This window comes from Molothrus aeneus, chromosome 6 (genome assembly GCF_037042795.1).
Source record: "Molothrus aeneus isolate 106 chromosome 6, BPBGC_Maene_1.0, whole genome shotgun sequence".
Taxonomy (NCBI): Eukaryota; Metazoa; Chordata; class Aves; order Passeriformes; family Icteridae; genus Molothrus; species Molothrus aeneus.
The window spans coordinates 34684067-34756155 of record NC_089651.1 but is presented as its reverse complement, the minus strand read 5'-3'; the positions used below and the strand labels follow the sequence as shown (position 1 = coordinate 34756155).

Here is a 72089-nt window from a genome sequence, read left to right as displayed (position 1 = left end):
TGAGAGTCAGCCTCTTATGAATTGATGTTTCCTTGGATGGAATTGACTTCAGAAATTATTAAAAGTCAGTTGGATTTGGAGAGAAAATTCTTATGAAATTCTAATAAATTTTTATGTACAAAACCATATATATGATGTATATTTTATATGCAATATTGAGTAGACTGTTCCATAACACAAATAATTTTCTAAAGATTGATTTAATTATATTGTTACAGCAATCAAAATTATTAAAACTTGAAAATAAAGAAACAAAAATTGTCTGTCAAAAAAATTTAATCCCAGAATATCAAAACTTAGCAACTGGTGGCAAAACTTTGCAGCAACTTTTTCTGGATCAGAAATTTAAAACAATGCCTAACTTGACAAAAAGGGAAGCTGCTATTTAGATGATCAGATGTTGCTTTTCACTTCAGCTACAAAAAGATGGTAACATTTTCCAACAGCCTCAACATCCCTTACCCCACTCTAGCTGGCAGTTCAATTTTCAACAGTTTGCCTTGAGTTTAAGACAGTACTGTGTCCATTGATTAATTTCACTTATCTCCTCAGAGTGCAACCTGCCCACATCTACTTATTTTTTTTCTTTTTCTTTACATTGTGGGTTTTTTATTTAGCCAGGTAGTTCAGCATCTCCTATGCATCTGTTCTTTTATCAATGGCTCCTCTTCCTAACTGCACGGAGATACAAGATTTCTCTATTTTCAAGACCTATGAAAATGAGTAGTGTGGTGATTTAATCCCATGCAGACACTTTCTCGTTCCTCACTTCCACCAGGTGGGTTGGAGAGGAGAATTGGAAAATCCATGGATAAAAATAAGAACAGTTTTATAATTGAAATGAAGTAAAATAGTATCATAATAATTGATAATTATAAATAATAAGGATAATAGTAATGAAAAGGGAGATAACAAAAAGAGGGAGAGAAATAAAATTTAAGGGTAAAAAACCAGTGATCCACAAAACAATTGCTCATCACCCCCTGACTGATCCCCAACTTGTTCCCAGACAGTGATTGTTCCCAGGCAGACATTGATTGATTGACAGTGATCGACTTGTGGCCAAATTCCCCAAGCTGATTTATTGGGTATGATGTTCTGTGATATGGAACACTGTTTTGGTAGGTTTGGGTCAGCTGTCTTGCCACACTCTTCTCCAGCTTCTTGTGAAGGTACTTGCTGGCAGAGTATGAGAACCTGAGAAATCCTTCATCTAGGCAGGGTAAGCGCTACATGGCAACAGCTAAAACATCACTGTGTTGTGTTATCAACATTATTCTCACACTGATTCCAAAACACTGCACTGTACCAGCTAGGAGGAAGAAAATTTGAGTTGAGAGTTCACAGCTGTAAAGGAGCAGGATGCTGTTTCACATATGAACCTTGCTGAACATTTTAAGGCTTTAGTGGTTCCATGTGTCTCCACAGAAGCACATAGTTGACATTGTAGCAGATTGGTTTAGCAATTTTTCTTTTAGTACCTTCAATTCAGAGGAAAATGCAAGTTCAGTTTATTCTCATTTGTGAATGTCCTGGAAGAAGTAGAAACCAGTATAATTGTAATTTACAGACTATACGGAGACCTGAAGTGTCACTCTTAATTATAGTCACAGAAACCAAAACAAAAGGGCAAAAATTTATCATTATGCTTTCTAATCAGCTGAAAAATAATTTTGATAATGTTATCAGCAGATTCTTCGAAGTAACCCTATTATTTTTGATTAAGAATAAATGATTTTTTTTTCCATACAAGATGTGAAACACTGTGACTAAGATTCTTAATAAACTTTTCAGTTTAAATTATCCAGTTACTTTAGTCAAGTACCGTCTAAATAGGTTAAACTGTATGTGGTAGAATAACAATGAACATGTTTTTCTCTGACCATCACAGTGATTTGATAACCCCTCATACTCTCCGTAATGGCAATGGTATGTTTTCTGTTCCTTTCATTCTGATTACTATAGGAGAGGAGGATGAAGAATTTCCTGCAAGTCAGGACAGAAGGAAAGTCAAATAGAAAGCTGAAAGAGAACTGAGACAAGGATAAAGGACAGTTATTAAATTTGTGAACTCTATCAGGGGACAAGAAGATAAACTGTATGACTGACTAGAACTGTATTGGAGTCTGACATTTCATTTTTATGCAGGTCTTGGTTTGATAAAGGTAAAACATTAAATAACAGCGCAATTCCACAAAAGCAGTTAACACATTCATTGAATATCAAGATGGCTAAAGGGCTTCTCTTTTGTTGCTATCTCATGTCTTTATATGGGGCAAAATAGTACAGGGGCTCATGACTGAAGATCAGACTCTCTGCTGTTGTAGCAAGTTTATTATAAGATTCCTTTTTTATTGCATACAGGACCATAATGTCTAGCTGACAGTTTTTGTCACTCAATTTGTAGGGCTGTATTCACTTAACAATTTTTTTAGGCTATATGTACTCAAGCAAAAAAAAAAAAAAGGAAATGCATAAAGGAATGAGCTGTAAGCTCACCATTAGCTGAAGACTGAATAAGTGCTGGAATAGAGAGCAAAGGGCTGAGATGAAATGCATTTGAGTGTGAAGAAACTACAATTGGTTGCAAAGTTAGAAACTATTTTAGGACACAGTCAGGCACCAACACCATCTGTTTGCTAAAGAAAGAAAAAGAGAATAAAGAGGATACGATTATTTGTCAGGTGGGAGTATGGCAACATGGCTTGAAGCCCTGACAGCCCTAGACTGAGGCTGTCCAGCCTGTATTCTGTAAAGCCAGATTACTAACTATGCCAAGTCCTTGATGGAATTAGTCTTCCCAACTGCCTCAGATTTAGGGCATGGGGAAAACTAGCCCAGCAACCAGTAGATTTTCTGCCAGAATGTGAAAACATGGGTTTTATTAAATATTTATGAATGGGTATCTTTTTGTGAAGAATACCTTTGTTCTCTATTTTGCTAAAACTTTTGCTTGTTAATAATTACCCCCAAAATACATAAATTTTGTTTAAAATTTTCTTACATATGGAGAAATTTCAAATTATGTAATGCACAGTTTGATATTTTTATGCAGGCATTTCTACAAGAAAAAAAGGATTTTGATGGTCCTATTGTAGATCCTATATCCTGAGTAGATTAAGGGTGAAAGAGAAGTGTCTCGATTGTTCCTCAGTATAGTCTAAAAGCTATGATCTCCTTTAAAACACTGTTAAAACTTACATTGTATCCACATAGCGTGCACCTACACTACTGACTATTTCTACAAAGAAGAAGGTAGGAATTTTTTTTATAATCCCATGATTATAGGGTCATGTTGTGCAGCTGTACCTAATTGGCAAAGCTAATTAGATTTCTGTACAGCTATCCCAGGTTATTTTGCTGCCGTACTAAAATCCTCCACGCATGTAGAGAGCAAAATGTTGGAAGGTTATTTTTCTACATTGCAAGTAGTAATTTCTGGATGATGTAGTAAGGCACAATATCACTCTTAGCCATGAGGGAAACCTTGAAAAGTGCATAGAAACATTCTACAGTGCACAGCAAACAGTTAATCCAGGCACAGTTACAACCTAAATCTACAGCTAAAGAGAGCCATTCCAAAGCAAAAAATCACCAGTATAGATGCACACAGAGCTGTATCTCAAGATAGTTCTCATCCTATCATAAAATAATGGAACTCTACTTCACAGCTGAGTGGGAAATTCTGGCTATTTCTTCATCATCAAGTAATTTGGCCATCGGACTTGATCCAGCTACTTCCCTGCTCCTATTTTACACAAGTGTATCACATCAGTTCCCAGCTTCCTTTCAGAGCAAATCAACTAGCTCCCATTTAAACAAGTGTTTCTTTAGGTGGATGTTCTCTCCAGGGATCCTTCTTGGTAGGCTCTATCCCAAACATCTGGGTCTTTTAACTCCTTATAATTCTTCATGCTCATCCATAGAGGTCTTACGGCAAATCAGTTGTGTCCTCCATCCCCGCAATTGATAAATTTCTATTAATTACTCATGACAATAGAGGAACCATAAGTACAGTAAAAAGAAGGTTTTAAACTCAGAGGAACACCACAAGGAGTTTGGAAGAGACCTTGGCCGAGTTATACACGAAATGGAGGTAGCCTGCACAGTCTAGTGTGTCCAGCCTTGGGCAAAGTGGAGATCGGCCTTTGGCCTGGGGATCCCCAGATCCCCCTGTGGCCTGGGGACCCATGGAATCTCTCACAATTAGTCTTAGCCTTCGGTGTGATCAAAGAGGAAATCCTTTGATCCATCCTTCACATCCTTGCTACTATCATGTGGCTTTATTTAACAAAGATTGTTTAAACAAAATAACCTATAAAATCTATAAATTGAAGTGACACTCTTAGTAGGCAGCTTACTTGATTTCATTGTGATTTCTTTATTTGCACACACACTTTATACACAGACTGCTATTATTCATTACTTTTGTTCAACTTTTCAACCAAACTTAAAAATGCCACAGATGATTAACATTTTTCATCTGTACTGAATCCAAGCAAATGCAGTAGATTTTTTCTTCAGTGTAATTTTTTGGCCTCACTCAGAGTTCAGCCTGACTCTTGACAGTCCAATCCATTTAAAACTTGCTTTGCTGACTTATTAAAGTACACACAAAAAGGAATGTATCTCTCTGAGGTTCTTCTTTCAAATACCATTAATTTATGTTTTTTCTTCACTAATTTGAGGTTCACAGTTTGCTGTAGTCCCCCAGAGCAAAAGGTGTAGCACATAACTCAGGATCTTACTATGTTTTATCCTGCTGTACTTGGAAATACCAAATCAATACATAGGGCAGCTTAATCACTCAGATGCCCTTCTTATCTGAGTAGGGAAATAAACTGAGTAGCTGAGTAGCTTAGGCTCATTAATATTGAGAACAAGCATGACCAAATCATTATGTTGTATTAAATTAATCTCTGTACTGAACTCAGTAACCTACATTTGGCCTCATATCTTTACTATGACATCAAAAGAATGAGAATCCTTCTGCTTCTCTGACAATTTATTTCTGTGGTAACTTGTAACATTATTTTATTTACCTTTTTATCTATATCTCCCCATTTCTTGAACTGTTGCATACGCTGTTACACTAAAGCATATGGCTGAAACAGACTTATGTTTTTATTTTTGTTTTGCAGTACTGATGGGTTATTTGAAAAAAGTCTAATTTCAGACAACAAGTCTTGCATAATTAGAAGATATTGAGGTCCATGGTTATCCTGTTTGCCTTTTTCTCTTTTGGAAGTGATATCCACCACAGTGGGAAAGGTGCTTAGGTCTAGAAATAGGCTATCCATGAAGCATCAACAGAAATGTGTGCAGCAGAATTCAAAATAACTTATTTGTATGAGTATGCATGTATATGTACTGCTTGTCATCCATTGAAATAGATGAGAAATTGCTTCCACTTTTTTTTTTCCCAAGAATTCTATAAAATGTACAAAAAAGTAATAAAGAGGACTATAGCTAGGTACTGACTAAAAAGACATGTTTTTCTATAGTGTAGAATAACTTATTCTATAAAGCAAGGTTTTCTTTTTGCAGTTAGAACTTTTGAGAAGGCTGGTATAACACCGGTTTTTGCATGCTATATTTAGACATTTAGAAGACAATATCAGAGGAAGAAAAACATAAAAGCAAACATAATGAGTTTGGCATTTGCAAAACAAATTTTCATAAAATCAGCAATTCTCCATATGTGCCACAAAAATTTAACTTGAAAAACACTTGAAATTAACCATCTCTAAAAACAGTGGAATGAACTTGCTAAAGTTACCTGAGTTAATGCATGAAAATCACTGATAGTTTTGGTGAATTATTATGCTAAATTTAATTTCATATAGAGACAGACATATAATCCAGCCAGGCATGAAAATTATTTAGAGTTTTAAAGCTTTCTAGTCTTGAAAAAACAGTACCCATGGAATGTTAATTAATCAGATTATATAAATATTTTGTTTTTCAAAATATTACCAAAAGGTTGCACGCTTTGATTGCAATATGCCCTGCATATTAAAAGTTCTTGGGATAAATTTCAAAAATAGCTTGTACATAATATATGTGTGCCTGTATTCTGAAATTTTTCACATGAATTGCATGAGGAAATTTGAATGTTTTCACCACATGATATTCTGGTTAGAGTGATGCCATGTGTATACTGAAGGTGTAACTACTGAGGTCTAAAGTCAGGCTCGATATTGCAGATTCAAATATATGTGAATCTGTCAACTACAATAGTAGTATCATTGCATGTGTAGACAGATTACTATTTTAATTCCCACCAGGCACTTGAGAATTTCCCAATTCAAGCTTAAAACTGAGTAAAAATATTTCCAGTGAAAAATTCAATTTTGTTGAAATTAGAATTTCATATGAATTTATATTATTTTTTCAGATATTAAAACCTGAAGCTTGCTTTTATAGTTTGTAATGGTGATATAATTAAAAGAAAGTATAAAAGCTAAAAATGTCAGATATTGGTTATATCTGTTATGCCTATACACATTTATTGGTGTGTATAGTTACGTACGTGCATCTTTACAGTGGGATCTCTGAATAGGTGATATACATTTGACTTTGTATCTTAGTGTAAAAAAAAATTACATTTTAAAATCTCAGCATTTCAACCAAAAATGGAAATTTGCAATTGAAACAGGTTGTTGTACAGTATTTTTCTATGCATGGAAAATACCTGCCTGAAAAGAGAGACAAGATATTCTCACAATAGGAGTAATTGTTGGACGTGCCAGTAAAAGTTTGAGAAAACCTGAGCTTCAGCACCTAACTTAGGCTTACAAGCCAACTAGCTTTTAGCAATAATTTTACATTGTGGGCAAAAGTGTGGATGAAGTCATCACTTTTGTGTTGGATGCAATGAGGTCAACCAGATGCTATCTGATGCTCTCCACAAAATATTACTTTAATCTTTCATTTTTTGATTTTAACTAGCTTTAGTGTAATTTATTCTGCTAATTAGTAATGGCTGAAAGATAAACATTCTAAAAAACAGACTTTAAGGAATAATTAAAGAAAAAGAGGGCTCTGAGATGGAGCTGAAACAGACATGCAATTCATGCTAGAAAACTATAACAATAGGACACGGAAAACAGAATTAACAGAAATGTTTTTGCTCATTTTAATTCCCCTTTCTTTCTTTTGTAATTTTTTTAAAAATTAAAACAATTGCTTAAGGAAACTAAGATTATACAAGTGATAAATCGTTGCATATGCTGTGTTTGAAATTTTCAAGAGGAAAACACAATTTATTTCCTTTTTGGACAATTTGGGTTTCGTGGTATAAGGAAGAAGGATGACTCACAAAAGGATGAGGAGAGGCAAGAGGAAGCAACAAATCCCATAAAAGTAACTTCTTTCAAAATGGAACTTGATCAATGCATTATGTAATGTGGTTATCTTCTCTAGCACTGGCAAGGGAATGATCTCCATGACCAAGAAAGTCCCTTTACGATCCAATGCACTCCAGTATCTATCATTTTAAGTTTCTTCAGGGATCACTCAGTTTTAAAGATGGTGGTTGAAATTGAACTGTAAGCTGGTAAATACATTCAGTAAGAACAGGAGATAGCAATTCCTTATGGAGTTCAAGTTGTTCTCAGAGCACAGAAGTTGGAAATTTGCATCTCAAATGGTTGAATCTGGAGCATAGTTAGGGTGATAATATAATTGTATTTTTCCTTTTATTTGCACATTTACTATCCAAAGCTCTGTTCAATTTTGCTAACTGCAACATACAGGAGATTTTTTCAATCATGGGTCCTGATTTTACTAAGATGGCTCTCTCTGAATTTAAAAATAAACCAAGGTCATACTCTGAATCAGGACACACTTTCAGCTTTTCAAGCTGCTTCATGAATGTGAACTCCACATAGATTGGGATTTATGCTGCTTGAAAAACTTGGAATGCAGCAATACGAAGCACTTTCCTTATTTGGAGTGAACACTTTTTCTGACATCATATCCTAGACAGTCTGTCTCACAGCTGTCTGGAATTGAGCATGAAACCCTTCCTGACATCCTTTCATGGTTGTGTAGAAACTGCACCTCATATATCTGACATAAAGGCAGGCAGTTAAAATTGTTATGTTGGGAATTTGTAGAAGGAAGCATAATGGAAACATACTCCAGCAGAATACTTTTTCTCTAAGAGTGAAATGGAAATAAAAATAGAAATCTTTTACTAAGAAAAAAAAGTTTGAGAAATAGAGAAATAAAGAAATAGAGAAATAGAAAATCCCATTAAAGTGTTTTCTGTTAGCTGAAGTTGCAGCTGGAGTTTAAATCATCATCAGTGCACTTTTCATTACAGATCACTGCTACTTTACTGCAAGTCATTGCTACATTTTATAGGAGTGAAATTCCATAAAGGAGCATACATAATAAACTTTTTGGTTTCACGTCAAAGTTGAATAATGTTTATGACTTGTAGCATATTTGCCCTTGATGTTATCTTGCAGATGAATATTTTTCTTTATTTTATTAATGCAGTATAACTTTATCTTTTTCTTTATAGTTAGTACAGTCATTAGGCAGTGACACTAATACTGTTAAGATGTTATAGATATACAAATAATAAAAGTGAAGAAGAACAATTTGGATTATCTTCTCTGTTTCTGGACTTAAATGATTTCAGATTTGATTGAAAATTCATTTATGTATTAAACAGGCAGCAGTAGGGATGATATGAAAAGGAATTACATGGGCTCTTGATGAAAATCTTATTTTAGGAAGCGTCTTATCTTCAGTCAGAGGTAAGCACTGAAAAACAGCTTTACAACCAGTTTCAGGAGACATTTGGAATCAAGTTTTCTGTTGTTATTTTGATGTATTCATCCTATCTCTTTTCAGAAAGGAAGACACATATGCTAGGAATTGTTCCAATCTTTTTGTAAAGCTCCGTATGAATAGTTTGATTTAAAAAAAATTTTGGATAGGGTAAAATTAATTATTGGGCTGAAAACAATGACTCCTCTACACTTCAGCTGTAATTATATCACCAAAACCACCAAACAGAATGAATTTCACCTACTGATTGCTGAGTATAATTTTAGTCTGGAAACAAAAATATGGCACGTATCATCTCATAGTTTGCAAAATAATTTTCACCTCTTCTTTGGATAGAATTTAAACTGCTTTTACAAAGAGCAGGATAAATATGCAGTCTTTTTATTACAGAAAGTTTGTTTCTTTTCAGGTCTCTAACAGCCTTTTTACTGAAATGTTGTAGTGCATACTACATTGCATAGGAGGAGTTTTGACAGTAAATTATCAAAGTGAATGCAGGTTTAGGTACAAGGGAAATTAAGAAGGCAACAGTTTCTTGAATATCATCCATATTTGAGATGGGAAGGATCATTTTAGAAATATGAGAAAAAAATCCATCATTTGAAATAAATATAGAAAAGGCAAATTCCAAAAGCTAACTAACCTTATTAGATTATCTAACAAAGCATCTATTTCATACATTACAGTAATTTGTGCTCTTATGGCTGCAGAATCTTTTGAAGTTATCTTATTGTACCTGAAAAGAATGTTTATGTTTGTATTTGCAGTGTCAAGACAGGGTTCACAGTAATTTTTTTGAGAACCATAGGTAGGTATTTCAGTGCATCATCTAGTCAACTAACTTCCAATTTATTCATTGCCTTCACCTATTCTCTCAGTGTTAGATATGCCAGTAAAATTCAGTAATGCAGTCTTTACATGAATTGACAGGTTGAATAAATTTCATCTACCAGTTGTCACCTATCTCTAGCCTTCACTTTTTTCTTTACAAGTCATCCCATACATAATTTTAAATTTAAGTGTTCTTAAAGTTTTTGTAATTTTTTTTTTACTTTACCAGAGAGAATATATTAATGATAAACCTTCAAAATATAATATATACAATTATGATAGCTATACAAAGTGATCTTTAGTGTTAAAATATTTATTAGTTTTTAGGGTTGTCTTTATAGTTTTACTTTTGACTGTTTTCTTACATTAAGGTGGGACTTCACCTCAAAGTCTTTGAAAATGTTAGTAACGTTCAAAATATAAAATTTATAAATTGTTCCAGAATATGTTTTGTTTAATGTACTTTATGAATAGTGTTTTGCTGATTAAGAAAAGCATTTATTTTGTTATACATGACATACATACTTTTCCCCCACTAAAATACTCTATGAAATTCAGACAAACAATAAGATCAACTTATGGGCATAAAGTAGAAGACTGAGATGATCAATGGTTCAAAGGAACAAAATATTAACTGCAGTAAATTAAATTAATTAAATGCATATTGAAAGAGGTGTGTACAATGCTAGTGCCAAAAGGCATATCAAAAATCAGCAATAGCTGCCCCTTTCACACCTGCCAAATATCCATCTCATTCCAGGTGAGAGGGGAAGTGGGGCTGGTGCCCTCCTACCTCAGCACTGGCTCAGGACCCACTGCAAAGCAGCTGCTCCCAGCTCCTGCATAGGGTATCAGTCTGCAGAGGACCTGCATCTGAACAAATCAGGTTTGAGAATTGCTGCTCTGACATTTGGGCTGTAAATTTCTGTATGAATCAGTTGCCTTCTCCCTGTCCCTGCAGGGTCTGGAACAGGGAGAAGACACAGAAGCCATGATGTCCTGCCATGATGTCCCACCATGTTGTTACACCTTGCCTTTGCCAAGCAGTCACAGTCACCTGGCTTAAAGCTGATCATGGGTCCTGATGAAGATCAGGAACTGGGCTTACAAACAGCTACTTCTAAACACCACAGTCTGCCTGGAACAGAGTAATTCGAAATACCAGTGTTTCTCCCCTGAGAAAGATGCTGCATTTTTTCATTCATGGGAAAACCACATACACTGCTATTGCTAGAAGCCATTGTCCAGTGAGAGGGTTCTGGAAATGAACTGTAAAAAGGCCCAAAGTTTTTTTTAATTCCAGGTGTATGGGACAAGGTCTTCAAGAGGACAGTAATTTCAAGTGGAACAGAAAGAATAAAAGCATTAAAAGAGGGAGATAACATTAAAAAGAGACTTAGAAAGAGAGAGGAGCAATGGATTTGAAGAAAAGAGAAAGCTTAGGACAGAGAATGGTAGAGTCATGCACAGTGATGGGCTGAGCAGGGGACGAGAACAAAGAAAAAGAAATGTTGCCAAATCACTAAAGCCAAGTTGCAATACTATGCCTTTTAAATTGGTTTTCTGTGGAGTGATATCTCTGCTGTAGAGAATAGCACCTACAGAGAGTTTTTGCTTACCCCCCTGCTGATTAGAATGATTTATCTACAAAGATATAGAAATCATATCTACAAAGATATAAATTTTCTTTTCTCTTCATGCCTTTATTTTCTACTTTTATCTACCTTTCATATTTTACCAAACCCAAAGGCTTTTATGGCATCATCAGTCTGCTTCCATGGGGGACACAAATACCAAGGATTGAGAGAGGATAACAGCTTCAGCATCACCCAGAGTAGAGATATTTCTTTCTGAAGACATAGATTCCTCATCCCTGGAACATGTATTTAAGAATTTTAATGCATGTTTGTTAATTACTTTCTACCTAAGTTTACTCAAAAGAAAAGACAAGCCATTGTGGATCAGTCCTGTTATGATTCAAGAAAATATATATTATTGCATTTTTAAATTAAGTGGCTTAAAAACAAAACAGGTAGACAAAGGAAAGGAAAGGAAAGGAAAGGAAAGGAAAGGAAAGGAAAGGAAAGGAAAGGAAAGGAAAGGAAAGGAAAGGAAAGGAAAGGAAAGGAAAGGAAAGGAAAGGAAAGGAAAGGAAAGGAAAGGATGAGATAAAATAAAAATGAGAAAAGAAGGAAAGGAAAAAAAAGAAAAAAAAGGAAAAGAAGAGGGAATAGAGCAGCAATTTTCCAAAAAAGATTATTCTCTGTAAGACTTATATCATTGCAGGCTGAATTGGTTAAAGCTGTGACCAAAAATTGTGAAATATGGAGAATGTCCTCTGTCTCAGTTCTCTGTGTTTGAAAGGGGTGTTAGCTTTTAAAAAATGGGTAAACATGAAAAGACTGAACAGGATGCATCCAGAAGAGAATGTTGTGGAATATTTGGAAAATTTTAGCAGCACACAGGGGAATTACATTGAACCTGCAGGATAGAAAGGAATTCTGCATTCTATGGTATTTCCTGTGGAGGGTGATCTCACATCACTTAAAAAATCCCATTAATTTTTTCTACTCATTGCCATGTTTGAAACCATATAAATAAAGCAATATAAAAATGTGATGTCCCAGATACCACCTACTGCTCGGTGATGAAAATAACATTTCAGTGTATTGCATTTCTTATACCTAAACATTTAATATCTACCCCGAAAGTATGCCATTTTATAGCATGTGCTGCACCTTTTTGCCATTATGCTTTAATCCTTTTAGATCCAAGACAGGTAGTACATAAATTAATACTAAAAATGAAGTCAGTCTTGGAAGTGATGGAAGACAAATGCCACTGCTGGCTTCTATTGTAAGTGATTCATTATATCTTTAGGCAGCAATAAAGGTAATGATTTCAGAACTCTATAATAAGACTGCTAGAGTTATGTTCACAAAATATTCTTCTCATCTTAACATTCCGAGCAAAAAACATCATTATCAAAGCTGCAATGTTATAACTTTATGAAGAACTACCATGGGTAGAAAATATATGAAAGCAATGTCAGTTGTTTGCTACTTCATAGTAGTTACCCAAGTGTTCTTAAAATCTATTCTGGAGAAAAAGAATTTAACACTTATTGTATAATCTTATTGTAGAAATAAATACTTTATTTTGAAAATTGTTGACTTTGATTTTTTAGAAAACAATGAAATTAAAAGATCAAATGTTAAAATATGTCAACATTTAAAAAAAAACATTTCAGACTCAATTTCAAATATGAATTTTTACCTAGAAATTTATTATGAAATGAAAATTGTGAATTTAAAATTTTTTTTACAGAAATTCTAAAAATGTGGGATTTAGGAAGAAAACATTTTATTGAGATTCTATTTCTTGAACAGTTTCCTCCTATATATTGGCAGAATTCTATTCTGCTAATCAAGACAACTTATTTACCCTTACATGTATGCTTTATCTGGCCAATTCTTTCACATGGAGTGGTCCATAGGTGAGCTAATTGTATAATTACAAGTTTCAAGTTTGTAAATGCCATTTTTAAAACTACTTTCACAGCTTGGCATTTTAAACTCTCCGATAAGGGGCTCCAAAGAGATGTACACACCTCTCTCTTTACTTTCCTTAAATCCCAAAGTCTCCAAAGCTGCTTTAGAGCTGCTACTCAAACCTACAATTACATAAATCTTGGTGTTTGATCTTCTTCATGTCAACATTTGCAGAAACACTTTTGTGCTGAAACTGCTCTGCAGAAAGATATCTCAGAGTCATGGGTTAAGCCAAGGCTTAAGAATGTTCAAAATGATTTCTTGAAGTACCTGGGAAAATAATTTTGTGATACTGTGATCATGATCTTAACATAGGAGCATTGTTTGACATTGATTAGCAGTGCTACTTGGTTAAGATAAAAAGAGGAAATCCAGCTACACGTGGAAGAATAACTGGACATCCACAACAAGTGTCTCTCAGGACACAGGTAAGTTAAAAGTAAATGCAAAAGAGGTGTGTAGCAAGAAGAAAAGAATAGTCAGATGGTTTCAGGGGTGGCTATTTGGCTAGCCATGGATCCTGCCATTAAATGGCAGATCAGGACAGCTCAAAAAGTGCTTATTACAGGAGATAGCTTCCTCAAAACCAACTCAGGTGTGTACTTGATATTGAACTATTTAGGTACTAAAATCAAAGTTGCCCCAGTTGAAAAGACTAACAGCTATGGAAAGGTATTCATTTAGCAGACAACTAGCTTCTGAAGATACTACTACCAAAGATCCATTTGTCCCTGCTTCTCCTTTGCACTGCCGACTGAAAAGCTCTGTCAATACTGGTTCATCTGACTTTCCTTTTGTCTTTAACCAATAGAATCAATTTAAGCAAGAGTATTTTAAACTGAAGTTTTGGATGATTTTTGTATTTTTTCTGAAGTAGAGCTAGTGAGATTTTCATTGTCAGGATGAGAACTTGTTCCAGAAGGGTACCAAGAACCTTCTTTCAATGGTAATATTTCAGATTTTCCCATTTTATACTTGTCAGCATTGCAGGCAGAGGCCAGCATTAGCCTTGTTATACTGTTTCTGCTGTATAGAGTACTTCAGTTATTTCTGCACATCACTGCAGAGCACTCCAGAGTTTGAAGAGCTAGTAGAATCTTGAATGACACAGAATTTTCTCAAATTTTTGTCATATATTTCATAATAAATATAGTGCAGAATTTATTTCTAATTTTCATCTTTGAGAGAATAGCTTTTATATTGCAACAGATACGTATCTGATGGCTCAGTTTCCATTTTGCATTTGTATATAAATTTAACTATGTATTAGAAGAATAGTTTAAGCACATCTATGTATGCAAAAATAATTTATATATATCAATTTAAATATACATATTTTTTAGAAATAGTTTGTGGTAACACAAGAAAAAATCCCTCATGAATTTGTCTTCCGTCTGAGACCATCCTAAGTCTACTGTAATTATCAACTCCCTGCATAATTTCTCCTATTCTATTGTCTCCTCTGACCCTTAAATATACACTTTTAAATATATATTTGTTTCAAGATGAATAGAAACTTGTACATGCCTCATCATCTACAGCAAGCAAAGATGCTTTATAGTGCAGCTGTGCACATTACAGACGTGTGAGTGCATGCACATACACACTATGGGAAGGCAGAGCTTGTGCTGTGCTTGATGCAGTGGGCACAGCAGTGCAGTAAAACGGCCTCACTTTTGCAGTTTGTATTCCTTCAGTGGTTTGTTGGCATAGTTTATGACAGCTATTTTTATTCATTTCAAGCCTGGGGGAAGAACAAAGCTTGAAAGATGGTTGCTGGTAAGTTTTCCTTGCTTAAAAAATATAAGTAAAATGGAACATATTACTTTTTTTCTCCCTAGTGGTCTGATAATTACATTTAATCATTCATTTTGCATTGAAAATACATCACACGCATTTGAAAATAACTTATGATGAGCAAAAATATAAAATAATTTTTTCTCCTTTGAATTTATTTAGGTGTAAAAATAACAAACATTATGGTTACAAGATATTTATTATTTTAGGATAAATTTATTACAGTACTAAAAAAGTTAAAATCAGAAGTTAAGGTAAAAGCAAGGCATGCATGTGAACTTACAAGCCATAGAAAACATAATGTAAATGGTAATGAAATAGCAAAGAAAATATGAAGACTAAAAGGTTTCCATAGCAATGCACTATTATTAATTTCTCTTGAAGCAGAAAAATTCTCTAGAATGAGAACACTAGCAAAAAATGGATGTACATATATTAAAAAGGTTTCATTCTGTAAATTTCTTTTATTATTTCATTTTGTAAGACTTCAGACCTATTAATGAAGTGTGAGACAATGCTCTACAGTATAGTGGCTTGGCTCATACAGAAAATAAAACAGCATCAGTACTAAAATAGAACACATTAATAAAGATGAAGAAGGGGTGAAACAACCTGAAGGACTCAAGCTTTGTTAATGAAATGCAGAAACCATTATTTTGCTTTATTACATTTTTGTTCTACTAACTGCAAGAAGAATGGAGATGAAATTCAGATTTACCTCGACACATTCCATATTTTACATTTAGCTGAAGCTCTACACAGTCTTGATAATATAAGTATCAAGGTTAGAGTTTAAATAACATTAGTGTATAACTGGTAGGTTCCAAAGTATTATGATGGTGTAGAGTAGCCAGATCACAGTTACATCTTCCTCATTGGTGCTGCTCTTCTTCCTTCCCCATGTCTTTCACATCCAATGTGTCAGGAATGATATGGAGAAACTGTCTTCCTATCTATCTCCACTATGAAACAGAATTAATTGCCATTCCATAGCACAAAAGATCCCCAAATAAAATCTTTCAATATGAAAATGTAGATGCTGATGATTAATTTTTATTGTTAATAACAACACATATTGTCATTTTGGTCAAATAGAAAAATACTTGACTTCTGTATCCTGATTTTAGTAGGAATTTTTCCCCACTGAAATGTTTCTTTTTAGCATTGTTTTAAAAAATATGTTAGGCAAACTCACTGGCCTACAATTGCCATCCACCATCATTTTAAAGAAGCAAGCCACCTTAAAAAAAGAAGACCAAATTCTATTCTTATGTACCTCACTTCCATGTTTGCTCTTCTGAGAGAATAATTACTTTCTGTAAGATATTGAGTCTAAAACTAATTCAAATTTTGCATCCATTTAATTTCTTTCTTTAGCCTCTGAATGTTTTGTGTTCATATAATGAATTTGTCAGGTGTGGCAATTTGAGAGAACTGGTCTCACTAAAATTAGCATGAGATAAGCCTTTAATATTCATGCAAGACTTTGATCCAAAATTTCCAATCAGCCAAAACATAAATATTGATACAGGGTTAGTACTGAGTTTGTATTGTACTAAAGTAATAGGTCAAGTACTATTCTTACCTGTCTATTGTCTCAGCTTAGTCTAGTGCTCAGCATTTTCAAACCTCTTTTAAAATAGATATCTTTGCTATTGTTTATGACATAGTCATTGTCTGGGAATTTTTTGACTTGATTGTGGTACCTAAAGAAAAATGTTTATCTTAGGTCCTGGGTCCCTAGAGCCTATTATATTTTTAGTGATGCCTCACAAGGAAAAGAAAGAAAAGAAAAAATGTTGGGTTGATACCATCTCTCTTATGATCTCTAACAGTTAACAAGTCATACAAAGAAAACCATCTCTGGAGGTCATGTCTGAAAAAATATTTTGCAATATTTTATTCAGCTGTGACATACATTTGGAGAGTCAAGGAATGTTCTGCAAATTGGTAAATTATCAAGAACAGCTGTCGCTTTCTTTATATAAATGCACATGAGTATTTGCAAAGCAATTCACTAATGGAGTAATACATTTCTCAGTGTAAATATGATTTAGTGAACAAATGAGCAAAATTGCTTCCTTTGATAATGACATCAAAATTGGCATTTTTGCAAATTAAAACTGGTAAAGAAAAAAGATCTGCTCAATGCTGTTACCTTTTTAATCCTACTCACAGCTCAGAAGCACTGACTCTTTTTAATAGAGTATAAAAATTTCCAAATTAAATGGATTCATGTCTATGTGGAAAGAAGGACATAATAGACAAAATTATATCTATAGTTCTTTCAGTGTCATGTCAATCTCATAGAGCAGTTCACTCCAGAGGTATACAATGATTTCACAGGCAATTAATCCAGACTTACATTGATGTTGCAGAGTGGAAATACGTTTTTAGAATGTTAGAAAGCAAACTTCAGTAAATTAATTCTATGATTGTATTGAAATGAATGTGTTTGGATAGACAAAAGATCAAAGAACAATTGTGTCAGAGATTATTTAAAATATATCTAATGTAAGACTGGGTATACATTTTAACCAAGGGGTACTTATTTCAGCATTTGACTCACTTTGTTTTTTCAATTTTTATTCATTAGTATGTTTTGCTTCCCTGTCTTGCTTTTAGCATTCAATGAAATTGGAGTGAGAACTGAACTTTGTGCTCCATGAAATGCAGAGAAAAACGTTTGTGTCTGGTTGCACCTCTTGTTTTTTGGTAACCTGAGTATCTGGGGCCATGAAAACATCTGAGTCCTCAGTTATGGTAATACAAATTGGCCACTCTTACTGGTGCTCTGACTCCTCTGATTTCCTGTATCTGTGGACTCCAAGAATGGTTTTCCTTTTGTTTTGTTATTGTTAACAGCTCACTCTCATGATGTGGGAAATACTTCATCCACAGGAATGACGTCTCTTAGCTGTGTGTTGTGAAAGATTTTATTCTGATCTTCTGAAAGGTCAAAACATTCTGCTGAAGCTTGATGACAGTTTGACAATAACTTGGTAATTTCCACCCGGGCTGTTCTGCACTCCCATGAAAATATTTACCCCTGTGACTGGACCCAGCTCTGAAAAATTTTATTCCAGTTATGGTCCATGTTTTCTTTTTCTGTGCTCATCATGTTCTGAAGTATCTATTCTGGTACAATTTATAGTATATATTCTCTCTGTGTCACCCAAACTTTTTACATAATGGTCAAATTTCAGAAATGTGTTTGCAATTTGGTGTACTAACGTAAGAGAGATAACAAAAGAATTTTAAGGGCAAATATTGCTCTGTTATTCCTTCTGAGTTTGAGCTGGGCCTAAAAACGCTACAATCAGTTGGAGAATTTGGCCTCATAAAAGCAATGTGTCTTGTGAAATTTTGATTTTGTAACCCTTTTTTGAGCTCTAATTTCTCATATATTCAAACAGCAACAAAAATATATCAAAAAGAAAGATTTTTAACCAGGCTTTTAAGAATTCTTCTTCTTGGTAGTTACTACAGGCAGTCTTTTATTGAGCATAAAAATATATAAAATAGACATAAATAGATATAAAATACTTAATGGAAAATAATTTTCAAATATTTTCTAAAAAATGTTGATGATTGGTTTCCTAGGAAAAAATGTATCCTTCTCTTAATTCACAATAAAATGCATTTAGAGTCATATAATAATTAAGGCTGAAGACATCTCCAAGATCACCAAGCCGAACCTTTGACCAAAAGCCATCATGTCAAACTAAAACACAGTGCTAAATGCTATATCCAGTCATTCCCTCAACTTTCCCAGGGATAGTAACTTCACTACTTCCCTGGGCACCCCTGTTCCAATGCTTAACTACTCCTTCAGCGAATAAATCTTTCATTATGTCCAGTCTGAACTTCCCCTGGCACAGCTTAAGGCCATTTCTTCTTGTCTTATTGCTAGCTGCCTGGGAGAAGAGACCAACCTGCATCTTGCTACAACCTGCTTTCAGGCAGTAGGAAACAGGGATAAAGTCTCCCCTGAGCATTCTCTTCTCCAGGCTAAATAACCCCAGCTCCCTCAGCTGTTCCTCATTAGACTTTTTCTTCAGAGCTTTCACCAACTCTGTTGCTCAAAACTGGACAGAGGATTCGAGGTGTGGCCTCACCAGTGCCAAGTGCAGAGGGACAATCACTGTCCTGATCCTGCTGGCCACACCATTGCTGATACAGGCCAGGATGCTGTTGACATTCTTGGGCACCTGGGCACACACTGGATCATGTCCAGCCGCTTTTAATCAGCACTCCCAGGTCCTTTTCCACAGGCAGCTTTCCAGCCACTTTTCCCAGTAGTGCTGCCTGGGATTGCTGTGAGCCAAGTGCAGGACCTGGCACTTGGCCCTGTAGAACCCCTTACAATTGGCCTCAGCCCATCAATCCTGCCTGTAGAGATCCCTCTGCAGAGCCATCCTACCCTTCAGCAGACCAACACTCCCACCCAATTCAGGGCTGTCCGAGAACTCGTTAAGGCTGCACTGGATTCCCTCATGCAGAACATTGATCAAGATGTTAAACATCACTGGCCCCAAAAGCCTTGACATGTCACCATGACATGTTTTTTGAAAGAGAATATTTAGATGTAACATATGCATTATGAAGTGTACAGCAGATGAAACTTCATAAATAACCATTACATTAACCCTATATTTTTTTCTCAGCTCTAGAGAACAAGATTTCAGAGATTCAACTTGAACTGAAATGAATTGCAACTGTCACATCTGCAATAAAAAGAAAGATACGGTTCAGAGATTTTGATGGGTCACTAGTTTTTACTTCTGTGAACAATCTGCCTGTGGTATTTTCTGTCTTTTTCTGTTTTCCTTACTGTATAACTCAAGAGTCTCAAGAATTAGCTATCCATCCATTTCAGAGGCATTACTTCTATTTCTTTGTAAATAAAAAAAAATAAAAAAAAGGTCAGGACTGCCTTCAAATCAGGTTTTTTCAATACATTCAAATTACAGGGTAAAAATATTTGTAAGCGATTTCAAAGGCATATGCCTACCTGGAGCCCTGTGGAATTTTGTAGTTTGGACACCTATAGATCTAAACTTAATAAATATGTTACTGAATAAGTAAGGATAAATAAACACATTATTACAACATTTAAAATAGTTAAAAATCCTTTGAAATTCACTTACATGCAAATTCACCATGACATGCATGTAAAAAGAGAATTTAGTTCAAACATATACATTATGAACTGTATAGCAGATGACACACCATAAATCAGCAACTGTCATTTGGCAATAGAAGTTTTATACACTCACAAATGATGTACATTATTATTGTACTTATTCCCTTTTTCTGCAATATATTTTTATAAGGTTATAATATGCAAATATTTTCAGATTGCTTGCCAAACAATTCTGTATTCTTCACTTTATATCATATTAATTATTATATTAATACCATGGTCTCCACACATACAAAAAGAAAACTTAAAATTAACATCCAAAGATAAATTTATGCAGTCCATAAGAATACTTTTATTCAACTGCTAAAGCCACTACTAATGTTGGTAGAGTCTAGAATAACGTTCTTTAAAAGCCATATAAAAAGGATTAAATCACTGGAATGCAGAAAATTGGGCATTAAATCCAAAATGTTACTCCTCAGTGAGCCTGCTGTGCTTAGGTTTTCAGTTGACCTAAGAAGCTCAAAATACAGAGGAATGAGTTTTCATTCACTCAAATTAGAAAAGCAAATAGTGCAAACCTTTGGAATACTGACACAAAGGGGAAAATAAAAGCCCCTAAAACCAAACCACTAGTATTATTAGACCGTATTTTTCCTTTCCCTCCTGTGTTCATGTTGCATAACCAGTGTAACTGAGAAGAAAGGTGTGGTATACTCAGTAGAGACAGCTGAAGATGTGACTCTTCCATAATGCGTTCACTCTGATCCTCTGTGGAAATTTCTGCCTCTTTAACAAAAGTGAGAAAACAGGAAATAGGTCTGATTTTCAGCAGCCATATTTTGCAGAATAGTATCTCAGGACAAACACTGATGAGAGCAGTTGATATAGTCCAGCTGATAAAAATCTGTATCTCTATTGTGTAGGGACTCTGGAACAGAGCTGTCCAGGCAATATGTAGATAGCTCTCCAGAAAAGGAACAGGGCAACTGTATCAATCCTACTCCCACTAACTGTTCTAGATGTAGCAGTGGCCATAGTACAATTTACATATTTTTTTCTTTTCTCAAATTTATATCTATAAGAAAATATTTTAAAATATCTAATTTTCCACCAAGCACATTCCCTACACATGGTAGATACAAGCCCCTGACCTGTCTTCAGGGCAGCACTGCCCTAGTCACTGCTTCAGGACTAACCATATGGTTTCACTACATCTCCTCCTGACTCCTGAGCCACTTGCACTCCAGGGCCACTTGCACAGCCCTAGTCCCACTGCAGAAATGATGAGATGCCATACACCCAACACATTCCACGGCTACCACACCCCCAACTGTCCAGAAAGGCTTATGATATGCAATAATTCTATTCATCACTTCTGAAGCGTTCTTCTTGCTTGGATTCTTTTGAATGTTTTGCCACTCCATCTTAGTCACTATGCTAGAATTAGGCAGACAATGCTCCCTCAATAGGAATCAAACCCCTCAACCCCAAAAACACTGTCCCCCTAGTAAACACTGTGTAGCATCATAAAGAACCAGACCTAACCTTCTAAATGCTTTTGACTGACCCTAAGTTATATGAGAATCTATACATTTTAAGCTCTGTATGAAGAAGGTTGCTTTTTAAATGGTAAAAATCAATATGCTAAAATATATATATTTGTACTGTGATAAACTCATGAAGTCAGAACCCCCCCCCATCTGTGTGATTAGTTACAATGTGGCAAAAACCCCTCACTTATAGAAACTGTAGTAACTGCAGAGTGAAAAAAAAATAGAAAGAAAAAAACATCCTCTGTTTAGGTAGTACTATTTGACATATTTGAGATGAGTTTGGGAATACTTTTTATGGTAATAATTGAGGCAATTGATGCTTTTTTACTAATGCAAAAATAGTAAAAGGTAAAAAATAAAAGTGATGTATTAATTATTAAATACAAATATATTTTGTCTTTATAATGAGTTAGTACAGATCCCCAAAGTTCAATCAATCTTCCCTCTCTTTGACTGTTTTGTTAGTGATTCTGTGGCGAGTGTGAGACACTAGGATATGTTTCTATCACACCAGTGCACTCAAACATTAACAATTTTTGTGGAAACATCTACGGGTCTCTAAAGTTTTCACTCTCATATTTTCCTTGCCCTTTCTGTAGCTGTGAGACCTATACAAGAAACTGAACTTTGTTAAGTGGTCTAATACAATTATTGTAAAAATGACAGCAGCAGGGACTAAAGTGCTTTGATGTTTGCCAGCTAACCTGAAGTGTCTCTTGACACAAACCAAAGGTTAAGGCAGATAGAAAAGAAAAAAATATATTTGCATAATTTAAATGTAAACATCTCATTTACTGTTTTGGAAAGTGACAAAAAAAATCTACGACTTTGATATGCACATTTTGCCTTTGATATGAACAAGTCTCATATAAAATTCCTGATGCAGAAAGTGCTATTACAGCAATTTAGAATATGTTCCTTTCATTCTGTCAAACCAGATTAAAGGGGACTAGTATGAGAGATGCCTACATTTACAATCGATCAGATAATGGTTCTGCTGTTAGAGAGTATAATTTCTCCATTATGGAAAAATTTTGCTTACATTTTTTTTTTTCCTTGAGAAGACGAAGAAGGTAGGTTTTTTCCCCTCCTCCATCTTTTCCAAATTTCCTCACATCTCAAATCTTGGAGATATGCTCAAATATTTTTGTAAAGTTTGGGACAGTAAAGATGGGATGAGAAATATTAAGACAAGAATGCCTTTATCTAGTTCAAGCCTCTCTGAAAAGTTTTAACTGGTTACCTTTTAACCTTCTGTTTTTTACACAATGCAGTAACAGTAGAACAATGTCACTGAAATTTTCCACAGAACTTCTGTAATATCTGAAAGGTCTGTGAGACTGATTTTAGGCATCTGCGTCAATCTGTAAAGGTCTCCACATTTAAGGGACTGGGATAGATTCCTTCCCTTATCTTCCAAATTATTTTTTAACTACATTAGATGATTTGAATAGTGTGATGTCTGAAGGTAGGTTTCCCCAAATAATTCTATGCTTCCTTTTTTTCTGTTTCCAATTTCAGAAGGAGGGGATGGCAGAAATGTCACGACTGTAATACAGCCAGCATTTAGCTGACCTGCCTCAATATACAGTTGGAGGACTAGTCAGCTTTTTGACATGATCTTGTCTCTCATCAGTGATAAGAACTGGTTTTGTTTTTCCTCTGCAGAAAGAGGGCTTTCCATTTAAATCCACTGTGCTGGCATTCTATTCTTTATGTAATCTGGCAGGCCATGCAAAAAAGAAATGCATCGATGCCAGTGACATGTTGGCTTTCCAGAGATTTCCATGCAACTTCATTTTGCTACTTCCTCACAGTATTCATAACACAGAGTTTTGCACCTGATCTGACAGTTATGAAGATTTAGTTACAAATTCCTGCTGAGATATTTTCCTACTTAGGTATGCACTTCACAAATGACTACAAAGCCGCCATGTTTGACTCTAACTCTTTGGGGATGATGCCAAAAATCACAAAATCAATTAGAACTGATTCTTCAAACTTTACCTTTTATCTTGCGCTCACTTTGAATTCTCTTCTCCCTGCTGCATCTGAAGCTCACAACCACCTCCCTGCTGTGCTAGGATTTTAGCCTAGTTACATGTGTGTGACCTTGTAACAAAAAAGATTACAGAAAGGGTTTTTTTACTTTATTAGTAATGTTATTAACCCTTTTCACCTCATCAATAGACTCTCCCCAACACTTCTGAAACAGCTGATATTTAACAAGAACTAAGAAGTTGGACTTCAAGCCCTATGTGTTTACCCAAGTTTTTATTGCAAATTCCTTGCCAAGGTACAGCTTTATAAACCCATCATGTAAGGTAAATTAGTATTGACCCACTGAGTATATATAAGGCTTGCTTCAGCATCCTGTTCAGTTCTATTCTCTCAAAAAATCTCTAATGCCCTCCACTTTTTTTCCATTTAGATAGGTGATTAAATCAGATTGTATGCCAGTTTATCTAGGGAGCGCAAGCACTGCAAAACTATAACTTAATCACTTTCTGCTTCAAAAGTGTTCATAGGACTCTCTTAGTCTAACTATTTGGTTTACCCCACTTAGTTCCATAAATCCTTAAAAACTTTTCTGACGGTATGTTTCTCTAAATTTGATAATTAGTGAAATACACATCTTAATAGTGTTTCAACCTCTGAATTAGGAAAAGGATTGAATTTACAGAGCAAATATCAGATGACCACAACCACAGTCATATCTCTTTTGTGGTGATCATAGAATAAACCAACAATATACAGCAAGACTCCAGGGAATGGCTCCTGGAAGGAGATGACAGCAGTGTCAAGAAAATCTCTTTTTTTCCTTCTGATGTGTCTGAGAACATTAACTTCTGATATAGTTTTTCATTTCTCTATGTCCATCATACCAATATTTGATTGAGCATTTTAGAAGTTTTATCTGAGCTATGTATGATATCTCATACACCCTCTTGATGGATTATAGGTATATTTTCCTAGATGAATCCTCCTGTGCAAGAAAAATCTTCTAGGAAATATAACTCCATATTTTCCCTTAATAATTTGGGCTTAGATTCATAACGTGGTAAGTGAGAAGGCTCTTCTGGGTTCTGAAACAAAGTGCAGGAATTATTTCTATACAGATGTTAAGCTCACGCAGTCCTTGTCTCATGTATTTTGTATTATGCTTGAAGATGCCTCAGGTATTCTTTAGTTTCCTTTTTCCTATTTGTAATGTTATTCCTGTAGCATTATCCTCTTTCCCGTCATATATGATTGTTTCTCTGAAGTCTAAAGACACACAGTGGGTACTTCTTCCACAAAACAATTCAGATTAACTAATTAAGACAGATTAAAAAAATAAAACTCACTGCAAAAAGTATCATCTGTTACCTGGGAAAACCACTCTGTCCTTATAACTTGCCACACACATTTTTCTCCTTTGACCTCAGGTCCCAAAGCTGTGCATTGGAGCTATTCATCTTCTCTCAGTGAAAGAGACACAAGAAAGTTTTAGTCAAGGAGATTTAAACACAACCATAATAGATGAGTCCTGTTGTGAAGTAGTTCTGTGTTATTTTGCCATGGTCTGACATTATGCAGCATTTGCCATCTTTACAGAATAAGAGGATTCCTGGCTTGAAAGCATAAATTCCTACAGCTGAAGATAAGAGCTTAGCAATCCAGCTGTAATAATTCTGTGAATGCAACAAGTGTTGTGGATCAAATACAAAGAGGACATTTAATACTGGAATTGCCCTAGAATTGCAAATATGGGATGCCTGTTAAAAAAAAAAAAGGAAAATTACATCTGTAAATTTTTTTGCCGCTGACAGTTAGTACTAGCTGTTTGAAATATCACAATCACATTTGATTTTTTAGTTTATTTTGTGTTGGTATTGCAACGCTGGTGCGTCAGAATCTGCAAATTCTTAGAAAATGAATGTTTATGCATTAGAAACAAGGCTATACATATCAATTGAGCACAATAAATATTTGCAATCACAGAAAAGAATGCTTATTCTTATAGTAGTTATTGTATTAGTACTCAAGGATATTAGTGGTGAGGATAAAAGCACAGGTAGGTGCTTAGTTGTAGGTACCTACAACTTTATAATGTGTGCCTGTGATGAATTTGCTGGTAGTTCTGGAAGGAAAGTACTCTGTAGCAGTATGAAAATCTGGGCACCTCAGAAGGCCTAGAGGTATTTGCATTATGCCATGAGCTGTTTTTTATATGTTCATTAAAATATATGAAAATAAAAGTTTCTGAGTTGGTAACATTTTTTTTTGTTGTGATAGCCCATGGTTCTGACAGCCAAATTCAGTATAATATCTTAGTATGGCTTTCTTTGCCATCTAAAAAATTAATACAAGATTGACTAAATATCTCATCTAAAGTCTGTAGAGCCCAGAGGCTATTAAGAAATCCTGGTTTTGTCTTCAGGGGTTTCAGTCGCCTTTCCATACCTGCAGATAGCTTTTGTGCACTCAGCTTTTGAAGGATGGATCTTTTTCAAAGCTGAGGGGGAGGAATGCTAATAAATCACATCTTTATGAAATATTCATTAATTCAGTGAGTTCTTTACAAGGCTGCTGCCAAGGCAGCACAGGGTGACAAATTACATTTTACACACAGAGGAAATGGTTGACAAGATACATTGTCTATGTAGAGGGTTTCCTGAATGGTCACATACAAAGCTAACCAACAAAAGCTGTTTACACTATTAAGCAAGCAAGGCAAAAATGCAGCTGTGTAAATCCTTGCCAAGTGCCCCTACCTCCTCTTTTGTGAAGTGTTTTCCCTCCTGGCTTAGTTCTACTTTGTAAAATATTTGGTTCTTTTGAGGTGCTTTACTTAGAATGCCAGTGGAATGAAGTCAGATGGTAAGAAAAAAAGTGAGCCAGCCTTGTGGCTTTGTTACATTTAATGAGAGGATGAAGACTTGCTTTAAGGTCTCCCTTTATATGTCAGCAGTCATCAGAACCACGCTGCACAAAAACAAACTGAATGTTCCTCACTAGAAAGTGAAATGGAATCTCTTTCTTGATTGCCTCTTTCATCTTTTTTGGACTCTGAAAGTAACCCCTGGATAGCAAGGACACTGGAATCAGTATGACTGTGCTCCATCTTGCCCACAGTTGTGCCCTAACACAACACCATGATAGAGAGGATGATGTTCTTGTGAAAGCACTCAAAGGGCACATCTTTCATTACAAGGTTACACTTTCTGGAGAGTAAACTCCACCATGTTAAAAATCTACACCCTCTGGACTTTTCCCAGGGAGTTTGTCCTACTTTCTCTGTATATCAAAGTAAAGGGAGATGTTGAAAAAATATCCCTCAACTCACAATGCTTTTTTATTAATACAATTGCTATTGTTTTAGGGTTTTTGGGGGGTTTGTGTCTTTGTCTTATACTTTCAAAATACATATGCAATTTGAGAACAATATGGATGTCCTACCTTGAAAATAAAATAAGACCCTCTTAATTTTCATATCAGCTCCCTTTCATATAATGATAGAATGGTTTGGGTGGGAAAAAAATCTTAAAAACCGTCTAGTTCCAACCCACACCATGCTCAGGGATTAGAGCAGGTTGCTTGAGGTCCCATCCAGCCTGGCCTTGAACACGTCTGGTAATGGGGCATCCCCATATTTGGGAAACCTGTTCCAATGCCTCACCACTCTGAATAAAGAATTTGTTCCTTATATCTAATATAAATCTCTCTTTTGTTCTAAAACTGTTCTGCTTTGTCCTATCACTATCAGGCTGTACAAAGAGTTGCTGTCCTCTTTCTCCAAAGCACCCTTTAGGTAATGGAAGGCTACAAGGAGGTCTTCCCAGAGCCTTCTCTTCTCCAGACTAAACAACCCCAATTCTCTCAGCCTACCTTCACAGGAGAAGAGCTCCAGCCCTTGGATCATCTTCATGGCCCTCCAATGGACTTGCTCCAACAGGTCCATGTCCTTCAAACGTTGAAGCTCCCAGACCTGTATGTAGTACTCCAGATGGAGTCTCCTGAGATCAGAGCAGAGGTGCAAAAACAGCTCCAGCCTGCTGACCACGCTGCTTTTTATGCAGCCTAGGATAAAGTTGGCTTCTGGGCTGCAAATGCACACTGCTGGCTCATGCTCAGCTTTTTGTTCACTAGAACCCAAAAGTCCTTCTCCACAGGACTGCTCTCTTTGAGTTCTTCTCTGTCTCTACTCATGTCTGGGATTGCCCTGACTCAGCTGCAGAACCCTGTATTCAGACTACTTGAACTTCACGAGGTTCTCAAGGGCCCACTTCTCAAGCTTGTCCAGGTTCCCCTGGATGGCATCTCTTCCTTCTGTTGTGTCAGCTGCAATGTTCAGCTTCATGTTGTCTGCAACTTGCTGAGGGTGCACTCATTTTCTGTGTCACAGACAAAGATAGTTCCATAAACAACGTTTGTGCTTGATTTCAAAATCTTTAAAAGAAACTCAACCATGAGCCTTCTGTATTAGAGAGGGGGGAATAGTTGTTACATGAGGTCCTACCAGTATTTTAAAACTGGGAATGTTTTTTTCTTAGCTCTGTCACAAGTAGCATTGTGCAGTTTTTATATCTGGTGGCTGATGTGAAGATTTTGAATTCTGAATTAAGTTTGTGATGATAAACAGTGTATACTTGATTTTTTTCCCAATAGATCTTCATTTATGCACTAAAGATCAAATGAGAATCTAACCAAAGCCTTAAGGAACACCTTGAATGGGTTTTAAGACTGCAATACATTTTTAAGTGCTTACCTGAGGCTAAATTCAGTTGATCATTAAACATCTTGTTTGCAAACACTTTCTGTGAAATATCTTCTATTTTCAAAAATGACATGTACACAATTTAGGAAAAATTGAGAAAAAAATCATTTTTAAAAGTAAATTAAGAACAACAATTTGTTTAAGGAACAAGAGAGTAAGAGATTAATTTTTGTTGCTTGTTTTTCATATCCATATGATTTTCTGTTAACCTAAGTATAACTCATTTATTTTGTAAAAAAAAATAAAATTGTACCCTAAACATTTTGGTTCAAGTTCTCTTGAACTTCACAGCATTGACATTCATGAGAATTAACTAGCAGAATTGAAGGCCACACCATCTGTAGTAAAAGGACAAACACTTTCCTTTATAAAAAGCAGGATCATGAGCAATGGATGTCGACAATGCTATTGAAATGCATGATAATTAACAATAAGAAGTTGAAGAAGTAAGTCTAATGGGAAATGTTCTACAATTTGTTTCAGTTTCTAAGGTCAATTTTTAACAAATTCAAATAAACTTACATTTGAATCCTTTCAGATCACCAGGGAACATACATCATTGAAATATCACTGAAGCATGTCATCTGGCTTTTCCTGTGCTCCTAATCCCCTATCCTTGAAATGTCCCCTGTATTGAGGTTATGAATACAGAGGTTCAGGAACAAATTTGGATATCCATATGCCTTCAAGAATTTGTGGGAGATCTCTTCTCCCTTGACACCCTCTAGGCTGGACAAGCAGCCAGGAAATGTGTCCCTGAACCTTTACTACTCCCTGCTGAGTGAAGATAGCTCCTCACTGGACAAATTAAGTCCCCATGACCTTTATCAAGTTGGCTGCAGAATTCTCAAATGAAATAGGAAGTTAAATAATAATTTATACTTTCATAGATTTTGCATGTTTAAAGCAGAAACAAAATAAACTGTTTGAGTAAATCAGATTTCTCTCCAAATTTAATTTCTTTCCGTGTTTTTTACTTTTAGTGCTATCATAAATTGTCCAAAGTAACTGAGAACTTTTAATTAGGGCTTCTGATATTAGTATTGAAATATGCATATTTATTACTGACACTAAAATACTTCTCCCCTTGTTCTACTTTGTGAAATGGCTACTGAAAATCTACAGTACTGCTTTGATAATATCTTATTCACGTATATTTTTGATGTTTTTTATTTCTACAAATTCAAAGTTTGAGGGTTTTTGCCTTAGCTCAATAGGGTGAAGTGGTAACCTTACAGGAGACAGATTTACATAGACTTTTTCCAGATGATAGTAGTATCATAATCAGCTAAAGACATGAGGTTGCACTTCAAAAATTATCAAAAGTATGATGAAAGCTTCCCTTTTCTCTTTGAGCTCTCACAGTAAGAAATTTAAATTGGCCATGTCCGTTTCCAGATATGATTAAGAAATCCATCTCCTAAAATTTAACACAAGTTCTCCAAACATGTACCAACTCCTGCAAAGACATTGATGTTTGAAAATCTGAAATGTGGTCTAGGGCAGGCTCATGGAGTTACCTAAGGGCAGCATCCTTAAGGCCACAGCTCAAGAGGAATTTACCAAAATGATCAGGCTTGGTAATGATGGAAAACAGTGCATATCTAATTTTCAATGTTTTTTTATGTAATGAATTTCTTAAAAAATCCCCAGGATCCAGGAGTTCACACATTTACTGCATATTCACCTGCAGCAAAACTTGTGCCATACATGTGCTTTCCTTTTGCTTTAGAGGAGGAGAGGAGGCCTAAGAATGCTTTCAGGTGAAAGATTGTATTGAATACCTGTATCTCTATTAATGACATGAGTTTTGAATAAAAATATGTATGTTGATTTCCTTTTTAATTTTTTCACTTTGGATAAGTAATTTGGGAATACAACCTAGAAAAAATTACATCATATATAAAAGAGTCACTAAACATTGTTATAAAATTCAGGAAGAAAGCAGGACTTGAGGAAGAAAAAAAACATTCAGAAAAAAAATATGTGTTCAAGGTAACAAATGGCAAATTGTGGTGATAGCCTTTATAGGTTCTGAAGTTTAATTCTTTACAGAGTGTCTTGAAGAGTCTAGTAGTGGTGATTTATGTCACATCTCAGAAATTGTGTTCCTGGATTTCTGTTTGGAATTTACTTTGTGGGATCACCTTAAGAGCTGAATAGACACTAGCTATAAAATCCTTCCACAGTATTTTTCCCAAGGAGCTATTTCTATACACATGTGAGTAAGTGCACAATAATCCAACAAACAGTAACTTTCTTGTTGCCTTTCTGAGCCATCCTCCTTAGTGTTATGAGCTCACATCAAGTATGTTAATGTTAATCCTTTCTTATTTAATGAGAAAAATCTCCAAGAACTCAAACATGGGAGAAGGAGTGCAATAAGTATGGGACTAGAATCAGTTGGTATTTTTCCTTATATGAGCAAAATATTCTAAAATTGTCCCTATTTTGTGTTTCTTCTCCCAAAAGAAGCAGCACATAATATACTGTGCAGTAAGTAAAAAGACTAAGTTATATAAATCAATATCACTTTTCTTATTTCAGCTGTTGAGTAACCTTGAAAGAAAGACTTGAAAGAAAAAAATTTGAATGAAATAACCTTTAAAAATTACCTTGAAAGGCAGACTCCTTTTTTTTTCCATGTCAAACCTGTGCTATTAAGCTGATTCACCTTTAAGCATGTTGACTTGATTCAACTTTAGCAGAGCAATAACAATGCAAATACTAGAATTTGGAGAGGGTTTTCTGACTAATCCAAGAGTAAATTTTTCATTGGAATGACTGTCTTCCTTGGAGAAAGTGAGAAATAGTCTCTCCTCTGCTGTTTGTCTTTTTCGATGAATGTTGAGTTATCTGCAAAGATAAAGGATGAGTATGTATTTCCAAGATGTGCTTAGTCACTGTTTGAAGAGCTAGATTGAAAGTCTATCTGCTATGCCATGCTGCTTCCTACTTCATTGCTCAGAGGTTTCTCTCTTTTTTTCTTTTTTTTTTCCAACTCTCCTTTTGAAAAGAACTACAGAAGTCCTAGGTCTAGAATTTGATATCTATTTTGGTAATTGGAGTTTACACACAGATTTATAGGAAAGGTATTACTAACAGAAAGGATGCTATATGAATGCTATTGAGTATTAGGAGATGATACTGCTGTGAAGTTGGAAGTTCAAGAAAACAAATCATAGGAATGTTTTAGGGGTCAGCATTTTAATTTTTCATTATTCTGTTTTAAAACTTCATCAGTAATTTGTAATCCAGAGACTATAATCTCTGCTAGTGAATTGGGTATTCCTTGAATACTGGCTCAGAGAAAAACCATCTAACCCATCTGTTACTCATTTCTGGCACACCTTGAAAAGAGCATCTAGAAGAGGCTGTTCCCAGTTCTGGGTCAAAGAACAGGTGGGGAGATATATCCTGTGTTGCTACCAGTGTAGACCGTACCCTAATTTTTAGGGAATGCATGAGAAAAAATTATCCTTTTCTCTTGATCTTATTTGCTCAAGAGTTTAGGAAGAGATGCTCAGTCTCCCTAATGCTTTTTCATTTAACCAGTCTGGAAAAGTAAATCAATAACTTAACTTATATTTGAAAGCCAAGATTTCCCTGAGTATTGGCTTACATCCATTGCAAACATCTGGCATCTGTGATGGTGTAGGAAATTTCAAAATAAAAAAAAGTAGACGTACTACTTTCATCTCTGATTCTCACACCCTACCACTAAAGTGTCCCTTTAGTACTCTGCCATCCCAGTCACAGTCCATCCTTTTCACATAATCCATCACCTCAGAATCAGTCTCTAGGATCTTCCATCAATCCCTGTTGTTGTCCCTTCACTACTAAACTCTGCTTTTTATCAAAACAATCCAAGCAAAAAAATATCCAAATATCACAAATAATGTAATACTGAAATCTCTTGGCCTTAATTTCAGGATTTGGGAAAAAAAAATTCTTTCATCATCCAGTTAATCAATGCTGCCTGATTGCTGTTATCTTCCAGTTTAATCACACAGGAAGAAAAACAGCATCATATTCTGCAGTGACCTATACACTACTAATTCTTTTAAGTTCTATGTGCAAATTGGCAAGACTCATTTTCTCCCATGTAATATTCACGTTGACAGAAATGGATGATAGCAAATCACCTAAAACTTATATGACACTTCTGTTAGGAAGGGTTCAGTTTAATGCTCCAGGATTGTCCCTCTGTGATGACAATATGTCCCTCTAAGACAAAAAACTATTCAGTAACTGACTGATTCCAAAGATTTTGCTTTCACTCTTTCTGTACATGACCCTCCCCATCACTTTGTTGAAAACACCTCAAAAACCTTGTATGAATGGCATTTTCAAGTTTGTGTCCTGAGGGCTATAGGCATTGTGCTCCAGCTTTGGAAAACTGAGCAATTCAGTTTAGTGATGGAACCAGTAATACACAGTTTGGGATCATGTAACAGTACAATTTTTAAAAGGGCTTGTTGGGTTTATGTAAATTTTGGTGTAATTTTGTGAACATCTAATTATAAAGGCTAATTTTGGTTCACCTAAAATCCAAGTGACAAAAGCAGCTTAAGGAAAATCTATATGGGATCCATGTGAAAATGCCTTTTGAAGAGGATTCTTTTCTGTCTTAGTCATATAAAATTAAATGATTAGGTGATTTTCTGTTGTGTGAGTTTGTCCTTGAAACCTTTATGCACAGGATAGCTGTTGAAAAACAAAGACAGAAAGGAGAAAATGTGTTTCTGATTATCAGTGTCTGGAAGAATCAGACATTTGATGTTTTCAGTCAGGAGACATAGTAAGTTATTTATAACTTTTTATGGAATTTTGCAGCATCTATTAATTTTTATTATAATTTATAGGGGTTTTTTTCTATTATATTCTAATGAAGCAGATGTAAAATATTAAAAAGCAAGTAGGTATCAGCCACCAGGGATATTTTAGTTAATTAAACAAATGTATGTATGTGCTTTTGGATGAGTGTTTCTATATGTGTGTTCAAAGGGGAGAGCAGAAATAGATATCTACCATTCCTTTGCTGCATTCATCTGTCCAACTGTATAAGCAATTCTCTGAGGAGGCTCTTATATTAAAATTCTACTTCTGATTTTGTAAGGTTGCTGCAATTGCAGAGTTAAAGATCTAGCAGAAATCTACTAATGTTCAAACTTAACAGACAATGTTATTTACATTTTAACACTCCTGTTAATATCTTATTTTAGGCTCTGAGTGTGATGGTTAATGATGAGTCTTTGAACATTGCCATAGCACTGCTGTCCTACACCACTACCATTAGCCTGCAATGCAGCAAATTGTTGACAGCTATAACAAAGCATCACATCTGCCTTGTGAGCTCTCGATGCTGAAATGCTCTCTGTTGCTGCACAGATGAGCAAATATTATTTCTGTTTAATACTATCACTCAAAACAATCAGATCAGTTGGTCACCCAGAATTGTTTTCCTCAGTTTGCTTTCTTAAGCAATACCTATGAAGTTTCCTTACCTGAAAAATATTTGAAGATCTTTGTAGTTAATTTGGGCTACAATCCATGAATGTGTGAAAAATTAGGTGATTTCTTTGCCATGTAAATGATCTTTTGTTGCAGGGTAGCAAATGCTATCTACATGACATGTTGCTGCATTTTAACCTCATTTCCAGTCAGCAACTGTACGAATGAAATGCAATAGTTGCTGTAGATCTACTGATTTTCATCTCTAAATTAATGTAATCTGCTCTGCTGCAGTCATTCTGTGAATACAAGGCTGTAAATTTAACTGACTGCTTTTTCACAGCAAGCTGGTTTGTTTGAGTCTTCCCTGTTTATAGGTAAATAAATTGAATCTTAGTCTTGTGTGCAAGCATCGCTGCTTTAAAAGTTATAACCAGTGCAGATTGGAATACTGATTCACTCCCACACAGCTAGTGTTCATGTCAGACTGCTACATATGTACAGTGGCTTGCAAAATTGTTCAAATATCACAGTAATACCCTCAAAAATAGGACCCTCCAGGAAAAGCAGTTTTCCATAGCAATCAATTACAGGAGCTGCTAAAAACTAGAAACTAGTCTATAAACACTGTTAGTGTGAAGTGATGGAGCAATATAATTTCATTTAGTTTATTTTTGCATTGGTCTGGGCTGTATTTTTATTGCCCCACTGTTGTAATGGTGACCTTGCCTTTGTTTTCATTAATAAACCTTTTTATTAATTTTGAAAAAACAGAAACGGCTAATACTTTTAAAGTATTTAAAAGTAAAGATTTATGCTGCAGTCCTTTCTCTGCTGCAGTCCTTTCTCTGGAACACCAGAATTAATCAAGAGCAGAACATGAAGATTTGGTTTTGATGAAAAAAATGCAAATATGAAAACACCTCAAGCGGCAGTTTCAAGTACTTTGTCAGCTAGCACCGCTGCCTCGAGCAGCAGTCCTGACCTCCTTCTCTACCTGACAGCTTATTCTCACCCTGCTTTGCTTCCTCCCTTGGGCTAGCAGAAATGTTTGTGATGCTGCTCATTGAACTAGATCAGGGAACCAATCAGAGCTGAAACTGCCTTTTTTTTCCTCAATTAATTTTAACTTAGATCAGATTCTCAATTTGGTTCACCACAGGATTGAATGAGCAGGAAAAGGCTGCTGGCCTATGAGAAAGGGAGGGTGAGATGCCTATTAAGGTAACATAAATACTATCTTAAACTGTGGCTCCAAATCTCTTTTGTCTCATTCTTGCTGTTCACATGTACAGAAATTTGAAATCTTCTGTTTCAGCTTAAATCCTTGATCTAACTTTTGATTAGCCAGGGTTTTATTTCCCCAGAATAACTAGTGAACCTCCCCAGGTGCCCCTGATATCTATAATCAAAAGGTATATCTGTAAACTGTATTATTCACAGTAAACATACAGTATAGCATATACACAAGGAAAAGGTGTTCAGTCTCATGACATCAGCAAGTACTTTATAAAAATAAAGTACAGAAACTTAAAATCTCAAATCTCAGACATTTAAGGAACTACATTAAACATTTTTTTTTCTTCAGCTCTTATTAGCTTTGTTAAAGAACCTGTCAACTCTGATGGAAGTTGCCTTCTAGGTCTATGGCTGAAAATATTCTTTGCATTATAAATGAGAGTAACAGCTTGGATTTGAACCCTTGTAAGAAATCACTAACACTGTCTTACAGAAAAACCTAGGAAGCATTTAAATCTGAGATATTAGTATTCTTTCAGGGTGTTAAGCAATTTAAAATAATTTCAGATAATATATATTGTTTATGTGGCAAAGTTTTGGTAGCAAGTGGGCTTTAGAGAAGAGTGGCCTCTGTGAGAAGAGACAAACTCTCCCTGTTTTGGGCACATTCACTTTCAGCTGGCTCCAAAATGGACCCAGTGCTGGCTAAAGCTGATCCCCATCCCCATCATTCTCTGATAGAATATTTAGGGCAGGGTAAAAAGTGCTGTGCAGCAGCAAGAGAGAGAAGTGAGAGAAATGTGAGAAACCCTGAAGACCCTAAGAAAGGGAAACTGGACAATCGTACATAGTCCGCAGAGGAGGCTCCAGTGAAGTACCCTGTTCCCCTGTGGCAAACCCAACTGCAGCCTGTAGAGAGCTTCAGCTGGAGCAGAGGGATGCCTTCATGCAGCAGGAGGCTTTCAGGAAGGAATGGTGGCCCATGGGGACCCGTGCCAGGGCAGTGTGTTTCTGGAGGACTGTAGCCCATGGAAAAGAACTATGAGGAAGAAGGGGGAAAACTTAAGGAGGAAGGAGTGGTAGGGATGAAGTGTTCTGAAATGACCATAACCCCAATTCCCCATCCCTTTTGTGCTGTTTGGGGCTGGGGAGGTACAACAGCTGGGAACGAAGAAGAAAAATTGAACTTGAGAAATGAGAGAAAGAAGACGTTTTTAGTTATGTTTTTTGTTACATACTGTCTTATTCTATTTTTTATTATGGACTTTTTAAATTGAAGGCTTTTAAATTAGTCTTCCTAAAGTTTTCTGTTTTGCCTGTGATGTGATCTTGCTGTCTTTGCCTTGATCTGTGAGTTTGCTCATCTCATTTTCACTCTATGCCCTGCTGAGGAAGGGGAGTGAGAGAGTTTGGTGGGCCACTGGCAACCAGAAGTTAACTCACCACAGGTACTAATAGTAAGACAGAGAAGTATATTTGCAGCATTTTGGTGAATTGGTCTTGTAGTATTTAATATATTATTGTCCATTCTATGAAAAATTATCTGGTTTAGAGTGAAAATGTAGTAGTCTTCTGTTTCTGAGATACTATTTGGATTGAATTATGATTAAACTATTGAATTGAATTTTTTATTTAAGAACAGTCTGGAACTGATTTTCAAATTCTGTTTTTTTTCAAGGCACTTGTAAATGATCTTGAGTAAAAAAATAAGGTCGCTCACATGTATCATCTTTTCTTGAAAAATGTGTGTTTGCTGCCTGAAAATTTTCATAAACAGAGCTGCCTTTTGTCAGCTTAATTTTCCAATTCTTGAAACCAATTTGATAAAAATCCAGCAGCCAACAAACACAAAACCAAAAACCCAGAACAACAGAAAGTCAGGGAATTGCTTTGAACTTGAGTTCAATGTATTGAATTTAATTTTGTTTCAAATTCTCTCCTTTGAAACTCAAAGAGTCAAACAGTTCATATTTAAAATACTCTCTGCGACCTATTCCTATGTTTTGTATAATTTAAGAAGTATATGTTTTGTATAATTTAAGAGGAAGGAGGTCCTAGCAAATTAATACATCAAGGACTCAAGTCAAACAGATTTTAGGAGTGTTATGTCAGTCAGACAGCATTTTGTAATAGAGAAAAGAATACATTTACAGCCTTACTTTAGAATAAACTCTTTTATAAGAGCAATCCAACTACATCATAGTGATATTTCACCTTAACAAAGTTAAAATTATATTAACTTATTTTGAAATTTGCAGTTCATTTAAAAGGTGTTTCTTGAATCTCTGTGTGAAAACTCAGTAATGAAGTGATTGTAACGAACAAAATATTTTTGAATTATTCTGATTAATAGTCTTGTATTTAGTGTCCTCAAAGGCTGATGACAAGACTGCCCTGGAGATTTTTATTTTCAAGAACTGGAATACAATTTTGTTGTGGTTGTTGTTTGTTTTAGAAAAACATCAAATCTCTACATGTCTGGTTAAAACCTTTTGTGTTTCCCCCTTGAGACACGATGCTAATAAAGCTGTAATCCAAAGCCATTGCCCTTGGGTTGCTAGGATGGAACCTTCAGGTAGGAATATGTGAGGAATGAGGTGATTATCTCTTTTTTCTGACCATTTTGTATCAGTATACATGATAGTAACCATATAAAAGTGTTAACATATCTTGCAGCTTGAGCAGTAAGGGCACGTCTTAATAATGAGGGTTAAAATTAACACCCCTTGTGAAAAGAATGTGAGGACTTTTTGCAGTGGGCTATTTTTAATAAACATCAGGGTTAAACTGGCTTCACAGAGGGATCCTTTTCAATTTTTGAAAATGTAGTTTTACTACTAAATGAATTTTATCAATGAATTAATGTAAATTGTGAAAATGCACAACTACAACCTCCTTCATGCATTCATTTTTAAAACTGCTTGCATCAGTTAGGCTGTGTTCTTAACTACCAAAACCATTAACTTTAACAAGTATGTGATTAGTGCTAATGCTAATCAGCTAAACAAGTAGGAAAAAAAAGGTGTTATTGACTTCTCAGGGACTAATAAACTTACATATATGTTTTGATAAATAGAACCCTCACAGGTTGAATGGACTGGAGAGTAATTCAAATAGAGTAAAAGACTCCCTCCTTAATTTAGAGGATGAGAACAGAGCTGAAACTCTTATCACAGATAAGACAGAGCTTAGCTCTTCAGCAAATGCTAATTGTCAGTGCCTTTCATATTAGGTACAGAAAGGAATGGCAATATTGTTCACACATCTTACAGGCAGTTTTCAGCTCTCTCTGTTAGAACATGTCTGTAAGGTTTCAGTTCTGCAAAGGTGCTTGTAGTCAGAACAAAATGAACCAGCCCTTTCAGTCCAGACTAGGCTTACAGAGTTTGGGAGAACCTGGGACCATTCTCTTAATCTGAAGAAATACCTGAATAGTCAGGTAACTAACAAAATTATGATAAACTTCAGAGAAATTAGAACTGAGGAATGTGGTTGCTAAATGCGTGCCATAGAACACGTATACTATTCAGTTTTTCTCTGGACATTGCTACTTTTCAATCTTTAAAATTATTATTTTGAAGAAGAGGTGTTTTGTCCTGTTATGAATCTGTTTTTTCAACAAGTGAAATGTGTCACTGCTTTTCTTTGGGCTTCTGTTCCTCTTTAGTAGTCTTCAGGTTTGCCCAGGTCCATCTGTAGGAACATTTCTGTAATAAGACTGAGAATTCTTACCAATTTCCTCAGTTTAGTGTTTTCCTCATATTTATTGATATTAATGTGGTGGATTTGAAGACCTTTTCTCAGGATATCCTCTAAAATTTGTGTCATCCTTCAGATATTAATTTGCTTCAGCACAACTGACTGGAAAAATTGGTTTCTGAACTCTGGAACTTATATCTGCAACATCCCTGAGTCAATATAGATGAGACATTATCAGGAGGTTTTTACCACTTGAGAGATTAGGAGTTATATGGAAAAATCAGTGGAAATTTATCAGTGGAAACTAGATTTTGAAGAGGGCACTTCTAATTAAATTGCTTCAATTGTTTCAATGTCTGGCAACTGTGCAGAAACTATAAGGACTAGCAGAAGACAAACCTGCTACACAGGCTCTTGGAGCCATGCTTTTTCACAACAAATGTTATTTAAGCAGGCATAAAAGTACAAGATCATTTTGGAAGCATGAAATATTTTATAAATGTTCACTATTAGGAGAGTAAACTCATGAGACACTTTCAAATCCTTTTCTACCCGTTAGGGTAGGATTATAACTGCAAGGCTTCTCTGGGCAGGTAAAGCTTTTTAAGTATAATATTTCAGCCATTAGTTAAGGCAGCAGCTAAGGCTGATCAAATATAATGAGGAGGTGAAAATTTGGGGGTCTTATTTTATAGTAAAAAAATCTGTGTCGTGCTTCTGCCAGCCTGATTTATCATATTTTAATTTTTTTCAAAAAAGGAACACTTCAAAATTCTTTAAAATCTGGGAAGGTAAATATTCAGGCTTATGTCCTCAGAACTTAGCATTTGTATGGCTTCTCATGTAGCAGAAAGTAAGACAGCAAGCAGTCATCTCAGAATCAGTTCTTTTCTGAATATTGTGAGCTCCTTTCTTTGGATAATACTGACCTTTAAGACCAACTATGAAAGGCTTCTATAAATCCTATTCATAGGCAGCTGCTATTATAAGATTAAAAAGAAAACCAATGTTCAATATAGATTTTACTTCTCCTGTCTGATTTCCTTGTCCAAAAGAGTGGTAATTAAAGTGATGTGTGCTTTAGTGCTTTTACACTAATCTGAATGCTGAAATTCGGAGAAAGGATCTCTTTGGTTCTGAATGCAACCTGGTACATAACTGTTTCTATGCTATTTAATGATAAATAAAATACTCCTTAGTAGTGCAAAAGCAGACTTGTAAATTCCCTACTTAACTAGCTTAGTGTAGCAGAATTCTTGGAAGTCACTGAAAAATTCTTGAGAAACTGATGATGAAAATTTATGGAAAGAAAATGACAAAATGACATATCTGTTTATAAAAGAAAATTTGCCTACTCCTATGCAAAATTCAAAAGGGCAAAACCAGCAGAAACTAGAAAAGGATCTAAAACAATGCTAGCAAGATAAGTGCATAGTGAGTATTTCCAAACCCAGGAGCAGGTGAATGAACAGGGAGCTGATCAGCTTTGAAATGAGGAGCTCAGATGATATGACTATAAATGACAAGGTACAAAATGGAATGCAGTTCTAAGTGGGCTGAAGACAAAAATAGTAATAGCATAAGGAAAGGAATTTTGAAAGAAAATTGTGAGCTTTAGCTTCTGTTTTTCTAATATAAGTATACAAAGGAACTATTTTCAGGTGCAATAATAAGGCCACTAACAGCTAAAGTTGCTCTCTTGTATTGTAAAGCAAAATACAGTAAATAGATATTTTTCTTCCTTTGGCTCTAAATAGGTGCCATTTGAAGGTTTTACCTTTGAAAAGTAAACATTAGCAAAAAGCTAATGTTGGTTTATTTGGTTCACTTCATAGACATGAAAATATTTCTGAAATCTCAAAGATTATTTCTGAAATGTTTCCTTCTGTAGGTGGTGAGTGGTCTGATATCTTAATCCAACTGTCTTATTTTGTGCATATTGTGCTAATTACTATGCAAACTATTTTCTGGTTATATTAAATTTGTGACTTCTTTTATTCTGAGCTTTGAATTTCAGTATGATAAGAAAATAATGAACTTAAAGCCTTTGATCATGAAAGTCTCAAACACAAAGAAATGTTCTGGATGTTCAAACATAGGGAAGTCCTAGAAACAACTCCAGTTTGTTCCATGGATATAATGCAGAGACATCGTTCATCTACACACTTATTGCCATTTAGTGCAAAAGTCCAACTTAAATGCTTTAAAATTTAGAAGAATAATTCAAGGATTACTTTCAGCAAATGTGATTTTCTTTGCTCCATTTTCTTCAAAGAATTGCAAGACTTGAATATTAATGCCACCAAAGTAATGACAAAGTTGATTGTGATGGGAAATCTTATTAGTAAACAAAAGCTGCATCTGAAAAATATTGTCATTAAAAGCTATGTAGTAGCTAATTGAGTCTGATATGAAATTTAGTGCTGGAAAGTTAATGGCTAATGCAGCTATTTCACAGAGCTTGGTTACTGCAGGCTCTGTAATGATCTCCTTTGCTTCATGGCAACAATGAAATTAACCTATCCTTTGTCCTGCAGGTGTTGTTCTCTGATAATGCATATCCTCTACAAGTATGAGCAAATTATTTGCTTTGCATACAAATTGAGCATAAGCTGAATATATATGGATAAGAAAATGAGCTTTTCTTATATTTTTGAACTAGAGAATACAGACTGGAATATAAGTCACAATTCAATAAGCTGGCATCTTGGGTGACATAGAATAAAGAGTACAGCTAGGAATTTAGATGATTATTGGCTTTCTGGATTTCTATTTCTATGATTCTACAGTCTTAAAACCATATTGGACATAAACCCACAGATTAGCAAAACTCCCTCCTTATTTCAGTTTATGACTCCCAAAGGACAGACAATTTTAAGTAGAGTGGTCTGAAAAGCAGGCTGGGGAGATGAGGGAACTGGGGTAAAAGGAAAATTGTTAGGTTTTGATTATCAAGGTATCTACTGGATTAAGAAGGCAGAGGGCATCTGTAATTTGGATTGAAGAACATATGAAGAACATCCTGGCATGGTGTCAGAAAAACATTGTGAGCATATCAAGAATGAAACAATATGAAATAACCTAGTATGGCTGGAAGAAGTTTTATGTGAATTCACATACTTAAACAAAAATTTAAATTTTTTGTTCATTTTAGTGACTAAATTGCTTGTGCACAAGTTATTGGTTGTATTATCAAGAGATATATTTGTATTAGAAATTGTGAGAGTTGATTTTGGTTTCACTGTAAGAAGGAAATGCCAAGAAAAGCTTAAGGATGCTTCCTCTTTTCTCTTTTCCAATTTTCCAGGATTCTAAAAGAATGTGGCAGGAGAGATGACAGACTAACAGAAGATTGATAGGTTTTAACAAATTGTTGTAGTACTGTTCTTAATGTAGACTATTCCAACTTGTTTCTTCCTCCTTGTATGAAAAGCAGACATAGGGGAAATGTGGGAAGTGCTTACTATCATCTCCAGAACAACAATTACTGCAGACAGCGTTAACTCTAACACTCCTATCAGCTGGACTGTGTAAACCAATTCAGTTTGCACATTTAGTAGCCACATCAGCAAGGCAAATGCAACATAATAACAATAAATTTCAGGAAGGAGCATGCTTGACTTATTATTGCAAGCTCAGCCTAAGCACCCAGTATTTGTTCATGCCATAAAAAGGATGCATAAACTTGGGTATAAACAAATATTGATTTTTTTGGATAGGAGGTAATTATCCAGGAATGACATTTTCAAAGACTAGCTTAGAGTCAGAAAATGAGTGGGAAACCATTCCTTTACATAAACCACCAGTTTAATAGGACAATGCTGTATAATTCTGTATGTCAAAGTCATTGATATATAACTGAAGAGGAAATTAGATGCTGGGTCAAGAAGCATGCAATATAGTAAATCTTAGTCAGCTTTTCTTTATTCTGAACACTACTTTTCTATTATTCAGGGTTTTTTTTCTCCCTATACATTTAATAGAAAAAACTCTTACGGGAAAGAACAGTTGTGTAAAAGTGTTTGCTTTTTGGCTTAATTTCCCAATATAGAAATGATATGAAGGAAATATTTGATAATAGACCCAGAAAAAATGTCGTTATCCTTAAAAAGGTCTGAAAATTAGTAAAGGAAGACACACAGAAAGCCAGAAAATCCCTCTGAGGACGAAAAACACTGGAAACCATTTCTTTTACAATGCTAGCATTTTTTTTGTTGGAAAACGTCACAATTCTTATTTCAGTGAATGCTTTCCACCTCTCATGCACATCTGAAATCTTGAAGTTTATTATTAGCACATAGAATTTAGATATCTCACAGTAATGGCTATTTGTTGGGAAGAGGCCTTCATGAGAATTGAAAACAAGAAATAATGCTAAAACTCACAGTGACTTTAAGAGTGTCTCAAAATTTTCAGTGATTGCAGGGCAAGTTTGATAAAGACAGGAAGTAAAATTTATTTGTATGGCTCTGTGTGTACTGAGAAGTAGGAGAAAGAAAGGGAAAGTTCAAAAGGCAAGTGTCCATAACTTACTTTAACAATTTGTATATAAATTATAATACCTGAAATATTTCAGTATCTAATAATAGATGTTTGTGGGAAGTTCAATTTCAAACATCATATACATCAGTAATGTAACGGTCACCTTTTGTTTTTTTCACCATAGAATCACAGAATCATTAAGGTTGGAATGGAACTCCAGAGATCATCTTGCACAATCTCACTGCTCAAAACAAGATGATCTAGAGCAGATTGCTCAGATATGCATCAAGTTGGCTCTTTTCTTTCTCCAATAATTGAGACTCTACAGCCTCTCCAGGCAACACGTTACAGTGTTCAACCACCTTACAACCTTGAGCAATCTGTTAAAAAGTCTAACCTGAGTAAAAGATGTCCCAGCCCACGGCAGAGAGTTTGACTAGGTGATTTTTAAGAGATCCCTTCCAACACAAACTTTTTAGTAATTCTACAGGAATTATACCTTCCTTGTGCTTAGTCAGAATTTCCCGTTTTTTAGTTTGTGTGTGCTGCCTCCTGTCTTTTTGTTAGGTGTTACTGAGAAGAGCCTGGCCTCTACATCCTTATTTTCTGCCATTAATTATTGATACTCATTAACAAGATCCTGCTGAAACCTTTCTTCTCCTGGGAAATACTCCCAACTCTCAGTCTTTCCTAGTTTAACAGATGCTGCAATCCTTGAATCATGTTAGCGGTCCTTCACTGTACTCTCTCCAATACATTCTTGCCTCTTGTACTGTGGAGCCTAGCACAGGGAGCAGCACTCCAGATATCTCACCAGTGCTGAATATAAGGGAAGGATCAACCACACAAATCTGCTTGCTGGTGGTGGTCTTCCTAATACAGTCCAGAATGCTGTTGACCTTCTTAGTTGTAAGGGTGTCTTGCTCGCCCCTGTTGCAGATTGATTTGTGAGAACCAAAGGGACAGAGTTAGTTTTTCAGTCTGTAAATCAAGTCCTGATCAAGTAGTCTGATCTCAATCTTGATTTGAAACTACAACATACCTATATTTCAAATGTATGCTTTATTTCTTATTCAAATGTCTAAATTCCACAACCAACCTTTGGACACTTTATTTTTCCACCTAACTGAGCCAAAATCTTTTCATCCATCTGGAACCTTACTGAGTTCTATCAGCTGTGGGGCATTTGTTTGTTTGGTTTTTTCCTTCCAATTTATTGATGTATGAGTTGAATTGGGAAATGCAGAAGACACAATGGTCTAGTGTCAAATTATATAGCCTCTGTGCCCCATGCCCTCTATGATTATTCATATTCCAATCATGCAAAGATTTAATAATCAATAATTAATTTAGCTTTTTTAAAATGTCTCTATTAAATTTCCATCAGTATTTATCCTTTCCAATATGTGAAAATGGTCAGACTGGAAAATATATAGTTATTTGGGCCATTGGTTTTACCTTATTAAACCAGACATAGAGTGACAGTTTCTTACTGGTCTTTTGAGATCCTCAGTTATTGAAACAGATTATTAATGGTCTAGAGACCTCATTAGCTGAGCCTTTTCGAATTAATGTTTGTAAATTATGTATAACTTGTGATTTTAAAAGTGCAACTTTATTAGCTCGTGTTTAAGTTCTGCCTAATATCTGCTTGGATGAAAAGTATTTTTTCCCTTCAATCACCACTTACTTATTTCCCAAACTTAAACTAGGTTTTACTGAAAAACTTTACTCCTCTATGTTAGCAGCTTTATTATTTACATCTCATGGGAATACCTAAGAAGCAACCAAAGATTCATTGAGCGCTGAATAGTCTATATGGACTTCAGGGAATTAAAAAAAGATAAGAAGGGAAAAAAAACCACTAGTCACTGTCATGGTTTAAGCACAGCTGGCAAGTAATCACTAAGCAACTACTCTCTTAAACTTACATTAAATTATAAAGTTAAATCTACTTACTCCACGTAACAGAAAATTGAGTTTTGAAAGAGGAAGTTATAGAAAGGAAAACCAGGAGAAGTGCACAATTTAAATACAGTAGAGTCATCTCAGGAAACACCCATGGGAAGGCAAGGAAGCTGTGACATTACTAGTATTCCCTAGGATTTGGGATGTCAAATATTAACTAAGACTAAGGAGTGATGTCAGTGTTTTTAGAACTACAACTGTTTTACTAGAGGAGCAGAATTCATTTGATTAAGAAAACTGAAATTTTGGTTGAATTCATAGGTTATAATTAAGGTAGTCTTGGTATATTATGTTGTTATTATATTTTAAGAGTTCCATTATCATTAGCTTGCAAAGGTTCCATATTGCTAGAGTTTCATGCCTCCTTGGTGGTTCTTATAGGCAGCTCCTCTAGGCACTGACCCTTCTTTGTTCTTGCAGCAGCCAACTGACTCCAATTCCCCCCAACCAATCCACTCTTTTATAACACTCTTCTGATTGGCTACAGCTGTGGCCTATTAAAATGAGGCCTGCTCCTAATCTTTTATAATTAACCCAGCTGCAACTCTTTAGGGGGTAGGATTACTTTCTAGTACCTTCACCCACCTATATTCTAACCCCCTACAATATTAAACATAGCTCTGGTCTTGGGGTGGTTTGTGGTGCTCCCTGAGGGTTATGTACTACTTCTGAGAAAGACTGTGTCAGCTACATTGTGGACCTTTTCCTGACTGCAAGGCAATGCAATCATAAATATTTGAATACTCAACTGGATGTCTTAGAAGGTGCAATTGTGTGAGCTGAAGTTGTCTGCAACAAGCTTCACTTGTTGCTTTCCCAGGTGATTTGGTTTAGGGATACTTTCATTGAGGCATCCAAGGAACAATTCTGGGCCCACTCTGTAGTCAATAACTGTACCATTTAAGCAAAAAGTAGGGTGAGATTCTTTTCCATATTCACAACAAAATTTAAAAGGATTTACTGACTTGCTAGTTATATTACTAGAGCCCTGTAATAGCCCACTTGATCCATTAATAGAAGATAAAAAGTTGCTAAGTTAAAATGGCTGTCTGTCAATTCAATGTATTTTACTTCCTCAAGTTCTGGGTTCTCCTTCCAGGTAAGAAATATGAAATCCTGTTATCTGAACAGATAATCTTGGGACAATGTATTTCAAGTAGGCCCAGAAAGTCTGAAGATTTGTCTTTAGTTTTAAAGTCTCTGGAAATCAGATAAATACAACAAACTTGTTTCTTTCATTGGCTTACAGGGCTGTCAAATCTACAAAATTGTATATAAACTGAGTCATCATTATGAGCAACTCTAACTTTAAAAACTATCTGTCTATCTGTGGAAATATAGATTTATTGGACTCCTGTGAAGATATCAGTGAGACATTTCTCTATGTAAGAAATTTAACTGAACTTTCTCAATAAAACTGCTGAGATTTTGTTTCAAGGAATGTTTTCCTAATACTTTATACGTAAAACTGCAGCAGAACATAATTCTAGTCCAAATTTATTTTTTCCAATCTGACAGCTGAAAGGTAAAGGTTGAAAATGTCTCATTTGAAAAGTCTGATATAAGGACATAGATTAAAGAGAGCCTCTCATTTATCCCAACAGGATGGCCTTAACCTTTTTATTCCAAACATTAACAGTGGTAGAAAATGAACTTATAAAAGACTGAATGCAAAAGAAAAACAATAAAATATAAAAAAAAAACCACCTACACTGGAGAATACTGTGAAAAGTTAATAATGTATTGTCAAATTCTTCTCTGAGCTAAAATGGAGCACTCGTTGCACTACAAAGTTTCAAGTTTCATGTGAACTAAATGTAGGAGTTTTAGGAATTAGGGATCTCATGAGAGGATAATATTCTTGCCAGTGCTTGACTGTATTTTTAAAAAATTTTAATGACTCTACTATTAACTATAGGCCCCTGAATGTAATGAATCACTTGGAAATGTGATGGAGCTATATAAGTAAGAAATTATTCCAGTATTTGCAACAATTGCATCTCAAATATAACCACAGCATGTAAAATTTCTGTGAATAACTAATCTCTACAACAAAATTCATCACAGGAGCATTTGATGGTCATCAGAATCAATGGAATTTCACTGATGATAATTTATATATTAGAATACAGAAGAAAGACATTTGCCATTTTCAGCAAGATTATGTTGTGTGGATTTTTCTTTTATTCTTCCCCCTGCAACATTTATATCTGAGTATTTCTAAGACTAGTGTCCTGCAACAGATGCTGCCAGCAATACTGAATACTTTCAATTAGTAGTTCTCTACTTCTCTGGTAGCTAAGCAACTGACCTGTGGTGAAGAATACATAATGATCTTGTGCATATCCACCTTAGAGTATCAGGGAGAGCTAGACTTCAAAACATGGGTTTGTTCTCCCATATTGATGACTTTGGCTTAGCCTTCTGTGAATTATAAAGTGTATTTACTCTGTGCTTAATGTAAGTAGGTCAAAAACATAAATAAGAGGCTGTGTAGTATGTGGCTTTATGTTTCCCCATTCATTGAAATTACCATGCTGTTAGCAAGCAAACATACAGAACTCTATAAAATTAGGGTAAATAAGGATTTGATATCATCAATATACAATCATAATTAACTACATAACAATATTTTTGACTTTCCTTTTTAACAATTTGGAGTAATATGGTCTTGTTAATAAGGCAGTGTTTACTGAATGGGAATTTGAGAAAAAACAGCAGCTGGCACGGATTTAATCCACATAAAAGAGAGGCTCCTAGTTGTCAGGGGGATGGTAGCATGAGAAAAATAGCTGAGAAAAATAACCTTATCCTTTGTAAAGCCTTCCAGTACGTTGAGTCTGTACCTCAGAGTTGGCCAGGACTTACTAGAATCCCAGATTCTAGAAAATGCCTGAACAGTTTTCTCCCCTCAGCTTTGTTTGATCAGAGGACTTGCTTATTCAGGTCCAATGAAATTTTCACACTCTTAATCCATCTATTTATCACCTATGGGAGACTGAAGAATGCAAGAAGAATTGGGAGGGTCCTACATATAAAGAAAACCACAGAAACTCTTTAAAAATCCTGGCCAAAAAAGCTCAAAAAAAAATAAATCCAAAAGAAGCCGAATAAAACCATTATATATTACTGGGAAAACATTGAAGTGGTCTAAATAGACCAGATAGAAAACATAAGAAAACTTTGGCCAACAGAGGTAATCCAAGTTTTGTGAAAACATGAAATTTTAAAGGTGAAGCTAGTTGTCAAAAATCAGTCTGGCTCAGCAGTCAATTTTGCAGAGCTTTAAAGAGTGTTTGGGTCAAAGTGTTTGGGTTTTGGTTTAGGTCAAAACATTCTTCAAGATAAAGAACATGTTACACTAACTGAAATTATTTGGAAAGTTCTCTAAGATGTTTGTGTCAGTCATGAAAAGTATTCACCTTTCATATAGTGTTTCAGCAGCTCTCCTTTTTCAGTCAGCTCAAGTCTCCAGGGAGGTTTTAGGAATTGTACTCTGCTGTAAAATTAATTTAAAGGGAAGAGAAAATGTGTGTTGTCAGAAAGACTGGAGAAACTAACATTTACCTAATGGAAATCTGGGAGAATGTCTGTAATAGTTCATGCTTCAGATTAGCTGTATTTATATTTCTTTTGGAATAACTTTTTATTTTTTTTTAAATCACAATTATCCTACCAGTCGTTAAAATACCCTAATAATGACAGCTATAAGTTTGTAGTGAGTTGATCCTGGCTGGACATCTGCTTCCCAACAAAGCTGCACTGTCACTCCACTCCTCAGCTGTACAGGGTAGAAAATATAGAACCAAAGCTTTGCAGGTTGAGGTAAGGACAGGAAGAGATCACTCACACAATTATAGTTACAGGCAAAATAGACTCAACTTGAGGAAATTAGTTTCAATTACTGCCAATCAAATCAGAGTAGAACAACAAGAAATAAAATAAAATCTTAGAAACCCTTGCACCCACCCTTCCCTTCTCCCCAGGCTCAACTTCACTCCCAATTTTCTCTATGTCCTCCCCGCCAGTGGCACAGCAAAGATGGGCAATGGGGATGTGATCAGTTCATCACACTTTTTCTCTATGTCTCCTTCCTCCTCAGTGTAAGGACTTCTCAAACTCTTCTCCTTCTCAGTGAAGGAACTGAGAGATGGAGAACCCAGTGTGGGTTCCTATCTCTATGGGTCCTGCCAGGACCCTGCTTCCTACTGGGTCACAGCCTCCCTCAGGCATCCACCTGACCTGCTCTGACATGGGGTCCTGCTCACAGAAGACATCACTGTAGCTCCCTCCAAAAAACAAACCAACCTTGCTTAACATTTATTTATTGAAACACACACTATCTGTAAAGTCTTCTTACTGTATGCTACAATTGCAATTTCCTACGGAGAGTGTCAAAACTGGTTTGTTTGACTTTTCAAGGTGTATATGTTCAGAGCTATAATGTAATTTACTAGCTTTACCTAAGTTTGCAAAAAAATACAGCATGTACTGAAATTAAAAAAATAAACCAGAAAACAATCAAACAAGCAAAATAAAACTGTTTATTAATGATATTGTCTTTTTACAAATAAAATATATTCAGCCCATTAGGTGAATAAAATGTCCTCAGGAACTGTCAATGTCAAACTGTATATGTCAATAGCTTGATAAGATTTTAAAGCCTCTACAGAAACCAGAAAACAACAGCGTTTTCCTTGGCTTGGCTCTGAGACAGCCTTGATTATCATTTTTGCATCACAACATCTTTGCAGGTAATTACTGTACAATTGAAATAAAATATCTGTTGTCATGTACTGTCTTTTAATATTCGTGGATATCAGAATCTACAAACCCACAAAAAAACCCCAGTGTAACTAAGTACTCAAATTCAATAATTAAAAAAAAAAATGAAATAAATAAATTCAGAAGTCAGACAGTCTAAGATGGCTTTCACTATACAGTTAAATAAAAATCTCAAGTTCCTCTCTGCAAAATCAATCTGAAGTTATATGGGCTTGTAAAAATATTGAATTATTAAAATAAATAACCTGAAAAATTATTTTCTAAAGCAAGTAATTTTCTATATCTTAAAGCAGAGTATTTAATTTGGGAACAATGATATAAAAAACTTCTAAAAGATAGATAGATCTGGATTCTATTTCAGTCTGGGACTGAGAGTCCTTCTGTGATGTGAGGAGAATAGAGGAGAATAAATAAATCATGTGGTCTCCCTTAACAACTGTAGCTTACTGCATTGGTCTCATACTTTTTCAACAGTGATGGATATAGGATATGTTAAATAAAAAAAAAAAAAAAAAAGGGGGTGGTAAGGGTACCTCGACTGCTCCTACTGCTCCTGCCTTAAACAGAGAAGAATTTTTCCTTTCTGTGAAGGAAAGTGTTACCTTGTTGAAAGAACTTTGTCTGACTCCTGGAAGTCTTTGAAGTGTGATGGTGGAAGAGGAACAAAGTGGAACAAGTACTATGATAGAGTGAAGGACTTTTTTAAAAAAAAGAAAAAAGGAGAGAGGAAAAAAATCAGCAGCCAGTTAGGGGAAGAAGAGTGGAGAAGAAAAGCTGATAGAAAAATAGTCTGTGTATGTATAATTGCAAGTAGAATGCAAAGGATCCTATATCCTATATAAAATCTCATTTAAAATTATATACCACTTTAATAAATTTTGTTCTCATTTTTGCTTTGAGTACTTCTAATTTTAGGGCTCATATTTTGATATTTTATTAAGTATGAAGAACATAATTAATGCAATTCTGCCACATGTCACAGCCACTGTGAACGTTATCAGCCTGTTTCCTCCAGAATGGATGTTTAGCCAGAAGGATGTGGCTGTCTGCCTTACAGTGTGCAGATCCCTTCCTTTCTCCACCTGCTCTGACCATGACAGGTGTCACAGTGTTTCTCAGGGTTGTGCTGTTGAATAGTAAACCATGGTAGTACTCTATGCTACATCATATTATAGCACCCTACAAGAATGATCTGTTCAGTAGTCATTCAGAGGTTGGGAATGAAGAACCCAAAACATAAAATGCCTTCCCAATTTGATACACATTTTCCTAAATTTAAACCAAGTTACGGGGAAAGTAGTGGCTAATAGACATTTCTGATTCATGAGGATGTTGGAGTTGAACATGTCTATTGTTGGCTCAGGATGACAATTTTTTCCAACAGACTTATACACCAGGAGCAATCACGGATCAGCAGTGCTAGATGAGCTGCAGGAGGAAGCTGCAATCAGAGGAAAGGGAAAATTTGGATTAGAGCTGCATTAGCTATAAAAATAATGTTCTTACATGTCTATATAATTTGAAATGCAGGAATGGGTTGGAATGAACCATACATACATCTCCATTCACAAATACATCCAGATGTGATGACAACTTCCAGAGAATAAGAAACTATCTGTAAAAGTCATTATTGTGAATTTCAAAGTGCTTTCTTAAAAAGTTATGATATTAAACAGAATTTTTTAGAGTCTCCTGCTTGGTTACTGCAACAGCATCCCTCAAAGTCTTAAACTTCACTTCCCATTCATTACCACTTCAAGGTGGTTTTGTTCTTGTGATGTCTGTTTTGAGTGTTTGTCATGGTTTAAGTCCAAGCAGTAAGCAAGCCCCAAGAAGCTGCTCACTCACTACCCCACTATCAAGATCGGGCTGGGTGAATTGGAGGGGTAAAAGCTGGAAAAATGAAAAAGCTGGGTTGAGTCAAAGACAATTTAATAGCAAAAGCAAAAGCAGCACACACAAACAAAGGAGAACAAGGAATTAATTCACTTCTTCCTATGGACAGGAAGGTGGTCAGCCATCTCTGGGAGAACAGGGCCCCATCACATGTAATGGTGAGTTGGGAAGACAAACACCATCACTCCAGACATCCCCCTCTTCCTCTTTCCCACCACCTTATATGCTGAGCATGATGCCACATGGTCTGGAATACCCCTTTGGTCAGTTGAGGCCACCTCTCCTGGCTGTGACAGGCTGCTCCTCCAACCTCCTATGTACCTCCAGCTTCCCCCCAGCATGGCCATACAAGAAGCAGAAAAGGGCTCGTCTCTGGGTAAAACATGCTCAGCAATAACTAATTCAATTTTGTGTTCTACACAAATCCAAAACACAGCCCCACACTAGCTGCTGAAGAAAGTAAACCCCACCTCAGCCCAAACCAGCACACTAATTCATTATTTTTAATTGCTCCTGCAAGACTGTATTATTACATATGCTTATAAGAAACCTTGTTTTCAGAGTATGAAGAAATAAAGGAAGTATGAACTATTTGTTGCCAGGTAAGTGCAGGAGCAGTGGTTTATATATTCTGTATACAGGCCGGCTCAAGATAGGTCTGTAATATATAAATGACTGCAGTACTTTTAAAGTCTGTAGAAGGAAGAAAATTAAAAGCTTCCTCCTGAAGAAGGATAAAATGAATTCTGAATATGGTCTCACAAATATTCTGTTTCCAGAAAGCTGCCTGTGTCTCCAGAAAGGGTATTCTGTTCAGAGAGCAATCCTTTGAAAGAAGATATTGATTTCACAATCTTGTGCAGTATCCCAACTACTTTTGCTGCATGAACCAGATAGCAAAATCTCTTGAGTTCTATGGCAGACATAAAAGTGGTGTCTCTACATGGAATAAATATATTGCTGCACATTATTTATTTCCTTGTATTAAACCTTTTTCTGGCTTTAAAAGAGTTTTCAAGGTATTTGATACATGAGGTCTTAATTTCCCTTCACCTAAAGTAGGAGTACTAGCAGTGGAGTATCCAGCAGTCTGTATAAATCAGGCAGCTGCAGGAAGTTGCTGTGCTGCCTGTTACTATGAGACCCTGTCATTACTGTTAATGGAAAAATTTCTAGACCAGGAACTTGTTTGGTGTTGTGATGTTGTTTTGTTTTTGGTGTGAGGAATTGTTTTGTAGATGTGAATGATGTGACTGAACTTTGTGAATATTGTGTGATGAATGTGGATTTTTCTGACAAATTTTAAATATGTGATTCACAGAAGCAAGGTGTGGAATAGTGTTTGCACCTCAAGGTGTTGGTAGCAGGGAGCTAGAGGAGTGGCTTCTGAAAGAAGCTATATGATCCAGGGGAAAGAAGCTATATGATCCAGGGGAAAGAAGCTATATGATCCAGGGGAAAGAAGCTGTCTGAAAGAAACTGCCAGAAGGTTCCCTTACATTTGACAGAGCCAGTGCCAGCCGTCTCCAAGGCAGACCCACTGCTGGCCAAGGCAGAGTCCAATGGCAACTTTGGGTGTAACAGTCAAAAAGAGGGTGGGGATAGGAGGTAAATGGTGTATGGACAACTTCAGCCAGAGAGATGAGTGAGAATGTGTGAGAGAAACAACTCTGCTGGCACCAAGGGGAGTAAAGGGGGAGGAGGAGGAGGAGGAGGAGGAGGAGGAGGAGCTCCAGGCACCATGGTGAGGCAGGTTGTGTCTCTGCACCTCATGGAGCCCCATGAGGAAGCAGAGATCCACCTGCAGCCTGTGGAGAACCCCATGTCAGACTGGGTGGCTCTGTCCAAAGGAAGATGTAACTGTGAGAAGCCCAAGCTGGATCAGGTCCCTTGTAGGGCCGTGTGGCCCCATGGAGAGAGGAGCCCATGCTGGAGCATGTTTGCTGGCAGGACTTGTGACCCTGTGGGAAACCCACTGATGGAACTGCTCCTGAAGGACTGCATCTTGTGGAAGGGAGGACCCATGCTGGAGCAGTTTGTGAAGAATTGAAGCCTGTGGGTAGGACTCCTGTTGGAGAAGTTTGTGAAGGAGTCCTTCTTCTGAGGAGAAAGCAGTGACAATGTGTGTTGAACTGACAACAACATTCCCCATCTGCCTGCACTGCTGTTGAGAAAGAGGTAGAGGATTTAGAAATTTGAGCCTGGAAAGAAGGGAGGGGTGGGGGAGAATGTTTTTTAAGATGTGTTTTTCGTTCTCATTAGCTTTGTCTGATTTCATTTGCACTAAAATTTCCCCACACTGAAACTGTTTTACCTGTGACAATAATTTGCAAGTGATCGTTTCTGTTCTTATCCCGTGAACCTTTCCTAATATTTCCTCTCCCTCTGTCCAGCAGAGGAGGGGACTGAGAGGATGGTTTTTTGGGCACTTGTTGTCCAGTCAGGGTCAACCCACCAGAACCCTGCTCCTTCATACTATATGATCCAGGGGAAAGGATATCTCAGTATCAATCAATCATTGGCAATCACCTCAACTGAAAATGTCTCTAGGGGATAGTATGTGGCATAGACATGTTTTATTTACATTTACACAATTATTAACTTTTATTTTATGTTCAAAAATATAACTTTTGCTTTTCAGTAGATTTGGGAAATTTCCAAAAATATAATAAAGACCAAATTATTTTCAAACTTAATACATTAGGTGACCATGCAGATATCTCATTATCTAGAACAGTCAGATATTTCATTAGGTTTTTGTGTTTAATTTTAAGCTATTTTTATTTACTAATGCTAAAATATGTAATTGTGGAGGTGAAACACAGTGGACTAATTATTATTATTGTTATTATTGTTTTTTGTTATATTTTCATGTGTATCATGGTAAAGTCAGTTATATATTACCTACTATGAAGGCAAACTATTTTATATGCAGATTTAAGGTAATGGGCATTCAACTTTAAAAAAATGGTTCTGATACCCTGTAGCTTCTCAATAATAGTATGCTCTTACAATACAACAGAAAAGGATGGATTATAGGTTTTTCAATTTGCATCAAGCATATTAATTGCAGAGTAGGATTTCCACATAAAATATCAATGTACTGGAACAAACTGTTAATGTACCAGAATATGAACACTTACATTCATTTCTTGAGATTTAAAAGCAATCTTCTTTTTCATATATCTGAAAAGTATTTTTTTTAAAAGTCTGCTAATGAGAACATCGTAACCAATGTTTTCTGAAAACCTTAATTAGCTTAAGTGTTAATAGTGATTTCCTAGTCATTGTACTGGCAAACAGTACAACAAGCTATTAAGGAAAGAAAATAATTTACAGGGTATGGAAAAACTTTAATGCAGTTTTTAAGAAATGTGTCATGGAAGATCAACTTTATGTTGGATTAGAAGAGAAGCATTGAATTCAAGTTTACTTGTTTGGGGTTGTTTTTTGTTGCTCTGGATTTTGTGTGTTTTGGTTGGTTGTTTTTTTTTCCCCCTTGGAGAAGATATTCCTAGACTAATAAAAATGTACTTGGAAATTAAGTTCTGCTGGGAATTTGCAAAGAGTTTTTAATGATACAGAATAGCAAATGTATAGTTTATGTATCATCTAATTTGTTTGAATTGCACACAAAGAATCCAAGAAAATTGTTTTCATAGGTAATAATAGTACTAAAATTTTTGTTGTATAAAAGGAAAACAATTCTTTAAGAGCAGGTAAGTAAAGAGTCATGATTCTTAACAGTACAAAAGGCAGTACAAAAGGGGTTGTTTACAACCATTATCTTGTTATTAATACACCTGGGCAAGTACATATCTTCTCAGTCACTTTCAAATACTAGACTATAGCTGCTTAAAAAGATGCAAATTAATTCCTTCTTTGTTTATGCAGTTTTGTTTTATGACTGCTCTGTTTCACACTACTAATCTTTAATGGGCCTTCAATTTCTTTTTCCTTAAAACAGCAAATGAATGCAGGTCCTTCCTTTTAAATCCAGACAGAAAGAGAAAAAATATTTAAGTTTTCATGCCGCAGCTGCAGGCTGTGAATTATCCCACTAGGGAAGAGTGGAAATACCACCCACATAATCCAACAAGTGGTTTGATTCATTTTGTGTCTGAAGCAATCGTTGTGGTCTTACAAAGCTGAAATGAGTTTCCTTTGCAATCTTCACAGGATAAAAAAATGAAAATATCTTCCTTACAGGCTCAAAGCAAGATCCCACTTTTTAATTTATTTTTACTCCTATTTATCATTTTTTATTTTTCTTAGTTCCTCACTACTTTGCAACTGCCTTACTTTACATATAATGGAATTGAATATGAGACAGGATATAAAGAAGAGCCAAGCAATCTCTTCCCAGGCCTATCAATCCCAGCTGAACTTGTGACAAGTGCTTTGGTTAGTGTCTGAGAAGCAGATATAAGGGACTTTGCAGAGCTTGTTTTTAAGGATCCTATTTGTTCCAGGACAGTTAGAAAACCTTCCTGTCTCACAGACATGAGGAGTTAGTTGCCATCTGTTTAACATCCCAGAAGAAGCAACTGCCTAGGGTTCTCTCTAAATATGCAGGACTCCACTCAGTATGCATAGACACTATGTAGCTTCCTACAGATCATCAATAGTGAATAATGAAGAGAGAGAGATTAAGTTCTGCCTTTTAGGTTCTTTACTCAAGGCTGTAGGGAGGTTTTTTCCTCTTGGGATCCTAATGCTTGAATTTTAGCTCGGAGAACTTTAAAGTGCTCTGGATATATGTGTGTGTGTATACATATATACATATATATATATATATATTTTTTTTTTTTAATGAGCTGGATAAAAGATTTAAAAGTTCAGCTACTGACAGATGAAATGATGACTGCAGTAAAAGTTAGCTGGTTGCAGTTCTGTCCAGAAACAGTCCTTTAGTCCTTTCTATTGCTTCAAAATATTCATACATTTGCTGTCCATCCCTTCATACAGTGATGTAGTATTTATTAGGACAAGAGGACAGAAGGAAGGACAGAAGGCAAAGGGGGGAAGGGGGGAAAGAAAGAAAGAAAGAAAGAAAGAAAGAAAGAAAGAAAGAAAGAAAGAAAGAAAGAAAGAAAGAAAAAGAAAGAAAGAAAGAGAGAAAGCAAGCTGGTTGGTTTGAATTCTTGCTTGATGACAGTGGAATTAAATAGATGTTTTTATCAGATGGACTAGCTGATTTTTGTAGGTCCCCTCCAACCTGGACTATTTTATTCCATCTCTCCAGTGGATATCGTGGACATGAGATTAGTGCTTCTGATGTACATGAAGTAGAAATTGCTGTTGAATGTTTAAGGTGTGTGAGCAGGTTCACTTTGAAAACACTTTCCAGATCAAAACTCTCAGCTGAGTTGGATCCCTGCATGAATGATTTCAGGATACTGACCAAGCTTTGGGCTGGGTGGTGTAGTAATCTTCTCAGTTCTGTCAAGAACTTGTAAGGATGTGGAAAAGCTCATCTCTTAATCTGATTTCAGAAGTCTTCATCATAAAAGGCTTATACATTTCAGATGCAAGTAAAGATTTGAACTAAAGAATTTAATTTAATTGTAATTTCATTTTACTTTTAAATAGTAAAAAAAATCTAATATTTCAATAATTTATTACTGTAATTTTTCTCTACATTGAAACAGATTTAAATTCAAGTTATATTAAATACCTTTCTACATTTTTCATCACATCTCTATGTGCTTAAATTCATGTGTGTTTCAGATCTAAAACCCGGATAAATGCTTATTCTATTGACAGCAGAAATATGGCTCAGAATTCAGTGAACTCACACAAATTTTGCTGAGACCAGTGAAGTTCTAAAGAGATATGGGCAGTATTGAATAGCTTTAGACATATGTAATGAACTTGTAGTCATTGTTTTAAGATTCTATCAAAAAAGATAAAAATGAAAAAAATACATGTCAGCTTACCACTTTTTAGTTTACTCATAAATCATAGCCTTAGCTGTATTTTGTTATGTATATTTAGGAGCTGTAATCTCTGGAAAGCTTGCCAGGCCTTGCCTGTGAACTCACACTAATAGGCATCCTAAACAGAAAAGAAACCTGAATACAGGGGAAATAACTGTTCTGAGAGCTCTGGCATGGTCCTCGTTGCCAGGGAAACCTCTTCTTTGTCTCTACGTGTTCAGAATGGCTGCCTCATTAGACACTGAACCTGATCATCACACTGCACTACCAGGAAAAAAAAAATAAGGAAGAGGAGATGCTAAGAGTTCCACAAATCTTTAAGAAAATGCCAAGAATAGGGGTAATCTTAAATAAATCTATGTGTAGCTATTATCATAATTATGTTCTGTAAGGGTAAATCTGTCCAGGCTGCTTCTTTCCACATTTATTTGCAGGTGGAGGTGAGCAATTCCAGATTTTCTTTTACTGAATAAAAAAAGAAAAACGAGAAAAAGGAAAAAGAAAAAAAGAATGTGAACACAAACTGGTGAATTGCATATTTTATCTAAAAAATGTCTTACTTTTAAATATTGAAAAACACCAATTTAATAAGGTCATTCTGCTTATTTAACTGCCTGAGACATTGTTTCAGCATTTCTATAGCAGATTTTATTCATGGAGTCAGAAGCATAAAATTTCAGGGAAAAACCTGTATAGGTGCATTTATTACTCTGATCATAAAGAGGAATGGTGAAAAAATAATAAAACTTGAAAATATATAGTGACAGGAGAGTTACTTTATGTTTACTACTAAGTTTTAATCAAGATACTAAAAACAGCACCACATAAACTTCTGAAGTGCAGAACTGGATGCAGTTTCAAGGCATTACTCATTGGCAATAAAACTATGAACCCAAGGTCCCTCAGGAGCTCAGCTCCTGACCTTGGCTGATGAGAGAAGCCGTTGAAAACAGAGCCAGAGCTTAACCTCCACCCTCTGTGGTTTATAAATATCAACATAGGAAAGGGATTTTAAAGTCATCATCCCAACAAGTCTGTTCTGTCAAAAGAAAAATGAAATCCAAATCACAGGTGAAATAGTTAAGGAATGCATGACTTTACTCTTATTTATGAAGAGAGAAAGCAACCCAGCTAGACCTTTTTTCCCTTATTTTTCCTTGACTGGGCCAGATGTTTAACTAAGTTGTTAGGTTCAAAAACAAGAGAGAGCCTGACCAGGTGGTCTGGGATTAACTGGTAGCTTTCCAAGAGCATAAAGAAATTATATGAACTAGATTTACATGTACCTGGAGCAATTTTCCTTCTTAGTAAGTGATAAGCTATGCTGAATATCTGACGTTGCCTAAGTAACAGTATTCAAATTAATATATTTTCTTTTTTTAAAGAATGCCTTTTATCTAACAAACATTTCAGGGATTTTTTTCCCTCCTCTGGGATAATATTGCTGAAAGAGGACTTGCAGACTGCGGTTAGAAGAAAAGAGGAAAGAAATGGCTGAATGTAATTGCCTGTCCACTACATGGCAAGGACACAGTTCCTCTCCTTGTAAAGTAGTTCTTTTCAGTTCCATGTGAAATGTTTCCAAAATTCAATGAGAGTTGAGTCATTAATGAGAAATAATTTCTCCAATTGGAGACTTGAGGCAGAGAAAGCTATTCTGGAGTGCTCCTGTAACCACCAGAGTTCTTTCCTTCCTTTATTTTAAACAGTTTCACATAGAGAGGAACTAGAAGAAGATATTTAAAGTTAATATACAAGGCAAGAAGGAGTAGCAGGAATGGTACTAGGATATTACTTGAAGTGGGTCTGATGTGCGGGTGTGAATTAAGTGTTCTTTGCACCACTAATTTAATAAATTTTGGTAAATACCGAGAAAGTAAATGGTTCATCTTGGCTTCGCTTTTGAGCAAATACACACAAGGATACCAAGGGTTGAAAAAGAATATTAAAAAACATGGCCCAAATCTTAATGCATCAATGTGTGAGCCTACATGTCTGTGAGAAAAGGTAATTAATGAAAAAACACAGTTATAGCTAGGTAGTAATTATAATCACACTATTTTATTATGATACTGAAGCAGGCTGGAAATTCTAGGAGCTGCATTTCTAAGTCCTATTTATGTTCTGAGCACCAGGTTTTCTTCTTGAATTAGTTTCCATTGACATAGTTCTTGTTCTATTAACAGACCCAAAATGCAAAGTCTTGTGTCTCTTCATTATTGAAGGTGAGTTTAGAAAAAATGCTGAAGAGATTTCATTAACCTAAGGATCTCTCAATGTAGAAAGCAGAAAATATTTGAGAAAAAAATTGTTTACTTTTCAGTCCCAAATACTTTACAGATATATATATATGTATACTTTCATTCGCAAAAGCACAAAAAAAAAAGAGGAAAAAAAGGGAGATGCAAATGCAACTTTTGATCCAGTTTTCTAAAAGTTCTACAAAATATGTACTTAGCAGTGTGTCAATTTTTTTTTCAATATACCAGACTATATAAGGTACCAAATAGTTCATACTCTCTTTTATATACACCATTGTGGGACCTAAGGAAACAGTATTGTCAAAGTTTAATCCCTTAAAATATTACACATCCGGTGTGCATGATGGTGATGGGTGCACATTCACCACCAGCATCAAAGCAGAAACTTCTGAAACTAAAAATATAAGCACTTCTAGCTGGACCATGAAGGAAAAAGGGGACCTGTACAGACTGCAAAAACCCTTTAGAAGTCTCTAGACAATAGTCCTTAAATTATCGCTGAGTCCACAAACTGATGCTTGCACATACAAGTCAGCCTTTCAATAAAAAACACAAAATAAGTAAGCAGAAGGGTTGCACCTTTGAGAGTGACTTAAATCACATACAGATGATATATTATAGATACCAAATATCCTCATAAGATCCTTGTTCCCATGGTGCAGCATGCATCTTGCTCTCTGATCTCAGCATACGTCAAAGCCCACTGTAAGAAAGAAAGCAGCAGATCAGCTTCATCTTTATCCCATTATTTTTCACATTACAGCATGCACCCCTAAGTAACCAACTAGCAACACTAAATGGGAGCAATGATGCAATTCCTAGATCTTGCACAAGGCACATGCAGGAAAAGGAATGAGATTGTTTGTTTAAGGGCTATAAGAAGTGACACAGAAGAAAGACACAGGTCTCTTACCTTAGCTGGTGTTATAAGAACATCGTGAGTACCCATGTTTCTTGTTTGTGTTTCTTTTGTCTCTTGAAAACCCAACTTTAGAGGCATATGCACATCTTCTTGCTAAGGTACCTGAATTAACAGACACAGTGATGGGAATCTAAAAGTTTGTATTTTACTCCAGTGTGAAAATTGCAGTCTGTTGTCTCTCTTCTCTATGTCTCTTTTTTGTGAGTATAAGCAACAAAATTAGTTTCTTAAAGTTGGAAAGGTAAATCAGATATATAAACTAGAAATCTGCCTGCCAAATGCTTCTTATTCTACCAGAGCCCCCAGATAACACCCTCCGGATACATGGAATGCAATTTCACTTTTAAAAGGAAGTATTCTAAGCAGTCAATTTATATTTTTAAACACCATATTGTCACTGCAAAATGAAAATCACTGGTGACTCTAACAAAAATTTGGTACTGGCAGAGCTACAAAAATAATCTTTCTAAGTCTTGGGACATAGTGTTTATGTAGTCTAACAGCTCTTGTCTCAGCATAACATATATTAAAAATCTAGAACACACTTCAAGGATTATTTTCAGGTTTTTTTTTTCCTGGTTCAATGGTTTTGCCTTTGAAATTATCTCTGAAACAATAGTATTGCATGCATACTTGTGCCTGTTATCCCAGGTATACTCAAGAATATTTGAAAGGATTAAAAAAGATACTTGCCCTTCTGGGTTAAATGTTTTTAGCTTTACTTGCATTGACATTGCAGGTTGCAGAAAGCCAAAAATTAAATAATAAAAAAAGAAATGAACCTGTTGGTAGCAACCTACCGTTTTCAGTCTTATTTCCAATCACACCGAGACAGAAAGTAGCCCTGACAATTCTGTGACTGCTCCAGCCCATTGTAAACAGGAGGTGGCAGTTCTAGTCTTTGATCCAATATGCTGCAGTGTTATAAAATGGCAGTAACTATAGCTAGGGAAGACAGTTCCACAATATGCAAGCTAAATAGCTTTTCCAAGGCTAGCCGGAGCTGCTTCCCCTTTATTCCCTTTTTGTAGAAAGCTAAAATGTGTCACACAGAGAGAGAAAAAAAAGAATAAAATAGAGCAGCCTTCTGACAGCTCAGAATTGGTACTGTGATAGAGACTCTAGAGCTAACTACACTGCATCCAAGGCTTTTTATTTTTCTTTTTCTTTTTTTTCTTTTTGTTTTGAGTGTGCAAACATGTAAAGATAGTCTTTATAGGGCTTTTGTGGAAAAAAAATCCTCTCTATTCATCTTGCGCTCTGTCTCATGAATTAGTTTCAAAATAATTTTTATCTTGGAAAATACTTTTATTCTAAAATACTAAAATTCCACTCAAAAGTAGATCAATAATACCCCTCCCCCAACATATGACAGGTGAAATCTAGCAGGAATGGCTCTAAATTCCAGTTCAGCCTATTCAACAGGCCACTTTTTTTAAATTTCTGATGCCTTTCTGAAATACTGCTGAATTGCTGAGAAGACATTGCTTTATCATTAAAGCAACTTCAGGATGAAACCTCCTCTGTTGGCTCTATGGAAAGGAGAGCTTTAACCTGCATGTTATAAAGCCCTATGACAGTAAAGACCAAGGGCAAAGTAGAGCCATTGCAAAGTCTTTCACCATAGAAAGAAAATAGCAGAGCAAGGGAGATAAAAGGGTGTGAAGGATGCAGTCTGACATCTAAGAGAAACTATATGAGCAAGCATTGTACTTATTGCCTTTTAACCCAGCTCAGTGTCTGATCATGACAAATACCAGGAATCACAGCAGAAATATATTACACAGCCATATTGAGAATTTTATAGAATGCCTGGAAGCTAGGTGGAGGTGAGAACTACTGAAAGCACCTGACATTCAGAATCATGCAGAGTAGCACATATGTGCAAGGGGCCAGTTTTTGGGAAGTTGTTTAATGTAATTATAAAACAACATGTTTTCTTAGGAAGAATCGTGGGATGCTTCATTTTGATCAAATAATTTTTGTCTTTGTGCTATTCCACCTACATCATTTCTGTAAGTAACTTCTCTGAATAGAACAACTTCTGTATACTGTGGTGCGTGAAACTAGGACATAATGTCATGGCCATAGATAACAAAATATCCTACTGTTCCCATCATGTTGTCCAGTGGGAACTCCTGTAGTCAGAGATTCAGCAGTGTACATTAATCTTCACAGTGTTGTACAAGACATCACAAACTCAATCCCCTTGCATCCTCACAATGGAGTATGTTCCAGTGTAGAAAGATAAGACGTGAGTCTGATGCTGTTAATCAGACAGACACATACTCTGACATGTTTCACAACAGGAAGAGAATACAGATCATGACTTGTAGCTATGGAAAACAATAAGAGTGTTAAGGGCAGTACTGAACCAAGGAAGAAATCTGGTTATAATTGTAAAAGTGTTGTAGAGGCAGGAAAGCAGTACAGTAGTACATATCATTCTGCCAGGATCCTTCTGAGAGATTTAGGAAGCATTTAAGGGATTTACACACAATGAAATTCACTTTAATTACTGTGTATCAGCTGAGCAATGGTAGCAGTCTCCAAGAGTGCCATATGGCAAAATTCAGGTCTGCAACACTGCTTACCTTCTTTACATTCCAACTTAGCTCTGTTTAATGACATCACATTTACTGAGCAGTAGAGGAGCACAGTTGAAGAGGTCAGTGGTTCTTTTGATGTATAGTACCATAGGCTGTGTTGAACTACATTTCATTGGAGTATTTCCTTAAAAAAGTATTAAGGCAGGGTAAAATCAGCACTGCATAACCTAATTAGAGGGGACATCCATCAAACCAAACTTCTCACACAGAAGATCTCATGGTAAGAACTACGAGGCTGTGCGAAGACTCACAGATGTTCTGGGTATAAAACGAAAAAAAATAGAGTATGACACAGGTTCTTAAATCTCTGTTCTAAGCAGAGGTATGTGCTTTCCTGTCTGCTACAAAGATCAATCTATTTAAGGTTTTAATTTTATTACATTAAGACATTTTTGTAATCTCCTTTATCCATGAAAAATAAGATCAACCCCCAGCTGCACCACTCACAAGGAGCAGTGTTACTTGTTCATATGAAAGAGATTTAGAGCCAGAACTTGAATTTAATTTCCCTATGTATATGCAAAACCCACATATGCTGGAGCAATTTGAGAGTTTTTTCCCAGTGATTCCACTGAAAATTGTATCACTTTTGCATATTTATCTCAAATTTCCTGGGACTAGAATCTCCATGAATCTCTGTGTTGCATATCCCTGACAAATGCTTGAAGAGCAACCGACAGAGTTAGTCTTTTTTTCTCCCCTTTCTCCCACACTAATATTCTTGCATAGAATAAGCAGAGCTCTATCTCTGAAAATCCTTCATCTTAGATCAGTTAGCACAAGTCTAGTGGTAGTTATGACAGCTGTGTAGACTTGTAGATGTCCCCTGAGAGAGGAAGAAAGATGAAAGCATGGAAACTGAGGCAGACAGAGAGCAATGTGGCAGTTCAGACACTGAAAAGTAATGTGGTATTGATACCTCTCTCAGAAATAAGATTTATAAACCTCTTGTTGAAGTTCAGGTATGTAAACTGTCCTGATAGTTTCAATGAGACTACTGATGAAAAAACTTAAGTGTGTGGTTTGATACCTCCAATAAGAAACAGATTACAACATATGAACTTCACTAGATTTTAAAAATATTTGAAAAAAGCTTAAAAAGAAATACAAAGACTTAAACACACAAACAAATTGCTAGAGCTAAAAAGCCATTCTGTGTCAGTTGAGACACTGTAACTCTTCATAAAAATTCTCTTTCATTGCAGAAGTGAATAAATCAAATTATTGCAATTTTGCAAGAGCAGAAGCCCACACATTGACAGGAGAGGAGATGGGAGGAGAGGAGATGAAATTGAAGAGGAAGAGACATATGCAGAGTGAAGAGAAGAAAGAAACTACCTGCCATTCAGAACCAAATAATTGAGAAAAATGTAAAGTACAAAATCCTGGTTTCTGGAAGCAGAGAGACAGTACTTTTAGACATGTGAAAAATACTAATCTAAACAAAAAAAGTAAAAGTGGGACAGAGTTCAAGGGCCTGAATCCTATACTAAAAGTTGGATAATCTCACAGTAAACAGCACATTTTTTCTGACTTTTTACCGACTCAGATTTGTAAAATGCTTTTGTATTACTAAAATAATTTTACCTGAGATTTTATTCATCTCCACATTAGATATGAAAATTTCTGTCTTAATTTACTCACTAGATTTCTACTAGAATTCTATACACAATGAGCAGATTTGTCTAATAAGTTACAAGAGACATTTTCTTCTGCAAAAACATTGAAATGTCTCTTTTTTTCTTTTAATTTTCTGCTCTTTTTTTTTCCCTCTAAACCACATAGAGTCACTGAGTCATTGAGGTTGAAAATGACCACTTAAGTCATTGAGTCTAACTGTTAACCTGAGACTGCCATGTTCACCTCTAAATCATGTTTTCAAGTGCCATATCTGCATGCTTTTTCAATACTTTCAGGATGGTTATTACATCACTGCCCTAGGCAGGCTATTCCAATATCTGAACAACCCTTCATTGAAGATATTTTTCCCAAGATCCAGCCTCAATCTCCTCTGGCTCAATGTGAAGGTATTTCTTCTTGTCCTGTCACCAGCAGCCTGGGAGAAGAGACCAACCCCCATTTCTCTACAGCCTCCTTTCAGGTGTAGAGAGCAATGAGGTCTCCCCCGAGCCTCCTTTTCTCCAGGTCAAATAACCTCCGTTCCCTCAGCTGTTCTTCATGACTTGTGCTCCAGACCCTTCCCCAGCTCTGTTGCCCTTCTCTGGACACCCTCCAGCCCCTCAGTGTCTTTCCTGCAGTGAGGGGCCCAGAACTGGACACAGGATTAGAGGTGTGGCCTCACCAGTGCTGAGTACAGGGGGACTGATGCTGGCAGGGGGACAATCACTTCTGTAGCTGTGCTGGCCACACTATTGCTGATGCAGGCCAGGATGACACTGAGCTAATGTGTGTGAGGTGTAGATCCTCCCTCACTGCCTCTCTGATCTTGCCAGTTGCATTCTTCTCACTTTTGTCACCAGTTTCGCTTCATGAGCATGAGACTGCTTCATTACTCACCATAAAGGTATAATCATACTATTCCTGCTCAGTGTCGTTTGTTCTCACTGAAATGCCAAGTTTGTGCCTGTTGCTGAGATATCAAATGTGTTTTATTCTCTGGATGTCACGGCAAAATTTGAAGCTGGCTTTTCTTATTTCTGTCAAGAGGAAGGATCAAAGTCGTGGGTTTGTTTTGCTTTACCATTCAATTCTTCATGCAATTTCTAACTATCCTAATTTGTTTATTTCCTGTGAAGGGCTTGTTATGAATTATTTTGTTAAATATATGAGATTGTTGTCTAATTTAAATTAACCTAAACATTTAACCAAGGCAATTATAAAAATGTACATTTTAAGCACAAGTTATTATTCATATAAATAGTTGGGTTTTCTGTTTAAAAGAAGCTTGTAGATACCAAGTTTGTGATAAAAAAGGAAAACTGATGCCTGCAAGTAACTGCAAATATGCAGGCTGCCATTAGCATGGATGAAGCACTGGGAGCAGTGACTTATTTCCCCTTTAAAATATAATAAGAAAAGAGAAAAAATCTTTTGTAGTATATCTTCATCCATTAATCTCTAGCACCAAAACCTCATAAACATGGTGACAGACACAGAGTAATTATTATATTTCAAAAAAGGTTAATCAAAAAATAGATAAAAGGTAAAAGTACAGTCAATAAATAATCTTATAAGACTAAACATTGCACTCATCCTTTTCAAGTCACTCATTAGTCATCAACAGTGCCCTCAGTGACATTTTTAATGCATTATTTCAAAGTTCTTTCTTTATTATTGAGAGGGGAACTTTTTTTGACTTATAAAGCTCCATGTATAGTCGAGGTCTGGTTCACCATAAATGAGCAATTTCCCAGCAGACAAGAAACTACTCTGACAGGAACATTAATAATACCTTTGAACATCTACTGCCCCATTTCATTTTTTTTTTTTTTTGAGGAGACTTGCAGTTTTATAGGGAAATGCTGAAGAAAAAAAAAGGAGAAGGAAAGAAGAGGCAGGAAAGGTTATTTTGTGGCTAAAACTGGTTGAGTTATTATTGTTTAACATTCCATCTTTTGAATTACTGCTTAAAATTACAATCCTGCACCCATTGTCTCAGTTTCAGTCGAAGGAGATGTGTCTTTGCATAACAGGCCATTTTTTAAGGGTAACATTTCTAAAGATGGTTAAAGGACTTAGGTAGCACTTTGAACCTGAAAGATATTAGATGCTTTTCAGGGATTGTCTAAAATCCCTGGAAATAGCTTAGATAGCCAGCTAATTTTTTGAGTTTCCTTCCTCTGTTCTTGATATCCAACAAACATTAAGAAGTTTAATATAAACATCTAATTTTAAAGGTTTTTCCCTTATGAAAGTAGTGTTCAATGTGTTCCTGTTCTTCTGCATTGAAACCATTCACATTGAATTTATACAGCTATTGAATGAGAAGAGATGAAGAGTTGTATTCTTCTTTACAATCTAAGAATTTAAAAATCTTAATTTTCACAAACTTTTAAATTACTTAAGTCATAGAGCCTTATTTTCAAAATGTCCCCATCTATGAATAGTTTGTTCTATTTAAAGTTACCATTTGGCTGTAATATTATTCATAGAATGTATTTGATCTATTCATACTTTATCTATTCACACAGGAGATCTGCTTTTCAGGTGTTTGATGGCAGTCCTACAAGGACTCTAATGACAAATATCCAAATGTTAATGATTAATAAATCAGTTATGCAGTTTCAGAAAAATAATCTGCTCAGTGTATTAAATAAATTGAAGAAACTTTAAAATTGGGAATATAGAAGAGGCCAATACTTGTAAATAATTTGTTAAATGCAAAATTAATTTTCTAACTACTGTAAAAAATAAATAAAGATGAAATACAGGGTATTCATACAAAATAAGAATGTTCAAGGGCATTAAATAACTAATAGGAATGTAAAAGAACTGCAATTTTTTTTCTGAAAGGAAAAAATGGAAACCAGGTATGTATAGGAAATAATGAATGATCAAATAAGCATATATGAAAAAATAAAACAAAGAAATTTCCTGTCCTGGTTTTGTCATATAAGAGCAAAAATATAATTAAATGATAGAAGGCTTGAAGTAAATAAAAGAATATAGTTCCTTATGAAAATATTAAGTCACCAAGCAAAGAAACTGAAAATTGTAAAATGAAGACTGGGCATGTGATTCCTAATGTAGATCAGTGGGGCGCCTTTTAACCCGAATGGTCTGGATGAAAGAGAGAGCCCAACCTCTCCTGGCCTAGAACTAGAAACATGAGAGAGAGCTCAGGCAACACAGCAGAGCAATGCAGCACTCCTCGCTGGGTGATGGGTGGGTAAAGCATTGAGAAGGACAACTCTGTAAAGGAAGGTTCTGTCTCACATGACACTTGATTTTGCCATCTGTTTAAGGGGAGGCTAGTCAAACTCAGATCAAGACACTTATTGTGTTCTATTTCCCTTAATAAACTGTATAAACTTTTGTTGTGCAACAACTTTTGAGACTGAGGCTGAGTGGAAAAAGAAGCTATACATATGGGAGGAGAAACACTGGTACACAAGACATTATACTGGTGGCAGTATTTGGGAAATATTCTTATGACCTATATTTCTAATTACCAGAAGCTCAGAAATTTTTGTTTCTTGCAGAATTATATGTGTGAGAAGACAGTTTTGTATCTATCAACCATTTCTCTCTCTCTAGATGTTGATCTGAAAACTGATGTTTGCAGAGTAATAAGTGTCATATTTAGACATTATTTTTCTGCTATTACGCAGATTCACTCAGTACAATAAAACTTTAGGAAATGAAACAAAAATAATTTTCAAAGTCTCCAACCATAACATGCATACATGCTTGCTTTGTAAAGATATTGAGAGCATCTAAAATCTTAAGTTCCAATGTGAGTCTTCTGTACAAGGTGACATTGTTTGAGAACTTTTTAAGACACCTGCTCTCTGAAGTTTCATAAACGCAGTTCAGAGAGACAATAAAAGCATTGGATTTAGAGCAACTCTAAATGGGCCTGACTGGATTCCTGCAGCACTAAAACCTATTTAGCTGTCAGCTCAGCCATGATAACCATCAATGTATTTCTGCTGAGTCCATGCCAATTGTGAAGTGGGTCTCTTTCTCTGAAATTTAGGGACACTACCACAGATAATTAATCCATTATTTTGAACTGACTTCACAACATTTTAATTAAGATTGCAGATCAGCCTCAGGGCTGAGTATTATTATGGCGTAGATGATAATTTAGAATGACCTGGACATGCTAGATTAGACGCTTAGAAACAGTTCCTGACTTCCTGGCATCATGTATGCAGCAATAGCTTTCTGTATATATGTGAGTAAAAAACAGTCTTTGGAGAGAGGTTTTGAACACCAGAGATCTTTAAACATAACTTTCAGTAACTATAGAATGGACCAACAATTTAGGGAAACACAAAAGGTGCAGGATTATAAAAATTGTGATGGCTAGCCACAGTGCCCAGTTAAGAGAACAGCATTTAATCTTATTCTAAAGTTAAAACTGTCAATTTTTGAACCACATAAAAATATTTAAACATATTCATATTAAAATCAGTTTGAAACATTTGAAAATGGAAAACACTTGCACTCCAAATGAAAATTATAACTGTTATTAAGGAAGTTTTTATAACAGAATGAAATCAGAGTATCAGTTCCCTGTGTATACCAGCTCCAGTCCCTGTGTATACCAGAAAGCCTGAACAGCAAGTGCCCTTTCTCCACCAGATGATTGAAAATAGCAGGTGATGAGACTCGGGTTTACCACTTGTTCTGCTGTATTCATTTGTTTCTGAAGCTTGATTACTTGCGTACAGCAAATAAACAATTCCCATGAGCTATTTTCTCATTTTGAGAACAGAGACAAATAATATCAGGTGCTGCAAGGAAGAAAGGGTGACTAAGACTGGGAGCTGTGAAGGTTGAACATTTCTTGCAGCCCTCTAGGGTCAGTTCCCCTCTGAAGATACTTACCCCTAAGCGTTCTGAATCTGTTGCTTTAGTAGATTTATTTGCTGTAAAGAAGACTGTGGAAGAAAAGGATGTTTATTCTATTCTGTCTCCCATTTCATCAACCAAGTTAGAAGTCAAGTTTCAGTTACAGAAACATTATTAGTGGTGATACCTGATTAAAAATCCAAGCCAAATAAAATCACACCAGACCAAACCAAACCTTGCCTTCTTCACTCGTAGGCCACAAGTTGGGTGGAACTGGCAGCTAGAATAAACTGTCCTTCCACTTGTACACAAAGCAGATACTACCTGCAAATCACTGAGATTATAAAAGCTGCACCCCCCAACACACTTTAGAAAGTGGCACTCCAGAGAAGAGTAAAACTTTCAGCAAGAATTGTTTGTGTTCTGAGTGAAATTTTTTCTACAAACAAACCTTAACTTTTTTCCTCCTGTATTTTTCCCACTGCTTTCATACAAGAAGTAGTGAATCAGCACATTTGTGCCATTCATTAAATATTAAAACCAATACAAACATTGCCAATTTTCCAGAAAAGAAACCTTGTTTTATATAGTGCTGGAAAATTAGAAAGTTTTTATTACTTAATCACATGTTAGAGAATGTAAATGATGAAGGAATGACTATATGAAAGATTATGCAACATTTTAAAATACAGTTATTTAAGAAAAATAAGGTTAGAAGTGTTTTGTTTATGCTATTGTTTACAAAATAATTGCAAATTTGAACATCCAAAAGATATTAAAGTAACTTGAAGTATTTTGAGTTTTTACCTGTACATATTTGAGTTTTTACCAGTTTTGGTGGCTGTTTGAAAGCCCATATGCACATGAGACTGGTCATGTATCTGTGTACTTGTAATTCTAAAAATTACTTTGTAGACTATTAAGCATCTGCCCTTAATTTCATAGAGATCACACTCCAAGGACGTGCAGAAATAATCTGTGTATAAAGCTTTGATCCTCTTCTTGATCAGGCTTGCTTTACTATTGATTCCTTATTATAATTTATTTAACATAAAAGCTGTTACATAAGGTGGTTAAAGTTGCTTAATGAGCTAACCGATTAGGGAGAAATGAATTTGAGATCACTTTGAACCCAAAGAACCAAAATTTATGAGGTTTGGGGTCCTGGAGGAAAAGAGTAGAGCACAGTCCTTTAATTAATAGGATATTTGGGTAGAAAAGATATTAACTACTGAACAACTTTGATTTTTTCATGGAACTGGAACGTGAAATGAGCTCATTCTCTGCCTTTACTTACGCCCTTGACACTGAGCAGAATTTGCCCTGGGGCAGACTGAAAGCCCCTCATCCTAACACAGACTAAATTTCAATTGTTCGTTATTTTTAGTAAATCAGAATAGAACTACTTTATCAAATAAAGTTATAGAGGAGGGGACAGAACAGAAAAACTGTGATTTAAAGTATAAAAGGAAAGTTTGCTTATGACAGTCATTATCACATTCATTTCTGTATCCCATTTTTAAACCAATTGTAGCTAATTAAATTTCACAACTTTTTTGCACCTGAATACATTAATGTATGTGATTTTTGATCTCTAACAAAATAAAGGAGGTCACAACTAAAATCTTTGCAATAGAATGGTAGGCAAAGTTAGCAGGGAAAAATGTTTCGAAATAAAATCTTCATAAAACACCTTGTACATTTTTCAGTTGTTATCTCTGTTTGAGTGCCCTAAACCTTGTTATTTCTTTTAATGAAGGTATAATAGGGACTTCAGTAATAATCCTTGCACTGTTTTCCCCTACTGCTGGGTTAAAACCAGTCACAGTCACTGTCTCTGGCATCTTGACTTGTACTGTGTGCAGTTGTATAACAGCTCAGTATTCAGTCAATGAAGACAAATTCAGGA

At 35.6% G+C, this 72089-nt stretch overlaps 1 long non-coding RNA gene across 2 annotated transcripts; it reads right to left on the bottom strand.

Annotated features, from left to right (window-relative positions):
* Nucleotides 1-56739: 56739 nt before the first annotated feature.
* On the bottom strand, nucleotides 56740-62065 carry LOC136558432 (uncharacterized). 2 transcript variants are annotated; one of them, XR_010783885.1, is made up of 4 exons: nucleotides 61892-62065; nucleotides 61083-61193; nucleotides 60775-60872; nucleotides 56740-58373 (listed from the first exon to the last, which is right to left on the bottom strand). It is a non-coding gene; the product is annotated as an uncharacterized lncRNA (long non-coding RNA). The 2 variants fall into 2 exon arrangements; XR_010783884.1 differs by lacking the exon at nucleotides 56740-58373 and having other exon boundaries at nucleotides 59951-60872.
* Nucleotides 62066-72089: the final 10024 nt, after the last annotated feature.